The following is a 54,533-nucleotide window of genomic DNA, read 5'->3' on the forward strand; positions in this document are numbered from 1 at the left end:
AGACAGAATATCAGCTACTTGCATAAATCAAGAAGTGTAAATTCGACATTGCAATAATCATGAGGTAAGCTTTGTAGTTCCAGAACTTTAGGTTCTGCACTGACTCCAAGGGAGTTTCAAATGTCAATGCAGAGTGTATAAATAGACTTTGTGCACGAAATGAAAATAGTCTTTGTATATAGCATAAAAATTGTAAATATTGTTTCTTGAAGATGGCTTGTTGTTAAATACACCCTATTATTTTAACTTAACTATAGTTCGAATGTTAAATTTTCTTATTTGTAGAAGTAATACCATTTGTTGTATTATTGCATCAAGTTACTAGAACCTTCTAAATTTTTTTCGAGCATTATTACATTATAATATCGCTTAGTGTATGAAAAGCTCTAGGTCTCATTCGGGCTAATTATAGTCTTCAATTGTGTTCTAAAGTAACTTGACTAGTCTGTGTGAACTTTGAGGAAGAGGAACTTATTTAATGCTCTGAATACAAATGTTTGTTACACTTCTGATTATCACAAAATGTTTCTTATGAAATGATGGATTTGTTGGTTTCAGGTTTTGATGTATATATAGAAAGAATTCTTTACAGTAGGTGTCTGCGACATGTTGGTACGATAACTTAAGCCTTTTTCATCTTCCAATAATCCTTACGTAGGTTTATGCGAATATCTTATTTAAATCATTTGGCTTGTTTTACATTTCGCACAAAATTGATTTAAATTAAGTTTATTAACAATATTTTTTCATGTTGTTTTCTTTTTATAAAAGAATTGGGAAGATCAATCTAAATAATTATTCAAAATATTGTATTTAATATTCTTAAATTGTACAAATTTTCTCGGTTTACGGCGCCCCTAGGCAAAAAGAAAAACTTAACAGTTCCGTTTATTTCGTAGTTAGGTCTAAACAACTCAATACTTAATAAGTATTTATGTCCTAACAACTTAGTAGCTGCTTGAAAGAATAATACACATAAATTGAAAGTAAAAAAAAATCATTTTTAAATTACCACAATTACTAATGAGGTGTGTACGTCTGTTAGGCACTGTACAGCTTTTCAAACCTTAAAATTGTAATCAGTGATGACGAGAAAACCCACTTATAGAGAAATATATATATAAAAAGGCTGGTTTTTACATATATATTCCTTGGAACTGTGTTAAACATCGCTACCCTCATTTCTTGTTCTACGCGGTACTTACTTTTTATCACAGCAACTGCCGAAAACCCAGCTTCGCAGAGATATGACGTCGAAAATGGAATTAGGATTCGCTGAGCTTTAGCACTTAGTAGCATATATTCATCTTTTACTGATATCCAAAACTCGGTTAATTCCATGCTGCCAAATTTTGTCTTTAAAGTCTTGTCATAAGACAGCTCAATAAGATTTTCTACTTTTGCAGGGGAAAATTCAAATGGGGCCTTAGATTTGAATGGGTCTTGGATCCGTGCAAATTTCTCAATCTTTCGTGGAAAGTAATTTTCAAACCAGACACTGAGCTGTGTCAGCTGCTCCTTAAAAATAGATTTTAGTTCGTGGGTAAAATCAACTTTACTGGATGTAACAAACTGCTGCAACAGGTGGGAAACAGACTTTGCCACCATCTTCATTCCTATTTCTTCTCCATAGTAGTAACTTTTTTTTGAAGAATGAAACCTTCTCTGCGAGTTTCAGAAGATGAGTGTTGCTTACCTGCAGAGAAAGATTCAACGCATTCAGGTACGTTAATTTTGAAAAAAAAAAATCAGTATCCAAAAAGTGTTTAGCACATTCGTGTTCGTCTTTTTCGAGATAAGAGTAAAGTTCCTGTCTTAGTTCGAGCACACGACAGTACATTCCCACGAGAAAGCCATCGCAAGCTACAGTAATACAGCAAAAATAGTGCTCAGATCCCATATCCTCATACAGTTTTTAAAAAACTTCGCCTTCTGTGGTCAAGTTTTAATAAAGTTTACCATTTTCAACACACTTTCCAGGACTAGGTTCAGTGGAGGACTCAGGTGCTTTGACACAAGGGCCTTCCTCTGGTTTATACAGTGTGTCTACAGTGCATCAATAGCTATGCTTTGTACGAGTACCTGCAATCCTCCATAACAGCCGAACATAGAACGACCACCATCGGTATAGATGCCAACGCACTTAGTTCAGTCTAAGTTGTTTCCATACATAAAATGTTAAGGATCTCAAATAAGTCTTGAGCCTTTGTACCTGCAGTGATACTTTTACAAAAGAGAAGGTCTTCCACAATTTTGTCATCATCCACGAACCACATGTAGAAAATCAAATGAGCATCCTTGTTACTATCCGTCGCCTCATCTAGCTGTAACCTGAATGCCTTGCCTTTCATTTTTTCAATTAGCTGACTGTTGAGGTCTTTAGCCATGTGTTAGATTGTATGACTCAAAGTATTGTTGGATAAAGGTACCTTTGAAAGCAGTCTTCCCGCAGATTCACCAAACATAATGTTCACCATATCCACTGCAGCCGGTAAAATCAGTTCTTCTGTGATGGTGTGAGGCTTTTTACACTTTACGACTCTTGTAAGATGCTAGGAAAGCATTGCTTGGTACTGATGTTTGTTTCAAAAATGTACCTTTTTGCTCTTTCAATTCTTTTAACTTTCTGGTAAAATAATCACAATATTTGCTAGCCATTTTAGGATGATTGGTTTCTAAGTGGCATTTTAGTTTACTTGGAAGCAAACACTCTGGAGCCAAAACTTTTAGACATAATACATACTATGGAGACTGTTTATGATTGACATCTGCCGAAGTAAAACCAAAATCTAGATAACTGTCGTCATATTTCTTATATTTTCATTTCTTCACAACTTTGCCACTGGTCTGTGGTTCACCATCTTTTTCTTCATTCCCATAAGTCTTATTAGTGTTCAAAAATTCTTTCAATTTTTATGCACAAGAATTAAAAACCAACAAAATAATTCAATGAACTTTGCTAGACCTCACAAGCACTTGATCACAACATCTTTCAGTTATTTCATTGCCTAAGAAATGAAAAAGTTCGAGAAGTTACTGGCGTAACTTTCGGCAAGTAAACAAAAACATATCTCAAAATTCGAGAACGTCATTGAAAGGAATGTAGCGTGAGCTAACGTTAAAACTGTGAACTACCTCGAGCTAGTAGTTCGAGCAGTGTCTTACAGATGTTAATATAGCTGTGTTTCCCTCGAAAATTTGAAATATCCCGAGACGCATAGTTTGGGAACCATTGGTCTAAGACAAGCTTAATTCTTTCAGAAATTGTTATTATTAGGTTGTCCAAAAATAAATGTAGTTTTTGAACTGCGAAGTCTGGAGAAGTATAAACCAGTATTGTAACACATGCTTTAATCAAAATAAGCACCATAAGCCAACGTGTAATGATGCTGTTTATGCCCATGCTGTAGAAATCAAAGTTTCTATGGTTAGTGAACTCCCTGAAACTATTTCTGCAGTTGCCTGGTTTTAAAAGCATTTATTGTTCATAAAGTTGTCAAAGTGCTTGAAAAAATGAAAATATGTAGGAAAAGATATGGGGAATAAGGTGGATGAGGCAAAATCTTGGTTCCAAATTAGTTCAGTTTTTGGAGCGTCATCCTTGACAGGTCTCATAATGCCGATTTTATTGACCTTCAGTCAGTTCATGCAGAACCCACTTATCCAACTTTTCATCTTTCTAATCGCACTCAGGTAATGCTTGATTTGCTCATGTACTGTTGTGCGAGGGTCTGTCTCAACTGCTTCCATTAATGTGTTTTCATCTAAGAATGGCTTCCTTCCACGACCTTCGTGACCTTCATCTTCTTGTTGAAGCCTGTACGTTCAGTAACAGATCCATGGCCAAATGCCTGGTTGATGTTCCATGTAGTTTCAGTAGTTTTCATCCAAGTTTGAAGTCATAGAGGAAATTCAGACGAAAGTCCTTCTTGTCCATGCTACCTTGGGGATTGCGAAATTTACTTTGAGAAGACTTGAAACAGCAGACAAACAAGACACCTTGTGAGTGACAAACATTGAATTAAACCAACGATAAGTTACTCAATATTCAGCTTCTAAGTGTGTCATCGTGAGAATTATGACATTTATTTCTGGACAACCTAATAATATATTTGTTGTTACTAGTTTAGGTTAAGACGTGTTTAAACAACCAGAGGGACTTCTAGAATGTTTTTGTCAACAAATAATATAAGGGCTGTATAGTGCAAAGGTTTGTTTGTTTGTTTTTCGTACAAAGCTACTCGAGGGCTATCTGTGCTAGCCGTCCCTAATTTAGTAGTGTAAGACTAAAGGGAAGGCAGCTAGTCATCACAACCCACCGCCAATTCTTGGGCTACTCTTTTACCAACGAATAGTGGGATTGACCATCACATTATAACGCCCCCACGGCTGAAAGGGCGAGCATGTTTGGCGCGACGGGGATGCGAACCCGCGACCCTCAGATTACGAGTTGCACGCCTTTGATAGAGGTAGTTTCCCTATTGGGATTGAAAGATAAAGGGGTTATTTATGTGTTATATTTTAAACCATTGCATTCACAGCTTTTCTGTGGTGAAAAGAACAATAAGGTTATTAGTTCTATTTATAGGAGTATAGAAAAAAGATTGAGGTGTTACAAACCTTGAGTTGTTATTTGGAGTGATATGCATAGTTTTGGTCTCCTTACTTTATGAACTCGAAGAATATTAACATGGAGGCTTTGTACATGGTGTAGGTTCAAAGAAAAGCCATCAGGATTATTCTGAAGTTTAAGGGCCTACCTTGTAGGATAGGTTGAAAACTCTTAACGTAATTTTGTTATGAGAGGAATAGGGTGCAGAAAAAGATGTCTGAAGTTTTAAGGTTTATTGAGAATTTGAATTTATAAGTCAAAATGACTTAAATTACAGGCAGTAACATCAGAAGCAGATGATGCAAGTTTAACATATGGAGTATTTAAGTTACAGATTAATCTGTCTTCAGGTGCAGTAAAAATGCAATATAAGAGAAGTTAAGAGAAGTTTGTTTGAATATTTTGGAAAGGTTTAGAAAAATATTTCTTTATGTGGTTTGGTGTAGGGTAGTGGTATAAAATAGCAGAAATGAAGTTTAACCAATGCTATGTAGAGAGAAATCATAATTTCATTTAACTTCTACACAATGTTTCTATGTACACAGCTTCTTTGTTTTGAGTTGATAATGTATGCTGTATGTCATATAAGAATAATTGAAAATGTGATAATTTTTCTGCATAACCTCATTCTTATTAACATCACAAGGTACTTCACCACGTGTAAATCAGTTTGACAAACAGTCCAAATATATCTGCAAAACAGTGATTTTAGTTCAATATAAAGTGCAAATTAATATCACCTGTAAATTTAACTAGTTTTCTGGTTATTCTTTTAACATTATCATTAAGGGTGTTGAGGTATTATAGTATGACTTCAGTTTGGTAAATTAGACAAATGTTTGACAAATGACCTTTAATTGTATTAAGTATAAGGTAATGCATTTGGTTATCACAATTTCGATTATGCTTTCAATACAGGTGGGAATCTCAGCTTAGTGGTGGACAAATTACTCAAACCATTGAAGCAATGTGTTGTTGCTAGTAATAATACTAATATATCAATATGCTAAAGATTTACCTTTCACCAGACATGAAATTGAAAAGATAATCTGTGACTTAAAGGTTTAATGCATTCTTTGACTGACCATATTCTTCACTGTTGGGCCCGGCATGGCCAAGCGTGTTAAGGTGTTCGAATCGTAATCGGAGGGTCGCGGGCTCGCATCCCTGTCGCGCCAAACATGCTCGCCCTTTTGGCCGTGGGGGCGTTATAATGTGACGGTCAATCGTTGGTAAAAGAGTAGCCCAAGAGTTGGCAATGGGTGGTGATGACTAGCTGCCTTCCCTCTAGTCTTACACTGCTAAATTAGGGACAGCTAGCACAGATAGCCCTCGAGTAGCTTTGTGCAAAATTAAAAAACAAACAAATCTTCACTGTGGATTGCAGTTTCACCTATTCAAGATTCATCAGCACAACTTGAGTTAGCAAACTAAAGAAATACAGGTAGGTTTTTTATATTAGCAAAGTGCTAATAGAATTCTAGGGTATTTTTTGATATACTGAGATAATTATCTTTTCACAAATCACTCATTAGACCTTGGAATACCTTGTACAATTTTGGATTCCATATCTAAGGAACAGTATTGAATTATTGGAAAGTATTCATAGAAGGTTACAAGGATAATTCCAATGATCTCAAAATTATTCTATAACTTGAAAGTTTATGTTTTTTATGAATATCATATCAGTTTCAATAATGCGTAAACTTGACTTATTGTTTTTAATTATAGTTAATATCAAATGGAATGGCCTGTCTTTGTATTCCTAAATACAGGTTTCTAAATCCAGTATAAGGATGTTACCCCATCAGATCAGTTTCCCCAACAGCTGTTAGCATGTTTTTTGGTCAGGTGGGTGAAATGTTTGGGTCTGGTGGGAAAAATCTCAACAGCTACCTTTCTTCTTTTTTCCATTTCTCTAAGTCCATTTAAAGTTTTGTAAATTTCATAAACAGCCCGTCTCTTTCCATCTACTGAAAAATACTTTAACCCACTCATAAGCTGAGGTGAAATAGGCCTTTAATTCATTATTCACTGACAAATAATGTGTACATGGTGAACAAAGTGAAAATTCTGCTGTGTTTTCTATTCCAGTGATACAAGATGCCTAAATTAAAAGCAGAAATGATGAAAGCTATGCGGGCTAGAAGTAAGTAAGATAACGAAACGCATGCTGCTTATCTGGCAAAAGAGAGAGAGAGAGAGGTAAATTAAAATTGACTGGTCCTTTGTATGGTTTCTCTGGAATTGAAAAAATTGTAATGCCCCTTTGCCTGATTATACAATATGATCAACATAGTAAGTTTGATTTAAACTGTTTTGAAACAAATCTGTTGGCCAAGACTGCCCAATACCCTATCATTAAAACTGGTACCATCAACCATTGTACATTGGGACCTGATTAATTCACAGTAAGAGGGGTCCAAAACACAGCATTTTAGGTGAAGCATATTTTGAAGTTTTATACCCTACAAATTGTTTGTAAAGTTGTAGTGAAATTAGTCAAAACATGTCAGCTTTTACTCCTCATGTGATTGCAACATCTTTGTGTGCACACTCATGCCTGGATGTAGAGTGCTTTTTGTGAGTGAATACTCATATATAAAACACACTAAATTAGAAGATTTTAAGCCTATATAAACCATTTTGTGTGTATTAAATTGCTTACAAATTTTATTTTCGCTTGAATTTTTTTAATCATACAAGCAGTCAACAATTTGCTGGCAAAGATGGTGGCTTTCATGGAACAATCTACTTGTAAAGTTTTGGTATCAGAAGTGAAAACCATAAGAAGAAATCCCATAAATTATTTAAGTGTAAATTAATGAGATCTCTCTGTACTTGTGTCCTTATCCTTTTTTCTAGCCATATGACTTGGGCTGAGTCGGCAAGTTTGGTAGAGTGTACATGTACAATAATTATTTTGTCATCAGTTTTAAAGGCATTTCAAACATTATTTCAGGTATCAGCAATGGAAGGCTCAAGGGAAAATAAAAACTATTCACAGTCTCAGTAAAAGCAGCCTCAACAGCATATATGCAAAGTGGAGAAAAGAAGACAATGAGCAGCTGTACAAGTAGAACCAGAGCTTCAGCCAAATCTTCAAGTCTCTGACCTAACACCTCCTGAAAGTCTTCAAAGTCCTGAGCATCCTCCATCTCATCAAAAAGTAGCAGGAAGAAAGAAGCTATGGAGAGAGGCAAAGAGTGCTCACAGAAAAATCAAGAGCCAGGAGGAATCAATTAAGAACTTGAGGAATGAACTGAGAAAAATGAAAAGAAAAACAAGAAATTATTTCAACAGGAAACAAATATATCTGAGGACAACAAAGGTCTGAACACCAGTGGCACAAATGTGATGGATCTGCATGCTGAGCGTTTGTGCCACTGGTGTTCAGAGGACAGTGCAAGGGCTAGAAAAAAGAAGAGATAATCTCGAGATATGGTTAATGGACAGTTTATAAAGAAATATAGATTGATGAAGAAAGCTGAAAGAGACATAGCCATCTGAAGAAGACAACTAAAGAATAAACAGAATGAGATCAACAGAACACTGGGAATGGATGAGGATAGAATACTCAACAAGATTCCAACAGCAGTATCAAAACTAGTGAATAAATTTTATTACAGGGATGATGTTAGCAGAGCTGCTTCTGAGAAGAAAGAAACTATTACTCAGAAAAAAGAGAAGAGACTGAAAAGATACCTGTATGACACTTTAAAGAACTTGAGGATGAAATTTCTGGCAGAAAATCTGCAGGTTTCCATTTCTTATACTTCCTTTACAAGGCTTTGTCCCTTTTATATTGTTTGTCCAAATGTAAATAATAGGGGCACCACAGCATGCAAACTGCATACAGATTGTAAATTGTTTGCTTTAAAGCTGAACCAGCTTAGGGTTATAAAGAGCACAAATGTCAATGATATTTATAACTATATTGCTTGTGCAAGAACAATTATGTCCTGTATGTATTTAACACGCACCAAATGCAGTGATAGTATGAGTAACATATACATCACTGGTACAAATATTGAGTCATTCAAAGATCTTATCAAATACTACCAGTGGCAAAGTAAATCTGAAACATGCACTAGTATCAAAGATGGGGTCATTTCAGTAAACATAAACACTAAAGATTTGTTAAAAGATTTCAGTTAAAAATGTTTGTAGCCTGTTTGAATCTTAATTACGAGAGCTGTTGCCACACCACTACAGGATATATCATCAGTACCATGAGATTAGAAAGCTTAAAAATTGGTGAGCAAATGATGAATGTGTATTGCAAATTGACTTCGGCCAAGATTATCATTGTAAGCTGGGTGCTGAAATTATGTTGATGCATTTTGGAGCATCAAAGCGTCAGTTAACACTACACACATGCCATGCAACTTTCCACAGTTCAGTTGCAGGTATATTCACAAAGTGTTACTGTACTCTGTCAGAAGATACAAGACATGGGCCCACTTGAAACTAATGCTCAAAGAGAAAATGGTATAAACAAGGTTCACTTTGTTTCTGATGGTCCAACGAGCCAATACAGAAACAGAACTAATTCCTTCCTCCTGGCCAACATTTCATTCAGTTTGGGGTTTGAATGTGTGACTTGGCACTTTACTGAAAGTAGCCATGGCAAAGGGCCAGCTGACGGTATTGGAGCATCCCTTAAAAATTCAGCTCACCAGATAATGGCACATGGAGGAGACGGGAATATCAATGTAACAATGGGAAAGGCATCAGATGATGCACTAGCAGATGTTGAGCCACATTTGAATATGATGCCATCAAAGTCAATAAAGGGTGCTATGACAGTACATAAAATTTTAGTCAATGAGCTGGGTTCTCTGCATCATCGAACATTGTCATGTTATTGCAAGGGATCAGGTCATAAACGTGATTGTCATCCCCCCAAAACAGAATCCATGCTAATAATCCCTACTGCTGACCATGCTGATCCCACATCAGTTATCAGCAGAATAGAAAATAATCTGATGGTGCAGCAAATAAATCTTTTTGAAACAAGATTAGCTGAAGGCTATGATGTAGAAATTCTTGATTTTGAGGCACTCTTATCTGATTGAAAAAAGGAGTACCTTCTATGAAAGGTTTGGAAAACACAGGCTAGCCTCAAACCAGTTTTTGACACACACAAATATTATGCTGTGTGACAAAACCATTTTACATGGGTCATTTAATTGATTTAAAAAGCATGAAATTTAAATTACTTGAACAGATTGGTGTTTGTTCCCAGTACATCTTCGACTAGCCAAGACGAGATGATATTGTCACCAATGTTGATGAGAAATTCATACTGAAGGAGGTGATATTCTAGGGACCACCCACATTCAAATTAGATATGGAACAAGTCACTACATTTAAGACCATTATGGCTCATTTTCAATAAGTTGTTGTCTGTTGTGAAGATCTAACATAATGCACATGCTTATGACATCACTTACATGAGGGGAGAATGATTTTCATTTCAATGTGGTTGCACAAGATCCTGCTGTTAATGGATTAGTATTAATTAGCTACTGTTCACCATGTTCACAAGTTGTTTGAATAAAACTTTTGTTTTAAATTGTGTAATGCAGGTCATTCTGTGAAGTTGCTGGAATGATTTTCATTTTAGTGTGGTTGCTCAAGATCCTGCTATTCATGGACCAGTATTAATTCATGTTTACAATTAGATACTGTTCACAAGTTGATTTACACCTCGGTTTGGGTTCCTGTAAGTGACGAAAGGACCTCCCAGGGAAGGTTCTGTTCTTTCAGTTTACCTCCTCTGGGATCTAAACATCCACCCACATGTTTGCCATGCATGGCGACCCGTGAAGGGGTGGAGAGGATCCTGGTGGTTGGGGGTCCAACCATAACACATCACTTTGGCCTTGAATTCCTGTAGACGGGCAGCCTTGGGGTGGCCCCCTTAGGTCAATCAGCTGTTCCACTTGGGTAGAGTCAACCAAGTACCAGTATTGGATGTTCTCAGCAGGTGTTGTAGACATTGTATCTCACACTGGTGTTTAAGTATAGTGCTCACGAAACCCTGGCGTTGCTCCATTGTCCATGTTTGACATTGTAGTGCGTTCCCTCTTAGGGCTCTATGGTGGGTGGGGTCAGTGGGCACCGAAATTTCCCTTTCTTTAATATGAATACTCCAGTTAAAAATCTTAATTAAATAGTGAAAAACAGTCTATAGGTTGATAGACCTCCCTTGAATAATGACAGTAAGGAAAAAAGACATGGTTGTAAACAGAAGAGTTCTCCACCCAATTCACCTACACGTAAATAAAAATGGCCACCCCGATACAATGGAACTGTTGAGGTTTATGTTCTAATCTGGATGACATCAAAGCACTGATTGCTTTCTACCATCCTGTACATCTTTCCTTACAGAAAACATTTCTGAAACCTGCTAATACAGTCACCTTTCGGCAGTTTTCTTTGTACAGAAATGACAGGCTGTGTAATGGACGAGCACATGGAGGGGTGGCACTGTTAGTTGATCAGCATGCTCACCCAGTCTTTGTCACTCGACACACCCTTGGAGGCTATAGCCATCCGTGTTTCTTTGGGTCATAGCATCACTATTTGTTCTCTCTACCTGTCGCCTGGAGAGACATATGATCAATCAGACCTTGACGCTCTCATTGAACAGTTGCTATTTTCCTTTTTTGTCCTGGGTGACTTTAATGGACATCATCCCCTCTGGAGAAGTGCTAGTATTGATAGGAGGGGTTGCTCTGTATGCTCTCTGATTACAACCTGTCTCTCTTCAATACCCCTCAGTGTGGATTCCTGTACGTGGTGAGGGGACCTCCCAGGGAAGGTTCTGTTCTATCTGGTTACCTTCTCTGGGATCTAAACATCCACCCACGTGTTTGCCGTGCGTGGCTACCCGTGAAGGGGAGGAGAGAATCTTGGTGGTTGAGGGGTCCAACCCCTAACACACCACTTTGGCCTCGAATTCCTGTAGACAGGCGACCTTTGGGTGGCCCCCCTTGGGTCAATCGGCTGGTCCACTTAAGCTAGAGTCAACCAAGTACCAGTGTTGGAAGTTCTCAACGGGTGTTGTGGACATTGTGCGTGATGCTGGTGTTGGGTATAGTGCTCACGAAACCCTGGCGTTGCTGCATTGTCCTTGCGTGACTTTGTATTGCGTCCCCTTGTAGGGCTCCATGGTGGGTGGGGTCAGTGGGTACTGAAATTTTTTCTTTTTCCTATGGATCCAGCTGCTCAGTGTATTCCTAAAACCTCGACACGTTTTCCACGATATCCTCGTCCGAGGTGGAATCCTGCTTGCCACTTAGCACGGAAGGCTCAAAAGCGGGCCTGGGATACTTTTCGTAGATATCCCACACTTTCAAACCGGGTTGTTTTCCAACGGGCCCGTGCACATGCTAGGTGGGTAAGACGTCACGGCCAGAAGGAATCTTGGATTAAGTTCACAACCAGTATATCTTCTACCACCAGTTCCAAGATCATATGGGACAGGATTCGAAAGGTTAATGGACACTACAATTCTATCCCCCTCTCGATCTTACTCTCTGATGGTCAGGAGGTGACTGATGTTCGGAACATCGCTAACACTCTAGGTGAAAGCTTTTGCCGGGTATCTAGCACTTCTGCTTGTTCCTCCACCTTTCTGGCCATCAAGACTCGGGCAGAGCGATCACCTCTTTCCTTTCAAACTGACTGTTTCTTTGACTATAATTGTCCCTTTACCCTGGTGGAACTAAAAAATGGCCCTTCATCGGTCTGCCAGTACGTCTGTTGGACCTGATGATATTCATTATGACATGCTGCACCATCTATCTCCTGATTCTCTTGATGTCCTTCTGATTGTTTTCAACCGGATCTGGCAGGAGAATGTTTTTCCTGATGCCTGGCGCCAGGCTATTATTTTACCTTTCTCTAAGCCAGGGAAAGATCCCAAGATTCCTTCAAACTACCGTCCAATTGCTTTGACGAGCTGTCTCTGTAAGACATTAGAAAGGATGGTTAATGCTTGTCTTGTTTGGTTCCTTGAATCAAACAACCTCCTCTCGCCCACCCAGTGTGGGTTCCGTCGACAGCACTCCACCACAGACCACCTAATTCGTCTTGAAACATCTATCAGAGAAGCCTTTCTCAACCGCCAATATCTTGTATCAATATTCTTTGACATAGAGAAGGCTTACGACACAACATGGAGGTATGGCGTTTTGCGAGACCTCCATACACATGGGTTACGTGGCCATCTACCCATGTTTATTAAAAAATTTTTAATGGACAGGAGATTCCAAGTTCGTGTGGGTTCGACACTTTCCCGTTCTTTTGTACAGGAACTTGGAGTCCCTCAAGGCTGTGTATTGAGTGTTACACTCTTCAGTATAAAGATAAATGCCATCACTGAACAACTCCCTCTCACTGTTGCGAATGGGCTGTATGTCGACGACTTTCACATCTCATGTCAGTCATCAAACATGAGATATATTGAGCGGCAACTACAAACCGCCCTCAATTGTGTACGGAAGTGGACTCTGGCGAACGGCTTTAATTTCTCTCTCTCCAAAACTGTATGCCTGCACTTTTGCCGTCGACGGGGTATTCACCCTGATCCTGAACTTCATATCGGTGAAGTTTTGCTGCCAGTGGTCCCGGAGACCAAGTTCTTGGGGCTTATCTTTGATCGTAAACTGACCTTTATACCACACTTAAAGCAGCTTCGGGTCAAATGCACAAGAGCACTGAACATCCTACGTGTTCTCTCTTCTACCAGTTGGGGGGCAGATCGCTGTTCAATGTTAAAGGTATATCGTGCTCTTATTAGATCGAAACTCGATTATGGATCAATGGTCTATGGCTCTGCCAGACCCTCGGCCTTAAAGATGCTGGACCCCGTTCATCACCAAGGACTTCGACTCTGCACTGGGGCTTTCCGTACCTCTCCAGTTCAAAGTATATACATTGAATCTCATGAACCTTCTCTACACCTTCACCGTTTGCAACTATCTTTACAATATACTTCGAAACTTCATTCCTTACCAAAGCATCCCACCTGAAAATGTGTTTTCCTTCCTCGGTGGGAAGTACTTTTTCAGAACAGACGATCTGTCATTGTTCCATTTGGCCTTCGCATCCGGGAGCAATTGGATGAATTGGGTCTGTCCTTGGATAACATTGCAGATTCCACAGGTCGGCCCATCCCACCATGGCTTATTACAGCCCCCCAAATGTGACCTTTCTTTCAGTCACCTAAAAAAGGCAGATACTCCAGATTGGAAGTACCGTCTTTTATTCAATGAATATCTTTCAAACAATCATTCAGTTCCCATTTATACAGATGGTTCCAAATCAGGTAATTCAGTGGGCTCTGCTATGGTTTGCTATGGGTCAGTAGTTGCACGCAGAATCCCTTCTACAGCTTCTGTGTTCACTGCTGAACTGTATGCCATATCTCTTGCCCTGGATCATATTGCAGCTGAGCAGTACTCCAACTGCACTATTTATACTGATTCGCTTAGTTATATACTTGCCTTGGAATCGCTACACGTTAGCTCACATCCTATTCTCGCTGATATTCGAAACCGACTGGCCCATTTCTCATTAGCAGCTACTTCAATCCAGTTTTTCTGGATACCAGGCCATGTTGGTATTCGCGGGAACGAGCTTGCAGACATGGCAGCTAAATATGTCTGCTTCAGCACCATCACTCCTATGCCTATTCCGTACATGGACTATGGTGTTGTCTTCAAGGCTCGGCTCCGTGCAAGCTGGCAGTCCCCTTGGAATGAGCAACGTGACAACAAACTTTTTCAAATCAAACCCAAAATTGGACTTTGGCCATCTAGCTTCCGTAAAGTTCGGAAGGAGGAAGTTGTTCTCACTAGGCTACGCATTGGTCACAGTTTTTTAACTCATCATTTTCTTTTATCTGGAACTGATGCACCAATGTGTAGTTTGTGTAACACTCAAATCACTATCAGCCACGTTTTACTTTCTTGCCATCGTTACAATTCTCAACGCCGGCAATATTTTAAACATATTTTTTCCCAGGGTCAATCTGTAACATTGGACAGTGTTATTGGTGATGGTGACACTGTCCACCTTGATAAAGTTATTAGTTTTTTCATGGCCTAATACCTTTTTAATCTCATTTAAGTGTTGCATATTTATTCATTACACCTTTTTAATTGTGGTTCTTTTTTTACAGTTTTAATCTCTCTCCTTCAATTTGACATTGGACAATGGCCAGAACATTAAATAACTCGACACCAGGACTGGAAAGGCCAACTTCAGGTGACTAACGCTCCTGTTTGAACTATCCGTTTGAACTACTCGTTAGTCATCCTGGCGAGTTGTTATTATACTTTGGCTGCATATCATTTCACACTTTTACTCCTTACCTTTTTAGTACTGGCCATATTGACTCATAACCCGGAACCAGGACTGGAAAGACCAACTTCAGGTGACTGACGGTGGTTTTTATACTTACCTGTTAGTCTTCCTGGCGGGTTACGATCATTACCATTCTGCTACAGGTAGTTCTTTACAACTTTGTTGACTGGATGTCAACATTGGTTTTTACGCCATTTTCTGTTTTAATTGCCGTTTTGCTTTTATCTTCAATTACTTTTACAAATTTTACTCCATTTACTTGACTTTTATCTTTTTACTGGACATTTGGCTACTCATTATTACGATTTTGCGGAGTGTCTTTTAAAACTTTTATTCTTTTACATTTTGATAATAGCTGCTATGACACATAACCCGGAACCAGGACTGGAAAGGCCAACTTCAGGTGATTGACGGTGGTTCTTGAACTTACCTGTTAGTCTTCCTGGCGGGTTATGATCATTAACATTTTGCTAGAGTAAATATTTTACAACTTTGAAGACTGGATGTCACCATTGGTTTTTACTCCATTTTCTGTTTTAATTGCTGTTTTGTTTTTACCTTCATTTACTTTTACAAATTTTACTCCATTTACTTGACTTTATCTTTTTACTGGACGTTTGGCTACTCATTATTACGATTTTGCGGAGTGTCTTTTAAAACTTTTATTCTTTTACATTTTGACAATAGCTGCTAACCCGGAATAACCCGGAACCAAGATTGGAAAGGCCAACTTCAGGTGATTGACGGTGGTTCTTGAACTTACCTGTTAATCTTCCCGCCAGGAAATGAAGGTAAAACAAAAAAGTATAAAACCAATGTTGACACCTAGTCTACAATGTTAAGATAGAAGGCAGAGTATAAGAAGTTGTAAGGTATTTACTCTGCCTTCTATCTTAACATTGTAGACTAGGTGTCAACATTGGTTTTATACTTTTTTGTTTTACCTTCATTTCCATTTATGTCTATTACTACATTTATTTATTTTTTTTTATTTTTTTTTACATTTTTTACCGAATGTCTGGCGCAGATAGCCTCGCTGCTTTGTGCCATTAAACACTAAATCAATCAATCAATCAAACTTTCTTCAATACTGGTTCTTCTACTTATTTTCATTCATCTAGTCAGTCCTCTACTGCTATTGATCTTTCAATTTGCTCCCATCCATTATTCTTCCATTTTTCATGGAGGGTTAACAATAATCCATGAGGCAGTGGTGATTTTCCTATAATCTTGAGAGAGACTGGCCCTGGTCGATGCCACCCAACCCATGTGCCCCAGTGGAAGCTGGATCAGGCAAACTAGCTCTCTTTCACTGCTCTCACAGAACTTGATCCTGCCATCGTCTGTAAGCCATCAATAGACGACTGTGTGGCAGTAGTAACTGACTGTATTATACAAGCAGCTGCTCAATGTATTCCTAAAACTTCAGCACGTTTTCCACTATATCCTCATCCATGGTGAAATCCTGCCTGCCACATAGCACTGAAGGCCTAAAAATGGGCCTGGGATACTTTCCATAGATATCCCACACTCTCAAACCACATCCCTTTCCAGTGGGCATGTGCACGTGCTCGATGCATAAGACGCAAAAGCCAGAAGGAATCTTGGATTAGTTCACAAAAGCATCTTCTACCACCAGTTCCAAAGGTCAGTGGGCAGTATAATTCTGTGCCCCTCTTGATTTTGCTCTCTGATGGCCAGGAAGAAGCTGATACCCGGAGCATCACCAATACTCTAGGTGAAAGCTTTTGTCAGGTATCTAGCACTTCTGCTTTTTCCTCCACTTTCTTAGCCATCAAGACTTGAGCAGAGCAATCACCTCTTAACTTTCAAGCTGATTGTCTATATGACTATAATCATCCCTTTACATTGGTGGAACTCAAACTGGCCCGTCATTGGTCTGGCAGTACATTGGTTGGACCTGATGATATACATTATGACATGCTGTGCCATCTATCTTCTGCTTCTCTTGCTATGTTTCTGATTGTTTTTAACCAGATCTAGCAGGAGAATATTTTTCCTGATACCTGGTGCCAGGCTATTGTCCTACCTTTCTCTAAGCCTGGGAAGGATCCCAAGATTCCTTCCATGTACCGTCCAATTGCTTTGACGAGCTGTCTCTGTAAGACCTTTGAGAGGATAGTTTTCTTTTATCTGGAACTGATGCACCAGTATGTAGTTTGTGTAACACTCGGATCACAATAAGCCACATTTTACTTTCTTGTCATCGTTATGACTCTCAATGATGGCACCATTTTAAACATGTATTGTCCCAAGGTTTGTCCATAACGTTAAACAGTGCTTTGTGGTAGGTGCTATGGATTGAGGTATCTTCTTCATCCATCCATAACACCCTTTTCCAATCATTAGCAGTCCAGGTTTTGTACGTTTTAACAAATTTCAGTCTATTGACAATACTTGCAGATTGAAGTGAAGGTTTTTAACTGCTACATGACAAAATATTTCATTTTCATTCAGTCTTCCTGATACTGTAGATCTAAACACTCTTCTGTGCTTTGATACATTATAATTTATCTTGTGTTTGAGATCTGTGGCAGTTTTCCTTCTGTACTACTACCTGCCTAAGCAAGTATACTTATCATTAAGTTTACGTGTTGTGTCTCTTTCCTATTTTCATATTTACTTGTCTCAGGATTTGGAAAGCATTTCAAGTCTGCAGGCAATTTACTGGAGAATCCAACCAGCATCACGTAAAACATTTATTCAAACTCTCTGATCTGCTGACAATTCTCTGGGCTTTCTGGCCTGTGGTGTGCCAACAAAACTTAACATATATTGTTAAACACTGTTTTTTAGTGGACTGCTATTAAATTTATTTGTTTTAGCACATGCTGGTACCATATGTTAGCTCCTTGCTAGCTTCTTTCTATATTGTTAAGACACTGCATGGGGTACTGTGACAATTACTTTATACTCTAAATTGGATTAATATGTTCATTAAATCAAAATCCTTGTGACTTGCCCTTGGTACAAGTATGTGGGAATTCTAAAGTATGATAAGTATTCTTACTCTGGCTCATTTACTTGTGAATAAGGATCATTAAAGCATTACCATAGTGTTGAAATTTACTTTCTGTAATTAGTCAGAAAAATTACAAAAAGTTCTCTTGTCATAACACTTTTGTGCAGTACTGAATATTGATATTTTGTGTTGTCTTTAGTTAAAACTTTATCACATATCAATGGAAAAATCCATCATCGGTCTCTCTTGTGGATGTTTAGCTTTAGTTTTGACATACACATTTTAGTCTACATTTTGATGTATCTTAGAACACATGCTCCTGAGTCTGTAATACTGGTTTCTTTAATAGGACTATTCTCCATTGTACTTAACTCAGTATCAAGGCTTATCTGACACACCAGAACTATTAAAAAATATATTCCCAATTAATTCACTTTCATGAATTTTATAGCATATGATTTCTCATGTTCACGTTTCTGAAGTTTCTGAAGTCTAGACTCTTCTTCTATATATTGTAACTGGCATTATTCAGATGGTGAGCAGTGTTACCATACTTGTACATATGTGGTTGGATCATCTCAGATCCAGGACTCACAGCTTTTGTACTTTCTACTGAGCCTGTACATCTTTGGCCAAAGTTTCTCACAACCTAACATTGCTTATGATCATTCTGTTCCAAAGAAGAATCAAATAGGATTCACATTTGTTATTTTACTCCAGTCATTTCTGCTTTTTCTCAGGTTTGCATTTTGCATGCACCTTAATTCACAGGGTGTTTTTTCCCTCTTCTTTCCTTACCTGCTTGTGCTTTATTGCAGATTCTTTTAGTTTATACTTATTAACTCTCAGTCGACATGCCCTCTCTGGATATCAGTTTCATTCTGTGTAACCTGTGACTGGGGTTTTTCCTCTTTTTTGATGCTCCAATTTCTTGAATATCCTCTTCCAGCTTTGGTATTTTTCTTCTTACACTTTGACTCTTTTTTTATTTTCATTCTCAACATGCTCTTCTTCATTTTTTGCTTACTTATTTATGATGCTTTGTATTACTCCCCTAACAGCCTTACTTTGGCAAGGCCACATTAACTTTTTCTTTATACTGCTCATTTAAAACTTCATTTGCTACCCAGTTCATTCTCTATGGTGCTTGTATTTGCTTAATTTAAAGTTATACTTCTTCTTTTGTATTTTGAGTAATTCCATTTATGGAGGCTCTTTTGTAGGGCTCCTTCCTAGCATTATTCCTCTTAAAAGGTCAGCTGTTGTGTGGCTTTACAAGCATTTGCATCTGGAACTACCCTTCAGCTTTGGTCCTGTGGAAGATTATCTCATATATTTTGTCCACCTGTATCAAGACAATCTTGATTTCTGTAGTTTCTCTCTAGACATTTTTTTGTTATTCAGGGTTCACATCTACTATTTTTCTCTAAGCATTGAGGGTATTAATAAAGAGACTGCATTTAATGGGTTTCCATTTCCACAATTATCTGTATATTTGATAACTTCAAACCCTGTCCTTGAAGGCATCATCTGCTACAACATCACTTTTCCTTTTGGAATCTGCTAATTTGAATTAGTTTATCAGGCTCCTTTATATGCTGGATGGACTAAACTTTCTTTACACTTTGGAAATATAGAACTGTAATTTTTTCTTATCTTCTTATGCTTCTTTTTTGAAATTCAAGGTGAATTCTGATCAATGAAATATACCCTGTGATATAGTGCATTCTCTTGGTTCTGTACCTTAAGTTCTCTTCCCCTTACTGGCATGATTGGGTTGCTAAATTGTTTTCTCATGACTGAACATTCATAATCTTCCATCATGCATGAATTTTCACATTTGAATGGACACCTTTATAGCTGAATGGGGTATAATTCTGAATAATTGTCAGTGTCTGTGAAGTGTGGTCAGTTTCATAAACATGCTAACATCTTTTGCTACAATTATTTTAACAGTTTCACTGTTGTTTATTGCATTCACCAGAAAGAGACACCTCTATTTCTTAAGCTCTAGAGACAACAACATCTAGTTATTGGCTGTATATAATCTGTGAGCTATGAATTTGATGGCAAACTGGTTATCACATCTGGAACAAATCTTTCAAATAGAATTGTCTTGACATGTTTTAGGGTTTATGGAGTCTTATTCACATTTTATGATTCCTTTCCTTGATGCATTTGTGAGTCTCCATTGCACCAAACTTTTAATTTTTTTTATCACCAGTCACATACTCTATGGTCCTGGCAACATTCCTGGTTTGATCCATTTTCTTTCTGTATGTCTGTTGTCTTAAACTTCATAGGTTGTGCATTTTAATTTACAGCACACTTTGCCAGGTTCTTTTCTTTGCTCCTATTAAACAAATTTAATTATGATTCATGTTCCTTTGCCTCTTGGTGAACCTGGGGCCTCTGTCTCTTTCCTTCCCACATGGTGGATTCTTGTATGTGGTAAGGAGACCTCTAGAACAGGTTCTGTACTTTCAGTCTGCTTCCTCTTGGATGTGAACATCCATCCACGTATTTGCCGTGTGTGGCAATCCATGAAAAGGAGGAGAGGATATTGGTGTTTGAGTGGTTGAACCCCAGCACACCACTTTCGCTTTGAATTCCTGTAGACGGGCAACCTTGGGATGGCTCACTAGGGTCAGTTGGCTGGTCCACTTGGACTGGGGTCAACCAAGTACCATAGTTAGACATTCTCAACAAGTGGTGTGGACATTGTGTTTGGATATAGTGCTCACAAAACCCTGATGTTACTGCAGTGTCTCTGTTTGGCATAGCAGTGCATCCCCTTGCATGACTCTGTGGTGGGTGAGGACACTGAGCACTGACATGTTCTTACATTATGGATATCCTCATTAAAAAAAAAGAAATAAGATTGAGAAAAAGTAATTGGTAAATGGCAACAAATGAATAACTCTCTTCAACAATCACCATCACAGTTTCTGTAGTAACATTTCTCATTTTGCATTCATTATCTGAGAAATCCTTAGGGCAGATATGTCCCCTTTTTATTCAAAAAAGTTTAGAGGGGCTTGCTGGCTCCTCCCAAGTCAGTATGAAAATTACTTTCTGAAGACATTTTGATGGAAACTTTCTCACTCCTCCTGAATTCAAAGAGCATTGGGGATACAGTCATTGAGGTTACTCTCCATGCTACCCTGAATTCCTCAAGAGAAGTTACTGTTGAGAGGGACTTGAAGAACATTCCTGAATCAGATATCCTCATTGGTTTTTCCAGCCAAGACGTCTCTGCGGTGCACTAAATCTCCACTTGCAAAAAAGGAATTATGTTGCTCACTAATGTTCTGATTTTGACATTTACATCACCATGTACACCTACAACAGTCAAGGCAGGTCATCTGAACTGTGAGGCAAGGCCATAAATTTCTAACCATTTCAGATGTTTCCAGTATCAACAGTTCAGTGTACTCAACATCACATTATGGTTCTTTAACATGTGCACATTGTGGTGGCAAAAACCATGACACCTACCAGTGGAAACTGAAACCACACTGTGCTAACTGTAGTGATTTACACTCCTCTTACTCTAGTTATTACCATAAGCAGGTGGAGGAGAAAGAGTTGCAATGTTTGAAGACTGTGAACAATATCTCTTACCCAGGGATTTGAAAGTTATTGTCCTCCACTACATCTTGGGCATATACTGATGCACTCCATTCCACTGCTACAGTTGAAATGCAGACAGATCACTCTGTGCCTTGAACACTCATTTGCAAAGCATCTGAAGAGTTTTCTGTGCTCTATGGTTAAAAGAGTTGATGAGCCTTTGGCTCCTGGTTTCCTCTTATTCACTTGACCCTTTTGGTGTGGATTCCTGTACATGGAGAGAGGGACCTTTCAGAAGGTTCTGTTCTTTTAATTTACATCCACTGTGATCTAAACATCCACCCACGTGTTTATTGTGTGTGGTTACCTGTGAAAGGTAGGAGAGGATCCTGGTGGTTGAGGGGTCCAACCCTAACACACCACTTTGGCCTTGAATTCCTGTAGATGGGCAGCCTTGGGGAGGCCCCTATGGTCATTTGGGTGGTCCACTTGGAGAATGGTCAACCAAATATCTGTGTTGAATGTTCTCAGAAGGTGTTGTGGACATTGTATATGATGCTGGTGTTTGGATATAGTGCTCATGAAACCCTGGCATTGCTGCATCCTTGTTCGGCATTGTAGTGGGTTTCCTAATGGAGCTCCATGGTGGGTGAGGTCAGTGGGCACCAAAATATTCTTTTTTTGTTATAGATCCTCCAAATAAAAACTTAAATAAAATAGGGAAAAACAGTTTATAGGTAAACGACAATGTTTTGAAGATTAAAAGCAGAAATCTTCAACATCTGGAACACATGTACCAGATACTATTTATACTACAGACAAACCTTTAGGGCAAATTTCTTTTTTCATTCAGAAGGGACTAGAGGGAATTGCTGGCTCTCCAAAGGCAGTCAAGAAGCTTTGCTCTGATGTCATATTAGTGGAAACATCCACATCTAAACACATTTCCTCTTACATTCAAAGGCAAATGAGGATATACCTCTTAGGTTATTACTTTGAATTTATCACGAGAAATCACTTGAAGATATGATGTGATTTATCGACGTGTGCTCATTGCAGTGGCAAGGAAGGACCACGATGCCTATGAGTGTGAAATGGACCCTCATTGTGTCAGTTGCAATAGCTTTCACCTGTCCTACTTTTGTTATTGCCCTAAATGGTTGTTAGAAAAAGAGGTGCATCATTTGAAAACAATTCATAACATTACTTACCTTGAGACTTGAAAGTTGCTGCCCACCATGTCATCTCGGACATATGCTGCTGCACTTCGTTCCACTACTATAGTGGGAGTTCAGATGGATCTCTCTATGCCTCCGAAAAATTGTTCTCAAACCAAATGAAAAGTCTTTTGACCTCCAAAGTTAGAAAAGTTGATGAATCAATGTCAACACCGATCTTTATCCCCAAAATTCATTCCATCAATCCCAAAGATCCACTTAATTTAGTTCTGGGTATGAGCATTTCCTCGGGTACATCTTCTCTCACTGCAAGATGCAAAACGATCATTCATTCATGTCCTCAGTTGCTGGAATCCTTTTCCAACAGCAAATACCTGCCTAATCAACCCAGGGCAGAATCCATGGAGTCTGACAGACCTTTGAATAAAGACAATAAAAAACAGTCATAAACAGAAGGGCTCCACTCATTTCACATACACATAAATAAAAATGGCCACCTTGATACAATGGAACTGTTGAGGTTTACTTTCTAATCTGAATGACATCAAAGCACTGATTGCTTCCTACCATCCTGTACATCTTTCCTTACAGGAAACATTTCTGAAACTTGCCGATACAGTCACATTTTGGCAGTTTTTCTTTGTACAGAAATGACGGGCTGTGTGATGGATGAGTGCTTGGAGGGGTGGCACTGTTGGTTGATCAGCATGTGCTCACCCTGTCTTTGCCACTCGACACACTCTTGGAGGCTGTAGCCATCCATGTTTCCTTGGGTCATAGCATCACTGTTTGTTCTCTCTACCTGTCGCCTGGAGAGACATATGATCAATCAGACCTTGATGCTCTCATTGTACAGTTGCTGTCTCCCTTTTTCATCCTGGGTGACTTGAATGGATATTATCCCCTCTGGAGAAGTGCTGGTATTGATAGGAGGGGTTGCTCTGTATGCTCTCTAATCACAACCTTTCTCTTTTCAATACTGGTTCTTCTGCTTATTTTCATGCATCTAGTCAGTCCTTTACTGCTATTGATCTCTCAGTTTGTTCCCCTTCATTATTCTTCCATTTTTCATGGAGGATTGACAATAACCCATGAGGCAGTGATCATTTGCTTATAATTTTGAAAGATACTGGCCCTGGTTGCTGTCACCTGACCCACGTGCCCCAAAGGAAGTTGGATCAAGCAAACTAGCCCTCTTTCACTGCTCTTGCAGAACTTGATCCTGCCATCATCTGTAAGCCATCAATAGATGACTGTATGGCAACAGTTACTGACTGTATTATACTGACTGCTGCTTCATGTAATCCTAAAACCTCGACATGTTTACCACAACATCATTGTCTGTGGTGAAATCCAGCCTGCCACATGGCACAAAAGGCTCAAAAATGGGCTTGAGATACTTTTTGTAGGTATCCCACAAATATGAACTGCATCACTTTCCAGCAGGCCTGTGAACATGCTCAATGGGTAAGACATCAAAGCCAGAAGGACTCTTGGATTAAGTTCAGAACCAGTGTATCTTCTACCACCAGTTCCAAAGTCATATGGAACAAAATTTGAAAGGTCAGTGGGCAGTATAATTCTGTGCCCCTCTTGATTTTGCTCTCTGATGGCCAGAAAGTAGCCAATACCCAGAGCATTGCCAGTACTCTAGGGAAAAGCTTTTGCCAGTTATCTAGCACTTCTGCTTCTTCCTCCATCTTCTTAGCTATTATGTCTCAGGTAGAGTGATCACCTCTTTCCTTTCGAGCTGATTGTTTCTATGACTGTAACCGTCCCTTTACACTGGTAGAACTCAAACTGGCCCTTCATAGGTTTGGCAGTACATAGGTTGGACCTGATGATATATACGAGATGCTGCGCCAGCTATCTCCTGCTTCTATTGCTATTCGTCTGAGTGTTTTGAATCAAATCTGGCAGGAGAATGTTTTTCCTGATATCTGGTGTCAAGCTATTGTCAAACCTTACTCTAAGCCTGGAAAGTATCCCAAGATTACTTCAAACTACCATCCAATTGCTTTGACTAGGTGTCTATGTTAGACCTTAGACAGTATGATTAATGTTCATCTTGTTTGGTTCCTCGAATCAAAGAACTTCCTCTCACTCATTCAATGTGGGTTCTGACCTCAGCCCTCCACCATGGACCACCTGATTCGACTTGAAACGTCAATCAGAGAAGCTTTTCTCAAATGACAACATCTTGTATAACTATTGTTTGACATTGAAAAGACCTATGATACAACATGGAGGTATGGCATTTTGCGAGACCTCCATTTATATGGGTTACATGACCCTTCAGGGCTGTGTTTTGAGTGCCACACTTTTTAGTGTAAAGATTAATGCCATCAATGGAAAACTCCCTCTTTTTTTTGCAAACGGGCTTTAAGTCAATGACTTTCACATCTTATGTTACTCATCGAACATGAAATGTATTGAGCAGCAACTAAAGATTGCCTTCAGTTGTTTACTGAAGTAAACCACAGCAACTGTTTTAACTTCTCTCTCTCTAAAACCAATGGGATATTAACCCTGATCCTGAACTCCATGTTGGTGAAGTTGTGCTGTCTGTGGCCCTTCAGACAAAGTTCTTGGGCCTTATCTTTGACTGTAAGCTGACCTTTGTACCACACATTAAGCAGGTACAGGTCAAATGTACAAGAGCAATGAACATCTTCCGTGTCTTCTCTTCCACCACTTGGAGAGCAGATCGATGTTCTATGCTAAAGATATGCTTTTATTTAATTGAACTCAACTATGGATCACTGGTCTATGGCCTTGAAGATGCTGGACCCTATTCATCATCAAGAACTTTAGCTCTGCACTGGGGCTTTCCACACTTCCCCAGTTCAGATCTTATACACAGAGTCTCATGAACCTCCTGTACACCTCTGCTGTTTGCAACTATATTTACTGCATGCTTCAAAACTTCAATCCTTACCACGGCATACCACCTGGGGTTGTGTTTTCCTTCCTCGGTGAACTATGCTTTTTTAGATCAGATGATCTGCCATTGCTGCTTTTGGCCTTCGTATCCTGGTGCAGTTGAATGAATTGGTTTTGTCTTTGGATAACATTGCTGTATCCACTGGTCAGCCCATCCCACCATAGCTGATTACAGTCCTCAAATGTGACCTTTCCTTAAGTCATTTGAGAAAAGCAGACACTCCCAATTGGAAATGCTGTCTGCTATTTGCTGAACATCTTTCAAACCATCCTTCCATTCCCATTTATATGGGTGGTTTGAAATCAGATGACTCTGTGGGCTCTGCCATGGTTTGTTGTGGTTTGGTGGTTGCGTGCAGAATCCCCTCTACAGTTTTTGTGTTCACTGCTGAACTGTACACCATGCACCTTGCCCTGGATCACATAGAAGCTGGATCAAACAACCTCTTGCCCACCCATTGTGGGTGGGTTTTGGTGACAGTGCTCCACCATGGACCATCTGATTTAATGTGAAATGTCAATCAGGGAAGCTTTTCTGAAGTAACTTTTTTTTATCATGAGAAGACTAATGATACCACATGGAGGTTATGGCCTTCTTGGTGAAGGCAAAGTTCTTGGGGCTTATATTTGACTGTAAACTGAACCTCCACACATCAAACATCCTCCATGTCCTCTTTGTTATCTTATGGGGAGTGGATCAATGTTCTTTGCTAAGGATATATCTTGCCCTCATTCGACTGAAACTTGACTATGTTTCTCTGGTGCATAGCTCTGCCAGAATCTCAGCCTTGAAGATGTTGGACCCCATTCACTATCTTGGGCTTCAGCTCAGAACTGTGGCTTTCTGCCCTTCTCCAGTCCACTTTTTTTTTATACTAGGACATGTCGGTATTTGTGAGAATGAGCTTACTGACACTGCAGCTACATTTGTCTGCCCTGGTGCTGTCATTGATGTGCCTGTGCCATACATGGATTACAGTCCTATATTCAAGGCTTGGCTCCATGCCAGTTGGCAGTCAACTTTGAGTGAGAAATCTGATAAGTTTTTCCAGAGAAAAAGTTCTGTTGCACACTAGGGATCTTGTTTCTGTAAGAATTGAAGGAAAAAGTTGTCCTAACTAGGCTACTCATTAGTTACAGTTTTTTAACTCATGGTTTTTTTCTTATTTGGGTTTGATGCACCAATGTGTGGTCTCTGTGACACTCAAGCCAAGTAGCCCACATTTTACTGTCATGCTGTCATTACGACTATAAGCATAGCACCATTGTAGACGTTTTTACCATGAGTTTAATGTGATGTTGGACAGTGTCATTGGAAATAGTGACATAGACCTTTTTAATTCTGTTTAATTTTTATCCCATTTTGGGCCACTGCTTTTGTTTTAACTTAATTTCCCTTTACACTTTATAATATTTTACTGTTATTTTATTTTCACTGTTCTCCACCAGGTCATCTGATCTTCCTTTATCTTGCTTTCTTTTTTTCTTGGCTTCAGGAGCAGCAGTTTTATTTCTTTGACCACTGGTTACAGTATGACTATGAATAAACTTTCATCTATTCCCTGGCCATTCTTTTCTTTGTCTGGTTCTTACAGATCTATCCTAAAACTTTATATTTAGACATCTTCCTCTTCCAGTTCCTTTTCTGGAAGGGAACCCCTATTTCATTCATGCCTTCTACATAAGTTTCCTGCAGGGACAGTGGTAAGTCTCCAGATTCTCAATGCTAAATTCAGGGTTTTGATTCCCATTGAAGGAAACAGCAGATAGCCTAATAATGGCTTTGCTATAAGAAAAACACACACCCTTTCATCATCTTGTATTATGTTTTATTCACAACATATTTCTTCTTGAATGAAGAATAAATCAATAATATTTTTACCATAATCACCTTTCACATTCTTCTTTCACAGAAACTTTGATTGGTCAGGTAAAATATTGAATGTTTTCTCCAGTTGTCTTCCCCTTATTCTCTGTGTAACTTTTCAGACCCTGTTAATGTTTTTTGGCCTGGTAGAATAATTTGCTGTTATCTCACACTGCTTTCTTTCAAAGCATTCCACAGTTCCCCTTGATCCCCCTTAGGATTCTACATTTTCTTAAGACTCTATTTCTAGCTTTACTAGTTTGGGTTACACAGTACTTCCAACTTATATATTCTTATTTCGGAGATGACTCATTAATTTGTCTTTGTGTTCTTTTCTATTAAAGTTAGCCATCTAATGGCTTCTCCAGAATATGGCTTGTTATGGAAGATTCCAAACACTACATTATTATTTCTTCCACTCTGAGGTTTATCTCTCTACAGTTGTTATTCTTCAATTGCTAAACTTCCTATAAAGGAATGAGTTGTTGAATAATACTTTTTCTTGCAGATCCCACAAAATTTCTCGACCTATTAAAAAATATATATATATATGTCTGTGTGTGTATATATATATATATACTGGAGACAATAGTTTGGGATTCTTGCTATTATTAAGTGTGGAAAGATATTATGTCAGTAGTTAATATTTTCCTGAAGTGAAAATGTATTTCTGATAGATACTTACCTTTCATCATGCTTTCCACCTGTTCTCTCCACTTCCTGTGTCTGTTTTGTATGCACTACCCAATCTTGAAGTGATTATGGGCTGCATGGAAGACAGGGCACTAGTGACAGCAGGAGCTGTGTCACACACCTGTTGTTGGAGGGTTGCTGCAAGATAATTTGCATGATAGCGTATAAATGTGTTACGTAAATGAATATGAGGGTAGTTAGTAGTATCAAAGATAATGGCAAGCTAAAATTTTCACATATAAAAGGCAGTATATGTCAATAAAAGCTATCTGTGAAAAGAGGTAGGTATTTATTGGGAATACATTTTCAGTTTAGGAAAATTTTAAAATCAACTGAGGGATAGCAGAAAATTATAAACCCATCTGTCCATGTTCAATCCCCTTGGTAAGATGAGTTTTTCTACAAACTTGCTTCAGCAGTATATATATATGTGTGTGTGTGTATATATATATCACCTTCATGCCATACTTAGAATATAAAGGTTTTAAACAAAATATGATAGCTGCAGGTGTGGTCATGTTTGGGGTAACACATGCTGTCACTGTTTGCTGTGATGTATAAAAAACAGCCTGTATAAGTTTGGGATGTTATGGAGACTATAAAAAGTTTCTGTTCAGTTCATGCATGTCTTCACAGTTCTCCCCTACATACATTCACACCTCCCAATTTCTGCTACTGAAGTGGTAGAACTCTTTCTCCCTCAGTCTCAAGCTGCATTGATATGAAGATTTATTCTTTGAGCCACTGTAAGCCTATCCGTATGAGACCATATGGAGAGTGTGGTTTGGGTAATTACCTAGAAATGTAATGACGGTCACCCCTGTTGTAAGAACCAGACTATTTTCATAAGTGTATCACAGAAGTATGTCTTGCATATTGCATGGTCTTACTGCCCTAGCTGTGTTACTCATGCTTTACTGACCCTGTGAGGTATACAAACTGGTTTGAGTAGTCACTAAACTCTGCCCACCTATGTGACACTTTAGCAGTATGCAGGAAATTTCTCGATACTATCTTCTCTACCATATCTGCATGAGATGAATGCAACTTCTCACCACAGAGTAATACCTAACTTGGCCCATTCCAACAATTGGTTATGTGCTCAATAAGGTTTCCCTTTCTGCTGCTATATCCTTAAAAATTAACTGCTTTTTCTCCTTGTACTTACACTGGTTCTTCCATCATTGTAATAATGTTTGATTCTAGCTTATAGTTTTGTTAATAGGTGTGTAGCATTTCCAAAGCTAACATTGTTTCTTACCTGAACATGTGCTTAAGGGGAGTACTGTAATTTGAGGATCTGTTGCTCTTCTGTTCATGGAGAACCAATGTCTGTACTAGGTACACTATATACTGGTGCAATACACAGTACTAAATGTGGAAGTGGAAGTTTTGTTCAAAGACTTGGCATGTACAAAAAATCATCTCCTATAGTGGTGGTAGGTAACAGTTCTTAATTCTGTGGATAGATGAATATCTGTTTGAAACACATTTTCAGATACGGAAAATGTTAATTCTTGTAATTTGTTTCTCTCTTGAAGAACTGTACCATTACTTAAGTCTTATTCATCAAATGGATAAATACAAACTACCCCAACAAGCAACAAAAACAAATTTTGGTGTCCAAGTAATAAATGTAAATTATCAGCTCCCAGTAAGCAACAAGTTAATTAATAATAATTTCTAATCAGTGATGTCGAGAAACCCACTTGTTGAGAAATTTATATGCAAAAACGGCTCGTTTGGGTTGAGAAAATATTTTACATAGAAGAGCGAACAACGTTTCGACCTTCTTCGGTCATCGTTTTTGCATATAAAAATAATAATAATTTCTGGTTTTCAGTACCAAAATATTGACTGATAATCATTAGTCCCAATTATGTACATGTGCAAAAATAAATTAATTCTCATTTTTAATGCAACACACTAAAAATAGCTCGTTAATTATTATTTCTCCGTAAGTACCAAATTACCCATATTCATTACTGGGTTTTCAGTAAGCACCAGAAATGAATAATCTCTTCTTTAATTGTAAATGCATAGCTCCCTAAATCAGTACCAAATATTGACTGATAATCATTAGTCCCAATTATGTACATGTGCAAAACTAAATTAATTCTCATTTTTAATGCAGCACACTAAAAATAGCTCGTTAATTATTATTTCTCCTTAAGTACCAAATTACCCATATTCATTACTGGTTTTTCAGTAAGCACCAGAAATGAATAATCTCTTCTTTAATTGTAAATGCATAGCTCCCTAAAATAAATGTTTTTAATATACATATTGCTGGGTGAAACAACTAAACTTTACACAACCTTTGACCAAATAAAGGCACTGTATTTTTGTTTAATCTGTGAGGATCCATCATTAGCAGGACAACACCAAAAGAACGTTGGTGGGTTAGATGCACTAAACAGGAAAGGACTCAGAAACCTAAGGTTTTATCAGGCAGGAATAGCATTACATGTTTAGGGATGGCTCGGATTATTCATTGAAATAGTATTTTAAATATATCCTCAATAGATCTTGAGAATATCACAATACTATACAGTATTTCCTTTTATAACAATGGCAACATAATGACTGAGTCACAAGCTATATCACGTATGATATAGCAAAAATTAGAATTTCTTGTTCTTTTTTATTCTTTTTGATTGCATGATAACTTCAAAACCAAAACAATGGTATTAACCAAATTCACTGAGGTGACATAGTTCGAAATGGAGTATTTGTTTTATTAGTGTTATTAACTTTTCATAAATAAAAAAAACATAATTCTAGTGTTAAAAATGTTATCATTACCCTTTGAACTTAGGTGGCTTAAAAAAATTTGGTGTTTCTTTAAAAAGCTTTTCTCATGTCTCTTCAAATATTAGGAAGAGCTGTGAAGAAGGTGAAAAAGGTCCAAAAAGCCAGTGGAGTTTAAGACAAGAACTAATCAGTTATAACTCTGTTTCAATCTATGTATTGGAGACACTACTGCAGTCAGTCGATGATCTAGTGCCACTTTAGAGCAAAAGAAGTGCATTTTTATATACTTGTATTATTGTTCTTTATCTGAGGAATGAGTATGATATTATGCATTTTTGTATTTTCTCCTTTCCTATAAAATGTTTATATTGCTGTAAAACTGTTTTTGAGACATTCTTACAATGTGATGTCAGCATTGACCGCATTCACCCCAAATGGATCAAACACCCAGCAGGTCGCTGAACCTAACTTGCAAATAGCTATATAAATGCATTAAATGTTCTACATGCACAAAAAGGTTGTCATTTTGCAGTTTAACTCTCATGTAGCTTTGCACAAAATTAAAAAAACAAACAGTAGCCAAGGACAATACAACGACAAGAGAGTCGTGAAAATGTCCTCCTACGTCCTTTGAAATCAAATGTGGTCGGTGAACCACACAGTGTATGCAAAAATCTCAAGCACAGCATTTTTAAAATGAGCAATAAATTCTTTGTATCTTACCTGCTATTGAAGCAGCATCATTTGCACAAACCATTATATTTTCAAGAGGGATGTTGTTTTCTTTGAAATAACTCTTCAAAAATTGTTTCACCTTTGGTATCGTAAGTTTTTTAGAAAAACATATTTTCTTTTTGAGCTGATTATCATCCTTAAACCTAACATGTGTCATCAGTAGGGCTTCATTTTGCAGAGCTAAGTTTTTAATTTGTAATTGTGTGACTAGTTGTTTTTCAACATAATCTGCCATTTCATCTATATGCCTTAATACTGATAAGTTGCACAAAGAGATGACCTGAATAATTTCATTCCAAAGTAAACCTTTGTCTACTCTAACTGCTCTTTTGCTCAACATTTGTTTCAACGTTTTCCCATTTGGAAATTATAACTTAATTTTCTGAAGTAATCTAATGGTTTGTCTTTGCGTGCTGTCTCTAAGTAACATGCATTATCTACATGGGCGTTTTCTGGATAAAAAGCATTTAGGGAAAACAGGATTTATATTTTACTCTTTTGATTTGCTATTACAAATGCTGGTAGATTATAACTATTACACATTGTAAATCTATTCAAGTTAAAAAATAATCATTACGAACTGTATTGAAGTGTCCATGGTTGGAAAATGTACTGCTCATGAAAATTTAAATGTGTAAAAGGTAGAGGTGTGAAAAGAAATAACAAGTCATTACGCTTATTGCATTAATGACGCATAGTTACAGCAAATATTGGAAATATTATGGTGTGCAAAATAGACAATACCAGACTGATAAAAAGTGGCACATCTCATTTGTTTTTTATTATTTAACTATATATCCATAATGAAACTTTGTAGAATGGATGGCAACTGCCTGTTGTGGAGACATAATTGTAGAGGACGACGTTTCGAAAATCTTTCATCTTTAAGACCTTGTAGAGATCATCTGGAGGGAAGAGGCTTAAATCTTGAAAGATCTAGTAGTAAGTGAAGGGAGGGGAAGAGAACGTGATCATTCGGTTATAGCTCAGTAAAAGAAAGGAAAAGCAAGTACTAAAAAGGGTAGCATTGGTAAATTTATTTTAGTTATATCTAGTATACTATATGTAATGCGTCATTGATGCAATAAGCGTAATGACTTGTTATTTCTTTTGGATTTCATGTTGCATATATATGTACATATTTTTCAAGCATTTTTATAAATGTTTATTATATTTGTATCATAAAACTTCTTAATTATTTCAATCCGCTTTATTTAAGAAAATTGAATGTAAAGATTCATAAATATTTGAGTTGTATATTTTTCTTTGATTCATAGTTAACACCGATTTTTCTCTGGGCTAAAATTCAAGCATTCTTCACATCATAGATCGGACGTGCATGTTTTATGAATGATTTTTGCACTACTTTATAAATTAAAATCCTGATTAAGTCATCTTGCTGTGACAAATTCAATAAAATCAAATAAAATTATCCAGCTTTTTTGTAATTAGACACAAAGCTACACAAAGGACTATCTGTGCTATGCCCACCACAAGTTTCGAAACCCGGTTTATAGTTTGTAAATTCTCAGACATACTATTATACCGATAAGATTATTAATGTCACATATAGATTGTGAAAAAATATCTAGAAGTTACATGGTCATCACATCGAGTAGTGTTAAACATTAATTACAGCTGATAACAGTTAAGAAGAACTAAAAGTATAGACTGTTTCTCGCGTTGTAAGTCTGAACACATATCGCTGTGCCACTAGGGAGTAAAAATTGATTACTTTGCAAGCTTGTTTTGTCTCTATCAACTTATTGTATTTTATATTTATCTATTCAAAATGCAACAAATTACTCACATATGTTGTAAACCTGATTCCTGTAAATGTGAACATCATGCATTCCTCCAAGTAAACGTAAATATAATAACAAATCTATCTCATGATCAGTTGTATTTCGACAAATTGTCCAGGCGACATCTGTTTAACTTCAATGACACTTCACATTTTCAATATGAACTTAAAAATAGAAAGTTATTCCTAGCTCTGAATTTCTGGATGTAGCATATTTATTACTGTTGTAATTATTGCAAATTTACAAACAGCACATGGCATTACAGCCATAAATATTAAACTTTCTAAAATTCCTGGAAGCTGTGCAAAACTTCATTGATAAAGTAAGTGATCTGAATCAAACTTGTTCATTTTGTTAAATTCAATCAGAAATAATGCTTTTTACCTTAAAAATCACATTTTTTTTTTTACTGTTTAATAATGTTCTGCTTCAAAAAGTTTTTATTCAGTGGTATCTTAAAGCCTCTTTACAGCAGGGGTTAACCATATTGTCTTTAAACATTTAAGGAGTAAAAACTTTCCAAATGTGAATAAAGCCCAATGACAGACACCAAAAACGTTTCATCAACATAGATTTTATGATACGCAATTTAAAATATTGAGGAAAGTACTATAACCAATATTTTTATTTCTACCAAACCCCTTTTATTTAAATAAGGACAGAACATTCTGAAAAGTAAAATGTACAACACATTGCTTACAAAAGTATGAAATACTGTCTTTAAAGACAGTACAGCGGTATGTCTCCGGATTTACAATGCTAAAATCAGGAGTTCGATTCCCCTCGGTGGGCTGAACAGATAGCCTTATGTGGCTTTGCTATAACAAAAACACACACACATTGTCTTAAAATAGAGTCAAGAAATATATCCTTAAGACTAAAAGAAATTAAGGTTATAATCCGTGATGATGAGAAAACCTACTTGTAGACAAAATTATATATGTAAAAACGGCTGGTATGGATAGAGAAGGCACTATATAGAGGTTTGACGATGAACAAAGAAGGTCGAAACGTTATTCACTCCTCTACATACTGCTTTCTCTACCCATACCAGTCGTTTTTACATATATAATTAAAGTTTCTTGCCAGAACACATAAAATTTAATTTGAAATTTTCTCTTTTTTTATACTTAAAGATTACATTGGTCCTTTGGAAAAATAACTGAAGCAGCTTTATTATGTAAAAATAGAAAATGGCTAAACTGTTAAACAATTTTTCTACTCGTATTTTTACATTAGAGAGAATGAGATTCTTAAACTTGGGACTCCCTTAATTATATTTATTATGGAAGTTATCGTTGACTTAGATAATGAGGATTGTGGGGTATTACACTAAGACCTTGGGCTTGACTTAACAGTATATTTTTGCCATATGTTCACTGTCTTAGACTTGTGCTGTTGTTTGTTTTTCTACCAGCTCTAACAGTACGAGCATACAAGCCAGTCATTATAGGTTTGCTGTTCAAGATAACTTTATTTTTTACATAATACTTCTGGAAGTTACTCTACTATGAATGCTTAAATACTCATGGTTCTGCAGTATTTTATGACTTTTGATAAAAGAAACTCACAGTTGCCTTACCTCCGCAACAATAGAGGTTCAAGGACCTAATACACAGAAGACCAAGTGTTGTGAATTGTCGCCATTTAATTAAAGAAACAAACGGCGGCTGCTATAAAAATAAGTAGATACAAGCACTGTATTAGCAAACATTTTTCTAGAGAACAGATTCTGGTTGTAGTAAAAGGAATTAAATAAGTAAAGCAGGTTGTAAGTAAAGAAACTAAAGTGCTGTATATAACAAAAACAATTTTTACTCCAAAGCATGTCAAAACTGTCTGTCCTCCATTTAAACATTAAGACAAGAAAATGATTCACACAACCAGTAGCAGTGTAAAGTTAACTGCATAAACAAAGGAGACGAATGGTAGCAAAACCTCGAAGCATATGTTGAATCTTCCAGAGTCGAAAATCTTTAGAAGTACAAAAGTGTTTTAACTATATTCATAACTTTTATATCTGACTAACCACATCATCATATTTAATGAAATGACGATATTTCCCATACTGCGTAGTTCTTCGCTAGTACAGCGGTAAGTCTACGGATTTACAACGTTAAAATCAGAGGGTTCGATTCCCCTCAGTGGATTCAGCAGACAGCTTGATGTGGCTTTGCTATAAGAGAACACAAGCACTATCACAAACCATACCGCTTGATAGTCATAAAAATAGCCTAACAAGTACAAGGTAAGGTTGCCTGTAATTTTTCACAAACACCCAGGAGGGTAGAATATACCAACCTTTACAACCTTGATGTTATTCTTAACTTCATATTTGGTTGTAACAGGATTTATCATTTCTGAACTAGAATTCTGAAAGAAATTAAAATGTTAAAGACAGATCTTGTAAGAGAGTAGAATATGAGTTATCTACATATTGCACCCCATTTCTTCTTCATATTAGCTTTAGACAACTTTTAAAGTTTTGAAACCAATATCAGTAACAAAGTTAGACCTGTCTAACTCCAGTGACACTTCATGTTTTCAATTTAACCAAACACTGATGTCATGGAACAACACAAAGCACACTAAATGGCAAGACAATATACTGAAATAAGGAGTGCAACTCTCTTATGGTGTTGTAATTTATTAGTTACTGTAACAACTTGGAAGTTGGTACTACAATTATGGTCATTCATTTGTGGAAGATAATTGTTCAGAAGTTTTTCTTTTCCTCTGTTGCATCATAAACAACTTGGGAGAATACAACATTATTTCATTCTTTCTCTGAGTTGAGTTATTTCTAACTTCGTTCTCATCATCTGCATCTTCAACTAATTCACTCTCTGACGTTTTTGTTTAGCAAGTGTTTCAGAAATTCTTCAGTAGGCTCTCCAAGAAAATTTCTGAGCCCAAGACAAAAAATTTCTCTGAGCTCCCTAAAAACACTTTATATGAAGTGTATTTAAATATATTGAACTGTTATATAAACATTAAATTATAACAAAAGCTACTGGCTAGGTACTTTAGAAACATTTAATAGTGGAGAGTGAGGTATAATATTTTCAGTATTTTATTAGCACTGAATTTACATTCATAAGTATTAATATTACAAAACCAATGCTTGTAATGCAAAGAAATGACAGAAAAACAAGTTTACTAACTACGTATGTCAACTGCAACTAACTGTTGGTCCAATGAAATATTCTCTTCATCATAGAATTGTCACTCGTTAGTAATGATCCGAACTTTCTTGGAATGTAATTTTTAATTATGTAAATTATAAATTTACGAAAAAAAATGTTTAAAGTGTATCAGCTAGAACATAAATAACTGTCAGATTTCACTACCGTAATGACACGAAATTCACTTTTCACCCTGCTGGACAGAAATCAGTACTCAATCTACATCCGAGTTTGTTGGCATCTCTTACTTAAGTTTTTTTAACATCATATGAAATTGCTTACACAAGTAATCTCACGTCACAATACTTGAGCTTTTGCAGCAACATTGTCTTGGATCTGTACATTCTACAACGAGAAAAATCCTCACCAATAGAACAATCCATTTGTATTTTTGTGTTGTTAGATCAGTTAGGCTTATAAAGTGAAGTTGTTACACTTCCACAACATTGCTATCTTATTTACAAACATCTCTTGAATAATATAACTCTTGAACTATTTATAATAGAAAAGTCACAGACTACCATACAAATAGTAAAGAAACTGCTTGAAAAGTCCTACAACTTTATTGTGCTTTAATAACTTTCAGCAGAAGTTCGTATTCAACTTGCATCTGCTGTTACACACTACCGTATTTGTGATCATAACTGTAATTCCATTTTCACCGGCACCGCCTACTTATGGGGAATAGAACACTTCGCCTCTTCATGGTTCTCATTAAATTTCAGTTAATGCTACAGTGATAAAGTTAAATGCCAACGATAGGACATAAAGCTGAGAAAAGTTTCAGACATCTTTCATATTTATAAGTATAATGATATAAAAGAGTAGAATATGAGATATTTACATATTGCATCCCCATATTGGTGTAAATTATATTAATTAATTATTTTCTGAATAAATATGTTATGATTGTTTAGATTTGTATTAGAAAAGGGTTAAAAGCAGATGAATGATTGGAAGTTTGTAACACATTGATGTCGACAATACAGTAATTAGACGATTCAATAATACACATATAAGTTGTATTAAATGAGTGGGAAACAGCAAACAGACAAAGATTATAACAGCAAAAGAGAATAAAGTTATTGACAAGGAAAAATTTGTCGTGAATTTAATTGTGGTAGAGCTGATATGCCTAATATTTAAAGTGCTAGAGTAAGACTAACAGTGGAAATGGAGACAAAAAAAGAATAATTTATTCCGTCAAAGCGTGGTTCTAAGGTAACTGAATTAGCCTGAGTAAGCTTTGAAAAATTCCTAGGTACGGAGGATATTTTGAAGACCAAATGGTTATTGGAAGAGCGGTATAAATGCGGTAACATGTGCTTGTGTGTGTTTTTCTTATAGCAAAGCCACTACGGGCTATATGCTCAGCCCACCGAGGGGAATCGAACTCCTGATTTTAGCGTTGTAAATCCGGAGACATACCGCTATACTAGCGGGAGGCTATGCGGTAACATACAGAATACAAGTATGATAGAAATGAGGAAAGGTAGTTCGGCTTGTCAACCGAAATTCTTAAGTAATTGAAGAGGCTTAAGTGGACTTTTGATAAGGCGAAAGGAAGCGCATGGTGTTAATGATATCCTTTCACTCACTATAATGAAAATAGTTTTTGTACATAGATTAAATTGGTTTCAAGTATATATATATTATTTTGAAAATAAGGGAGTACATGCTGCTCATTTATCGTTGAATTTATCGCCAAAACATCATAGACACTTACTGTAGAAGAATCCTAAGTCCAACAACCGTAACGTCTGATAATAAGATCGTGAAATTATACTGTAAATTTTGCTTTTAGCAGGATCTGTAGGTGTGTGTGTTATGTGTTTTCTTATATATATGTAAAAACGGCTCGTTTGGGTTGAGAAAATATTTTACATAGAAGAGCGAACAACGTTTCGACCTTCTTCAGTCATCGTCAGGTTCTCAAAGAAAGAGGTAACTGACCGGAAGCTGACCACATGTTTGAAAGGGGTTGTGTAACTGTGTGTCGAAATGTAGAGGGCGGTATTAGATGTTTGAATATATAATTTTATTTATTTTATTATATTAATATAGGTATAAAGGCGTTCCTTTATATTGGTTTATTTTGGGTTTAAATTGTTGTATAAGTAAGGCTTCTTTAATTTTGCGTTTGTTTATGTTTGTTTCTTTATTTAGTATTTGAGTGTTTTCTATGGTTATGTTGTGTTTATTTGACTTGCAGTGTTCGAAAACGTGTGAAAGTGACTTTTCATGTTCTTTGAATCTGGTTTCCATTTTTCTACTTGTTTCTCCAATATAGAAGTCGTGGCAGTTATCACATTGTATTTTATAAATAATGTTGGTGTGGTGTTTGTCAGTGTAGTTTTTATATAGTATAGACCTTAGTTTTGTGCCTGGTTTTTGAATAAATTTGGTATTAACTGGAATGTCGTATTTTGTTACTTGTTTTTGCCAAAGGTTGATTTTTTCTGCTGATGTCGGGAATATATGGTATGCAGCAGTATATGGTTTCATGATTTGTTAATTCGTGGGATATATTTACTTTTGTTAATTGATTTTGCTTTTTTTCTTTACAAGTGTGTTTTCTCCTCATCACGGATTATTATGTTTTATTATTGCAAAGCCACATCGGGCTATCTGATGAGTCCACTGAGGGGAATTAAACCACTGATTTCAGAGTTGTAAATCCGTAAACTTAGAAAAATACTACTAAATTCATATAATTTGGTTAAGTATACCATGTTAAGGGTACGTGATAATAAATTTAGTTAGTTTGTTTTGAATTTCGCGCAAAGCTACTCGAGGGCTATCTGCGCTAGCCGTCCCTAATCTAGCAGTGTAAAACTAGAGGGAAGGCAGCTAGTCATCACCACCACCCACCGCCAATTTTTGGGCTACTCTTTTACAAACGAATAGTGGGATTGACTGTTACATTATAACGCCCCGACGACTGAAAGGACGAGCATGTTTTGGTGCGACCGAGATTCGAAACCGCCACCTTTGGATTACGAGTCGAACGCCTTAACACGCTTGGCCATGCCGGGCCGCCGTAATAAATTTAATTCATACATTTCATAGGAACTTGGAGATTATAAATACATTTGTAACAGTTTTATTTCTCATATGAGTTTAACTAATGAGGTCACAAGGGGTTAATGTTACAAGTGGTGTACACGACGTTCTATGACAGGTGCTTTCTTGTTTCTTAGTTCTATTAACAACATTTATTGTGGAATAATCAGTAAAAATATTGTAAGAACTGCTGGAAGATTTTAACTTTTCAAAATCCTGCAATTAACTACTGAACGTTTTAAATAATACGTTAATGGCTTTTACAACTTTTTAATTTGTTTAAAGGCTTAATATTGACAATAATATACTTTTTTTTAGTAGAGCTATTATTTTGTTACTGACTATATAAGTTTTGCCAGTGTAGAATCAAATTTTTAATACTACACAAAAGGTTATTTGCGCTTTGTTCGCTGCTGAGAATTAAGACCTGTTATTTATTTATTTAAGTCAGTAAACTCATCACTGACTCACGTATGGACTTTCTTAATTTGTATAAAATCTTGCACCTGTCATTGCAAATGTTTGTTATTCATGAATATCTAGAGTTGGCTCCTGGAAAATTTTCGGTTGGTTTATTAGAAATTTGTATGCGTCAGTGGAAATTCCGCTATTTGTGTGTATGAAAAAATGCGTTAATTAAATTGGCTAACTGATTTTTTATATGTATATAATATCGCCATTACGTCCATGTAGTCTTCATTATTGAGTATTGGAACTTATTCCTCTGAGAAAAATACTGCAAATGACTGCAAGAAGTTTTATGTGGCTTCTGAGACTTTTTTGTCTCTTTAGAATCCCTTCATTAGTTATTGAAACCTTTCTGCTCGTCCAAAGTCCTGTTATCAACTATTGGAATGTTTCTGCTTATTTAAAATCTGATATTTATCGTCCTGCTTATCAAAGAATCCTATTATCAGTTATTGAAAAGTTTATGTCTGTTTTTGACCATGTTATTAACTATTATAAAGTTTTTATCTGTATAAATAACTACAACTGCAGAAACTGAAGGGTTTTCGGGAATGATAGGAGTTTAATGACGTTTTCATAACACTGGCTAGTAGTTAACACTTTTAAACCTAGTGGTTTTGTTTACCGACTAATTTCTACCCAACAGAGGAGCAAAATATTATAGGATAAATTAATGTAACACTGATAGTGTTTTAATTTCTACCAGAAAAGGTATCCCTGCAGGTAAGGTGTCCTTCGCAGGAATAGCATATATGTGCATTATTAGCCGGTTGTGGCAAGTTAGCTTTAAAACTCTTAAAAATGTAAAAATCAATACATATGGGAGTCTTCGAATCTCTGGGCTCAAACGAAGAATATCTGAAATTTTCACGTCAACTAGATTTAGTTAAGTTGGAATACATTCAGTACCAACAATAATGCATTGACAATGACCGCTTCACAGTATAAATATATTTTACCTCAGAAACAAGTACGGAGAAGAAATGAAAACTTAAAATGTTAACCTACTAAATATGGTAAATGATGTGAAAGTTTTTATCTCGATAATATTCTCTTGAGATAAATGTATTCGGAAAGTACATTTTACCATATAAATCAAGATAAACTAAAATAAAAGTATTTTATAAGATCGTTGATGTAAACAGTGTTTTATTGTATAATCAGTTAGAAGCGGACCTAGTAAGTACTCCATTTCTATCTGTAATACCGTAAGTTAGTGCAAGTTTAAGAGAGAAAGAGAGAGAGATAAAATACTAAACACCAAGTGCCCCCGCTAGTACAGAGGTAAGTCTACAAATTTATAATGCTAAAATCAGAGGTTTGATTCCCCTCGGTGGGCTCAGCAGATGGCTCGATGTGGCTTTGCTATAAAAAACACACTAAACAACAAATTTTTATTTTACTCACAAATTCAATAAACTTACAATCTATTTATAAAAAAACAAACTCGAAAATGTTTAAATATATTTCCAACAATATGATCAAACATGCTGCTCACAATATTAAACGTAATTAAAAAGAGGCTAAATTTATCATGTTTTCTTTATCAGAATATTAAAAATTCAAGTTGACCTTGGAAATCTTAAAACTTGTTTCTTTTCCCCTAATCTTTAACGCTACCTCGAGTATTTTTGTTAAGTTAAATTTACACTTATTTGATATTAATTGTAGAATTTTTCACAGAAGAATCTTTCGTGCGATTGTATTTCCATGTTATTGAATCTCTATTAAATGCAGCAAATGGTGTAAATTAATACTTATGCGAAATATTCATAAAATAATTCGACTTCAGATTATGTTTTTACACCCGACAACTGAACTTAGTATAGTTAGAGATCCAGAAGGATTTAATATATTATACTTAAAATAATATACACGTATTTGAAATAATAACATAATATGAAAAATAAATGTACAGATAGGTGTAATTAAAAAGGTAAATAAATGCATTAATAAGGCAATCTCCAAATCAATAATTCAAAATACTTGCACTCAATAATATGCGAAATGAACCAAGAAAAAGGATTAGTTCAAGAAGGATTACTGTATCTATTGAAAAGCACTACACCACATTTAAACACCTTTATCAACGGTTACTACGTAACATCGCAAGGCAGTAAGAATTCTTTTTCTTTGAGAATACAAACATTAAATATGCCAACTGGACATCATTAAAGACTTTTCTGCTACCTGAACCTTAACTCAAGAACTTTGTTTTCCTTTGAGAATGTCTCCAAAAGTCATATGACTGAACAGAATTTGTATCAAGCAGTTCCAACGGTAATTTGATGAGCACTTTCAAGAACAATGAAGATAATAAAACTATGCATACTCTTGGCTTACACTTCACATCACATTAATATTTACATTTCTTATATTATAATAAAAAAAAATTCAATCCTTTTTCAATATTAGCATAAGTTGTAAAAAAAGAAACTTGTACACTTTTAACACTTCCAAGAATAGAAACTTTGTTCGTATGCAGTTGCATAATATTTTCTATGATTTTACTGTGCATTTCGAATTCAATCCATCGCACATAGAAACCTGCTGTTTGTTATCATTGCAGTTGGAAAATTATGCAATTTGAGGTTTTGTTACTTCAGTAGCTTAAGAAGTTTCATTAAATGAGTTTTGACACAGTTATTCTGATATTGCTATTACATTAAAGGCCTTTAAAACTCATCGCACAGTTTTTCTACAGCTTCAGGTGTTGTTTTCAGGTTTCAGTTACGGGTAAGTTTTCGATCTTTATGTATTAAAAGCCAAAGGGCATTCTTATTTAACAGCCTTAATTTTAAAAGTAACTATGTGTCACTTCCTTGATATTCAGTATCTACTGTTTATTAACTGTAGCAGTTACAAGCAAGGTAAATATTTGTTGCCTATTAGTGTTAGCAATAACAACCAACCAACTGTAAGTTGCTTAAATATTTATCATTATTCATAAGAGTAAGAAATAGTTTGCTGAAATAGCCGTAAAAATTTGTTGATCAGTTACAATAAGAATAACGAACAAAAGATTGAAATGTAGCTAAATTATCTGTCATATTGTATTTTGAAACACTACATTCTTTATTCGAACACTTAGGGATTTTCCTAGAAGAATAGCGTATAACAAATTTTCACCCACACTGTCCGCTATACCCAATGCCGACGACACTTTTCTATCAAAATTACATGTATGATTGAATATGATCACACTTTGCCAGCAAATGACGTTCACATGAGAACATTTGTTACGTAAATGATAGCCCATTGTGTAGCTTTATGCTTATTTCCAAACGTACAAAATCTGTGGAATAAATTACAAAAAAGATGTAATTGCAGATGCCCTGCTTTCGCAACAATTGTTTAAAGAGTTTGTTAATAAGTTTATACCAGCAGCGATATGTATTTGCACATGAAGCGAGTTTAAGCAGGAGTTATAATTTTCACAATATTGTTCAATGGTTTGTTTCGTTATATAAATAGTATCTAACATGGCAGTTTAGTAACTTAAAATCAAAAACTCCAATAATGTCACATTAACTTGTATCTACAAACATAATATAAAACACATTGGTACCTTTTAGCACGAAAATTAGCAAGCTTATGTAAAAAGAATCGGAACTTTTACACGATGGACCAACTAGCTTTGTTATATAGCCTCGGGGAACACTTGAGAGGAAAAGCTAATAGTTACACAAATCCCAAGGATGTTTTTTAAACTTGACTACAGATCACCTTGAGCCATTATTATTTTTTATCGGGTGCAGATTAAGCCTTCTCTTCTCAGCTTTGTGTTTGAATCAAACTTCACATGAAACACCCTTCACACAGTTCGAGTTAGCATTTTCACATTTTAGTGCCTTTTAAATATATCCAGTTTATCGTGTGCTCCCTAAGATATACTTTTATCATAAATTACTTCACAATGAAAGTAATGTCAAAGTGGTGAATATCCATTAAAAGCAACATCATTTAGATGAGGGCTTTGGCATTTCTGAAAACAAACAAGCAAACATAGATCGATTCAATACAATTCACTAACAGTAAATAAAATGAATTATACGAATGATCTACTCATTATCTGAATATAGCAAGGTTAGCATCAAATACAATATATTTCATATGTTGAGTTGAGCTTCATCTGATTGACATGTATGTAAAATTATATATATATGTGTATGTATGTATACATACAGGATATCCTAAAATCCATGTGATGTATAATAGACTTAATCCAAGACAAAACAATGCCATTTACGATCTTGCGGTTCATGATGAATGAATGAATGACATATGTATACAGTTGTTTTGCTACACATTTGCCATCAATATTTTTCTACATGTGCTATATTGTGGTTCTCAACATATCAAGCCTATATTCGATTTAAATTCATGTGTTGTCCAGCATACTGAACGTCAAGTAGCTGTCTTATAGGTGTTTTATTCACGTGTCCCCCAGATCATTCAGCTTTGTCCTGTATATGATGTTTTTCACATGTTTTAACCTGTTGATAACACTATTTGATACAGAATTCTTAGCTTGTGAATATTTTCTGCACATTTAACGATAATGTGTTTACACTAGAACATGTGATTTTATTTCTGCTAGCTCCAAGATGCACCTAATTTTTTCTATTGCCATGTTCGTTAATAAAACGTGTTGAATATATATGTAGTTTTATAGTTATTATTTAATTTAGTTAATCACTTAATAATTATTTACTTTTCACGACAAAGTATTGAAAGTTAATTATTTTTATAGCGATAGTTATGACAGGTTTCGTTACGTAACTTTGTAGGAGTTGTACTTCGAGTATCCAGTTGAATTTCTGTATTAGGCTTTTATAATATTGTTGAGGTTGTCTTACTCTAAGCTTCCGTGTTTTTCTCGTTATATGCAATATTGTTGCTATTAGAAAGTTAGACATTATTAGAATTTTCTAATTTTTAAAAATACATGCAGATACAGAAGTAAAAAAGGAAAAGTGAGATTAGACTGTGTGATTATTGGTTTAGCTGTAACGGGCAACAGCTAAAGTGCGTTTCACAGTTTAACAGAGATAGAAGAGAATAATTTGTCTTGTGAAAGGATGTTCTAAAGTAACTGAACCTACTTGTGTAGACTTTGATGAAAAGGAGACAACTATTTAAAGTTATGGATATAACTGTGGTAACACACGGGTCAACGTAAGTGAATTTATCGCAGATTGTATAGTTACAAACAGTAGAGAAAAAATAGTTCATCTTGTCAACTGGGTTTTTAAGTGATTGAACCAGACTTTTCACAAGAAAAATGAATTACTTAGAGCTTTAGTTATAACTGTAACATCCTAGAGTGTAAATAATTTTTTTACATACGTTTACTTGTTTTGAATATATTATTTTAAACAAGTGGATTGTGTGTTGTTTGTTTACTGCTCTAATTTACTGCCAACAAGTCACAGACACTTACTGTAAATAATTCAGTCTAATAAAATTGATAAAATGTTTGGTGATTGTGCATGTATTATACGTGACACTCACAGGTGGCACAGCGGTACGTTTGCAGACTCACACTGTTAACCCGTGGTGGGCAGAGCACAGATAGCCCAGTGTGTAGCTTTGTGCTTAATTCAAACAAACCAAATTACACGTGACTTTACTCACTACGACAAAACAACATACAGGTACCTTCACATCCGTAAGTCCGTAAGTGTTATTGTCATATTGTGGTTTAAATTTGTAGTCTGTCATACAGTTTTGAAATACCTTGTATAATATGAATTTAAGAATACTCTTTACAATTCATTTTACTAAGAAGAAATACGAAATATGTACGTGTGTGTTTTCCTTATAGCAAAACCACATCGGGCTATTTGCTGAATCCACCACCCAATTTTAGCATTGTAAATCTGTAGACTTACCGCTGTACAAGCGGGGTACAAATAGGAAATAATATTAACATAAACAATTTTGTAAATCTTTAAAAATAATTAAGCACAAAGTACAAGCTCGTGAAGAACATATTCTTTTTTTTCGGGGAGGGGCATCAAAAGGAACAATATACTGACATTCCACTTTAAAATACACAAATTAACTATTGTAAAATAAAAAAATGCTTTACTGTTAAGGTTTTGTTTGTTTGTATTTTGATTTTCGCACAAAGCTATTCGAGGGCTATCTGTGTTACCCGTCCCTAATTTAACAGTGTAAGACTAGAGAGAAGGCAGCTATTCATCACCACCCACCGCCAACTATTGGGCTACTCTTTTTACCAACGAATAGTGGGATTGACCGTCACATTATAACGCCCCACACGGCTGAAAGGGCGAGCATGTTTGGCGCGACGGGGATGCGAACCCGCGACCCTCAGATTACTAGTCGTACGACTTAACACGCTTGGCCATTACTGTTAAGGTATTGATGTATTATGTTTATAGTTTCCAAAATTATAATTTAACACATCTGAAATATAACTATCGTTTATGATGGGTGAATAATAACGCAAAAAAAACGTTAAACCTTAAACAGTCAATAGTGCACGTTCGCAATAATTAAAAACCACAATAATCCCACTATAGCCAAGTTTGTTTGTTTTTTGGAATTTCGCACAAAGCTACTCGAGGGCTATCTGTGATAGCCGTCCCTAATTTAGCAGTGTAAGACTAGAGGAAAGGCAGCTAGTCATCACCACCCACCGCCAAATCTTGGGCTACTCTTTTACCAACGAAAATTGGGATTGACCGTAACGTTATAACGCCCCCACGGCTGGGAGGGCGACCATGTTTGGCGCGACTCGGGCGCGAACCCGCGACCCTCAGATTACGAAGCGCACGCCTTAACTCGCTAGGCTATGACAGGCCCCCACTATAGCCAAAGCTTACTTACTGCCGAATCTGAGATATGGAATTTGGCTTGAAATTTTGATTTCCTAAATGTGATTGTGTGTGTGTGTTTTCTTATAACAAAGCTACATCGGGCTATCTGCTAAGCCCACCGACGGTAATCGCACCCCTGATTTTAGCACTGTAAATCCGTAGACATACCGCCGTACTAGCGGGGTACTCTAAATGCAAGTCTAAAACACTATAAGCCCGGCATGGCCAGGTGTGTGAAGGCGTTCTACTTGCAATCTGAGGATCGAATCCCCGTCGTACCTAACATGCTCGCTTTTTCAGCCCTAGGGGCGTTATAATGTTACGGTCAATCCAACTATTCGGTAGTAAAAGAGTAGTCCAAGAGTTGGCGGTGGGTGGTGATGACTAGCTGCTTTCCCTCTAGTCTTAAACTACTAAATTAAGGACGGCTAGCGCAGATAGCCCTCGTGTAGCTTTGCGCGAAATTCAACAAACAAACCAAACACTAATTACTACATTACTTCACTCTGCCACATCCTAATAGTAACCCCAGTAATGTCAAAACGCAGAATTTCCTTTCACTCCACCCGTCAACCTGTGTCCTTTTTATCCTTAAAAATTAAGTACTGATGATGGCGTTATATAGTTTCTATAGTTTATAGAATAGTTTTTGGTTTTTCAACATTAATACCTTATGCGCCTGTTAGCCAGCAGGTCAGTGACAGAGATCACTAGGTTTCAAATATTAAACAACTACCAGCCACTCTGCAGCACCCACCGCCTCAAACGTTTAGACAGATTCTGAATCACGTAACAACAACAAATCTTGGTAGGAATTTTGGTTAAATTATTATTTCGTTCTGGTGGAACGAAAAATAACCAGGGGCGGTCAGAAACTGTTGTTTCTCTTCACCCCACACAAGGCAAGAATAAATTAGTTACCTGATTACGGAGCGAGAGATATGAGCAGAAGTGGCGTGTTAGTTATTCGTGCAACGCGATGGTCACGAATAACCTAGAAGTTGATAGTGTGTTGAATTTAATTGGGGGGCATCCGGAAAAGTTGAGAAGAGATCCTGCCGGCTCGAGAGACGACGAAGAAAGATGAGGAAGGTTCAGCAGAACACCCACAAGCGTCCGAGGAATGATGTCTAAGAATGTTGATTTGGAGAGAGCCGAGAGATGCAAATACAGTGCGCCGACATGATTAGGTCTCATGACTTATATGTATAAGGTATTAAACACTTAAGAATTTTTTAATATTCAAAAATGTGGATACTGATTTAAAATTTAGATATCAAAATAACGTACCTCTTTTCAGGGCTGGGATCTATAGATCCTATGAAACGGAACTTTTGCTGTGGGGGGAAACGGGAGTACCCCGAGAAAACCCACTTTCACGGCCAGGGCGCCGAATCTAGGCCCTGATCGTGCCCGGAAGAAGAGCTGTGGGGAAAGAAATTACATAGATTAAGAACAATAGACATACACATGATTACAAAGCAAATGATAATAAAAGAACACAAAACGCATAGGTGGTAGCTTGGATGTATTTTGACCTAAAATGGCGACTCTTCCAAATAGCAAATCTGGTTATCCAAGACTAATCGGTCGAATCGTCGGTGATTCGGTCAAGCCAGGGAATACTTTCGATGAACGGCGACTTTACCACAGAGCAACAAGAATTATCCGAGTTGGATGGGACGAGTGGTTCGTTGAGCCATTGAGAACGATTAGGGAACGGACTTAAGTTCGAGTTAAGAAAAGCAGCCTTCCTGCTTGCTCTCGTGATGCGCTTATCGTCAGGATACTGGGTATTTTGACTAATCATGATTGTCTTAGTTTGATATACTGCTTCTGCTGTTGGGATGTTGTCAGTCATGGTAGAAGACTCGCTAGTTTTTGTTACTTCATCGATGGTTTGTGTGCCTTGGGATGTTTTATTAAGGAATTCCGTTTGGGTATACTTTTCAGATGATTGGTTTGCAGGTGGTGGGGTGGCTGTGGGCATAGAAGATGTTTCACTGGGCTGTGGCACAGATGCAGGTTGCTTCGGAATTTTGGATTGAGTTGGATGGCGTCGGGGGCGTTTGGCACTGAAGTGAAATATATGGTAGTAGCATCCGTTTCGTAGGATGGTATCGGCGATACGTTTGCTGGGTGTTACAATCTTCATGAACTTAGTAGCTTGACGGGAGGATTTTGAATAAATTCGGTGAACGGCGTATAACACTGACTGGGTTTGGGTTTCTACGGCGCATTTAATTTCGCTCGGTTGGATGGACTGGTGTATTCCTTTAAGGAAGACTGTGAATAGGCTAGTAGGGCTTTTCGTGGGCGCACAACTAATATTCATAGGGGAGTTCCATGGCGAACAGAGGTAGGACAAGTCTTCAGGCGTAGACGGCTGGAGAAGGATTCCCCCTCGGCGGAGAATACGAGTTCTAGACGGATCAATGGAAGCGCCAGGCTTAGCCTGCGCAATAAATGTGGCAACTTGAAGAGGCGGTAAACCGTCGACGATTACCGGCGGGACATTTGGCGGGAACGACACAGCAGGACCTGGAAAGGACAGCGTCATTATAGCAAGAGAAATGAAGTAACACGTCTGACTAGCACGGAGTCAAAACGTGACTGACCATTACTTTTATAGAGGACCCACTGCTAAAAGTGCAGAGTGTGTTAGTGATATCGCAGAGAGAACCATGTATTAGTTCAAACAATTTAGTATTTAATATAATTTTTTAAATGAATAACAAGTCTCCCCTCCTACCACGCTGAAAATTATACATTATTAATTTCTACACTTTCGCCGTTGCAATTCTAGTATTTCTGCTCAGTATGTTTAAAACAAATATTTTTCCAAAGGTACATAATATTCAAGCAAAACCTTGATTCGTCTTTCATTTTGGAAAATATATTCTTCTTTTTTTTCTTTTCAATTGCAGAGTTTACAACAAACGATCTTCAGGCCACGTGGTGAGTTCAGTCTTCGCATCGAACCGTACAGGCTGCCATCACATGAGCACAAGAAAATACGATCGTTTTTTTATGACATTTAGTTAAAAACTTTACTTTTCCAATTTGATTTATGCCGATAAACTTGCTAAATTTTCAATTACTTTAGAACTTCAACTGCTGTTTATGAATTGTATTTTAGAGCATTGTTTCCGAATATACATTGGTATCCAGATCTCGAGAATTACAGATTCAGTAAATAGTGTTCGTTACAAATATAAGTCAGGGATTTGGTTCCCCTCTGTGGACTCAGTAGATAGCCCGATGTGGTTTCACTATAAGAAAACACACACACACCACAACAAATATAAATCTTATGAAATAATGCATAATTAAATAAAAATAAATAGAAAACTTACTATTTGGTTGTTTTGCCATAATTTCATTGCACTTTTGTATTTTTCAAATTCACTGCACCAGTCAGTATAAACCTTTTTGTATTCTTTCTGTATTGGCGAGCATGATTCTTTAAAGATAGATAATTGAAAATAGTTATATGGCTGATTAACATCATATGACTTTTTTCATGACTTTCAAAAATTAACAGAAATAATTCAAATAGAAATTTTTGTTACATAAAACTATAAGTAGTTATTAAGTGATGAAACTGTTGGAAAGGAGTAATTAACATGTTGGGTGATTATCTCAAACTCAGTATTATGATTTTTGTAAATTAAGTATTTTTATCTTTGCCTGTAGGTTTTGACTTCTGACAGATATATTCAAAATACTTCCGATTTTCTTGTACGGCTCCTGCAATTTATGACCATTAAAAACACATAAAATATTGCTGAATGAAAGTATCAGAATATAAAATCTTATAGTTACGACACTCGTTTGTTTACTACAAGTTTTTTAAAAGTTATAAAATTATAAAAAAATGTAGTCCGAAATAAAACAAATTATAAAGTGATATGTTTGATATACAAAAATAAAAAAACTGGTACTTATGCTTACCTGCAATAAAATTTACCATACGAACTTAACACTTTCAAAAATGGGGCAACAGTTAATACAAATTTGAAGTGCCTTCCACATTACAATCGTACCGTCCAACGTTGCCATCGTTCATGGACATCAAATGACAAGCCCAAAGTCCGAAGTTTCCACATATTTCATTTTCTGTGTCATGATCTGATATTTTCCTTTTTCATGTTTGAAATGATACCATTCTACTGAACCGAGGCCGGTTGGCGTCGACGGATTGGACACGCAAGATAAACACTTTATATATGTTAAAACGGCTCGTTTTGGTTGAGAAAATATTTTACGTAGAGGAGCGAAAAACGTTTCGACCTTTTTTTATATGCAAAAACGGCTCGTTTGGGCTGAGAAAACACTTCTATGTAAAAGTGTTTTCTCAGCCCAAACGAGCCGTTTTTGCATATAAATTTCTCAACAAGTGGGTTTCGACCTTTTCGGTCATCGTGGTTCACAAAGAAAGAAAGAGGTGACCGGAAGCTGACCACATGTTTGAAAGGGGTTGTGTGACTGAGTGTCGGAATGTAGAGGGCGGGCTTAGATGCTTCAATATATAATTTTATATTATTTATTTTATTATTTTTAATATAGGTATAAAGGTGTTCCTTTGTATTGGTTTATTTTGGGTTCAAGTTTTTGTACAAGTAAGGCTTTTTAATTTTGCGTTTGTTTATGTTTGTTTCTTTATTTAATATTTGAGTGTTTTATATGGTTATGTTGTGTTTATTAGACTTGCAGTGTTCGAAAACGTGTGAAGGCGACTTTTTATGTTCGCTCCTCTACGTAAAATATTTTCTCAATCCAAACGAGCCGTTTTTACATATATATTTCTCGACATCACTGAAGATAAACACTTTGTTCCCAGTGGGCCTGAACAGTTTTTCTTTTATTTTTTAATCGATATAAAGCATGTTGTTTATACTTTAGTGACACCAAGCAATACACTTTATTGAATTTTGTCACACGTATATCAATTAGTTATAGCAAAACATTATTTCAATAACATTGTAATGGTAATGAAGTAATAGGATATCACAACAGTTGCCATCCATTCTACAAAGTTTCATGAACAATCTTTCAAAGAACAGATAGACAATTTCGTAACTAGTCACACCATAGTATTTAAAGCAAATAATTAACTATTTAAATTTTTAAGAAAAGTTTTTGACGTTCGTTGATCATTATAGTTAGTTTATAGCTAAAGAACCTCACAGGCCGTAATTGGTGCTGACTGTTTTGAGCTAAAAAATTTTTTTTATCTTCATTTTAAACTTTTTGAACACTTGCAGCACTAGGGAGGGGGTCAAAGAACATGTGCCTGAGACGATTCCAATCCCCCTATTGCTGCATATTTCATCCTTAAGATATAACATATCAGATATTTAATACTTTTTTGTGCGTATGTTGTTTTTTTTTAAACTGCAACTTTATAAGTATGTTGGAAAAAAATAAATTTGAACATCATTATTAAACTCGTTGTTTCATAAAAAGAACGCCCCAGTAGAAAGGGTAAATAAGTAGTTGTTTTTACTATTTGTTATATTAAAGAGGTGTTTTTCTTTTTGTTTGTAATAAATAAATAATCTTTATTTATTGCAAACTTGTAGAATAAGATTTTTCACACTTATATGTTGCTTCTGCTTTTCTTGCCAATAATATTTCTGTACTGAACTCAATATGTATGGTAAATTTAAATTAAGGCAATGAGTACACATTTTCTATCAATAAATTCATAACTTTCAGGTCATCTAATTTCAGTTCCTAGCGTTGTAATGTGTACTGAGATGTAGATAACATAAATGTACTTCTACATATGTGTGTGTGTTTATAAGCATGAGTGTTATAGTAAGTATAATGTTATTTATATCTGTGTGAATATTTTACAAGGTTTGAGCGTTTCACTATAAAAAATTTAAGAATGCCTAATTGAAACAAGTTAGTAAACCAAAACTGGGGTAAAGCAGAGAGGTGTATTGACCTAACTACAGTTTGGCTTATTTTCTGGTTTAATGTATGACAAATTCAGCTATAATTTGTATTAAACACAGATATTATACTACTACTACTACAATACACCAATTTATAAACACTCACCGTTCAAAAGTACAGAAGTAATAACTTACGGTTCGAACAAATGCTCTTAAACACTCGACGAACATCTGGCAACAATCTGTCAAGATAAACAAAGCCGAGTAAAAAACCTCAGATAACACTATTAACTCAAATTTTGTTCTTGGATAGTATGTGTTATTTCTTAATCGCTTATGTTGTAAAAGTACAGAAAATGGCCATTATTTCCTTCAAGCTTTGCTCTTGTGACCTGGATAATGAAATATAGAAATTATCCTATTTTCTATGTAAAAACAGGCAAATTTGCACATTTTCATTTATATAATCCTGAATAAAACAATATATGAATCAAGATTTACATGTATTTATACTAAAGTTATACTAAAACGAACAATAATGTTTAGAAGTGAGTAGCTTTTCGAGATTTGCGACTGTAATGTAAATCGCTATTACGCATCAGCCCCCAAATACAGTATCCCATCATGTTTTCGTTATACGCTCCTTGGTAGCGGCGTTCAAAGTCCAGTATATCTTGGTGGAAGCGCTCGCCTTGCTCCTTTGAGTATGATTCCATGTTCTCTTTGAATTTGTCAAGATGAGCGTCAAGGATATGGACTTTCAGGGACATCTTGCAGCCCATTTTGCTGTAGTTCTTTACCAGAGCCTCAATCAGATTCCACAATTTTCGGCCTTGTGATTGCCCAAGAAGTCCCGAACCACTTTGACAAAGCTGTCCCAAGCTTTTTTTCCCTTCCTACTGAGCTTCTTGAGGAATTCTGTACACTCCAGGATCTTCTTTATTTGTAGTTCAACGAAGACACCAGCTTTAACCTTTGCCAGCTTAGGGAAGAAGTCTCGAAGGTACTTAAAGGCTGTAGACTTCTTATCATGATCTGTGACAAATTGTTTTATAAGACCCAGTTTTATGTGCAATGGTGGAACAACACCTTCTGGAGGTCCACTAGTGGCTTACATTTGGCACTGTGTCTCTTTACAGAGAACTCCGTCCATTGTGGCCAGTGCTTCCTGTTGTAGTGCATTGCAGTGTCCATGCTGTCCCAAACAGAACGATAACAGGGAAACTTGGTAAAGTCTTTTTGGAGACCCATCAGGAATGGCACCATTTTGAAGTCTCCAATAACCTCCCAGCCATACTCATCGGACTTCAAGCAAGGTCTTGACACTGTTGTATTCCTCTTTAAGGTACACCGAATAAGCCAAGGGAAGAGATGGTTTTTGAAAATTCTATAACATTCTTGAAAATTCTTGTAAGTTCGAGAAAATGTTCTATCAACTACTCAGCACTGAAGCTACCTGGAATGTTCTGGAAAATTGGTAAATTTGAAAATTTCATAACCCAGGTCAGAAAAGCAAAGTTTGAAGAGAAAAATAGGTCTT

At 36.5% G+C, this 54,533-nt stretch overlaps 3 protein-coding genes and 1 long non-coding RNA gene across 4 annotated transcripts; 2 read left to right on the forward strand and 2 right to left on the reverse strand.

The window, feature by feature from the left end:
- Nucleotides 1-846: 846 nt before the first annotated feature.
- Nucleotides 847-1,614, reverse strand: LOC143248119 (protein FAM200A-like). The gene is made up of 2 exons (XM_076496552.1): nucleotides 1,206-1,614; nucleotides 847-857 (listed from the first exon to the last, which is right to left on the reverse strand). Exons 1-2 carry the CDS (start codon nucleotides 1,612-1,614, stop codon nucleotides 847-849), a joined length of 420 nt encoding a protein of 139 aa, XP_076352667.1.
- Nucleotides 1,615-6,341: 4,727 nt separating this feature from the next.
- Nucleotides 6,342-33,099, forward strand: LOC143249076 (uncharacterized). Its single transcript, XR_013027506.1, has 2 exons — nucleotides 6,342-8,371; nucleotides 31,109-33,099. It is a non-coding gene; the product is annotated as an uncharacterized LOC143249076 (long non-coding RNA).
- Nucleotides 8,442-9,976, forward strand: LOC143248330 (uncharacterized). Its single transcript, XM_076496704.1, has one exon. It carries the CDS (start codon nucleotides 8,995-8,997, stop codon nucleotides 9,688-9,690), a length of 696 nt encoding a protein of 231 aa, XP_076352819.1. The 5' UTR covers nucleotides 8,442-8,994; the 3' UTR covers nucleotides 9,691-9,976.
- Nucleotides 33,100-47,538: 14,439 nt separating the features above from the next.
- LOC143249077 (uncharacterized) lies at nucleotides 47,539-51,375 on the reverse strand. The gene is made up of 4 exons (XM_076498284.1): nucleotides 51,042-51,375; nucleotides 50,444-50,550; nucleotides 48,626-49,628; nucleotides 47,539-48,512 (listed from the first exon to the last, which is right to left on the reverse strand). Exons 2-3 carry the CDS (start codon nucleotides 50,460-50,462, stop codon nucleotides 48,670-48,672), a joined length of 978 nt encoding a protein of 325 aa, XP_076354399.1. The 5' UTR covers nucleotides 50,463-50,550; nucleotides 51,042-51,375; the 3' UTR covers nucleotides 47,539-48,512; nucleotides 48,626-48,669.
- Between the last annotated feature and the right edge of the window lie 3,158 nt (nucleotides 51,376-54,533).

This window comes from Tachypleus tridentatus, chromosome 4 (genome assembly GCF_004210375.1).
Source record: "Tachypleus tridentatus isolate NWPU-2018 chromosome 4, ASM421037v1, whole genome shotgun sequence".
Classification (NCBI taxonomy): Eukaryota; Metazoa; Arthropoda; class Merostomata; order Xiphosura; family Limulidae; genus Tachypleus; species Tachypleus tridentatus.

Coding starts and splice junctions, on each gene's coding strand:
- LOC143248119 (XM_076496552.1), bottom strand. CDS start 1,614: ATGAAGATGGTGGCAAAGTCTGTTTCCCACCTGTTGCAGCAGTTTGTT.
- LOC143248330 (XM_076496704.1), top strand. CDS start 8,995: ATGCAACTTTCCACAGTTCAGTTGCAGGTATATTCACAAAGTGTTACT.